Below are 72,089 nucleotides of genomic sequence, written 5' to 3'. Positions count from 1 at the left end.
ATATGTCCTGCAATCTTCAAAGATCGATGCATATGCGCCACCAGATCCCTCTGTCCTGCATACTCTTTATACTTGTGTCATTAAATCTATATTGCCTCTCCCCATCCTTCTGCCAAAATGCAGCACTTCACACTTTCCTGTATTAAATTTCATCTGCGACTCGTCCACACATTGTGCTAACCTATTTATGTCCCATTTCAGACTATTTTTACCATCCTCATTTTTTGCCATTCTTCCAAGTTTAATGTCATAGGCAAGTTTTGATACTTGATTCCATATTCCAAATCCAAGTCATTTAAATATATCAAAAAAACATTGGTCCCAGCATTGACCCTTAGTGAACACCAATCTCACCACCTTCCAGTCCAAAAAACAATAATCTACCATGACTCGCTGCTTTCTGTCCTTAAGCCAATTTTTTAATCCAGTTGTACACTGGCCCTCCTATTCCATAAACCTCAATTTTGTTAACAAGTCTTTTATGTGGTACCTTGTCAAACGCTTTCTTAAAATCCATATAGACAATATCTACCACATTTTCTTCACCCACCTTCTTTGTTAATTCATCAAAAAATTCAATTAGATTTTTCAAGCACAATCTGCCTTTTACAAATGCATGCTGACTCTTTTTAATTAACCAAAACCTCTTCAAGTGCCTGTTGAAATTTTTTTGCCTGATTAATGATTCCAAAACCTTACCCACCACTGATGTTGAACTAATTGGCCTGTAGTTACTAGGATTATCCTTGCGCACTTTTTTGAATAAGGATGTCACATTTGCCACTCTCCAATCTTCTGGCAACACCCTCCCATATCCAGGGAAGCTTGAAAAATTAAGGCTTAGAGTTCTGCAGAGTTAGAATGTGTCCAGAGCCATAGAACCATAGAAAAGTTCCGGCATAGAAAAAGACATTCAGCCAGCTGAAGAACCTAGCTGCCCATTCTAATCCCTCCTTCCAGCATCTGGCCTGTAGCCTTGCAGGTCACAGCACTTCAGGTGTAGATCCAGGGTACCTTTTAAATGAGTTGAGGGTTTCTGCCTCAACCACTAATCCAGGCAGTGAATTCCAGGCATCTGCCACCCTCTGGGTGAAAACGTTTTTCCTAATATTCCCTCTAATCCTCTACCAATCACCTTAAGTCTTTGCCCCCAGTAATTGACCTCTCTGCTTGGAGAAACAAGTCTTTACTGTCTACTTTGTTTAGGCTCCTCATAATTTTATACGCCTCAATCAAGTCACCCCTCAGCCTCCTCTGTTCTAAGGAAAACAACTCTAGCTGACCCAATCTTTCCTCATAGCTGCAATTTTCAAGTTCTGGCAACATTCTTGTAAATCTCTTCTGTACTCTCTCTGAGCAATTATGTCCCTCCTGTAATGTGGACTGTACACAAAATTTCAGCTGTGGCCTAACCAGTGTTTTATGCAGTTCCAGCATTATGTCCCTGCTTTTGCATTCTATTCCTTGTCCAATAAAGGAAAGCATGCTTTCTTTACCACCTTATTTACCTATCTTGCCACCTTCAGGGACCTGGGGACATGCATTCCAAGGTCTTTCACTTCCTCTACCCTCTCAATATCCTCCTATTTATTGTGCATTCCTTTGCTTTGTTTGCCCTCCCAAAATTCATAACCTCACACTTCTCCGGATTGAATTCCATTTGCCACTTTTCTGCCCAGTCAACCAAACCATTTATATAAATCTGGAGTCCACAGCTATCCTCTTCACTATCAACTACATGGCCGATTTTTATGTCATCTGCAAATTTCCCAACCATTCCTCCACATTTAAGTCCAAATCATTAATATTTCCCACAAACAGCAAGGATCCCAACACCATCCTGTGGAAAGCCACTGGAAACCACTTTCCATTCGCAAGAACATCCATCGACCATTACCCTTTCTTTCCTGTCACTGAGCTAATTTTAGATCCACCTCACCACGTTCCCCTGTATCCCATGGACCTTTCTTTTTCTAACCAGTCTGCTATGTGGGACCTGGTCAAATACCTTACTAAAATCTAGACCACATTCACTGCACTACCCTGACCAATCCTCCTTGTGACTTCCTCAAAAAATTCAATTAAGTCAGTAAGACATGACTTTCCCTCCACAAAACCATGCTGACTATCCCTGATTACTCCGTTCTTTTTGAAGTGACAATTTATCCTGGCTCTCAGAATTGATTCTAATAATTTTCCCACCATTAAAAGCAGACTGACCAGACTATAATTATTTGATCTATCACTTGCACCCTTTTTAAACAATGGTGCAACATTCATAGATCTCCAGTCCTCTGGCACCTCAACTGTATCTAGTGAGGATTGAAAATGATCTTCAGGACATCTGTTATTTCCTCCCTGGCTTCCTTTAATGGCCTGGGATACAATCCAGCTGGCACTGATGATTTATCCACCTTCAGGGATATCAGTCCCTCCAGTAATTCCTCTCCCATTATGCTTATTTTATCTAATATTTTACACACCCCCTCATTAACTAGAATGCCTGCATCATTCCTCTCCTTTGTGAAGACAGAGACAAAGTACACATTAAGAATCCTTCCTACATCTTCTGCAAAAGCACAAAGTTACCTTGTACAACCCTGATAGATCCTACCTTTTCCTAGTTACCCTCTTGCTTTTAATGTACTGATAAAACATATTTTTATTTTACCTGCCAATTTTGTTTCATATCCTCTGTTTGCTTTCCTGATTTCCTTTCTTACTTCAACCCTATATTTTCTAATCTCCTCCAGGCTTTCCAAAGTATTATTTTTTTTGTGACTCGCTTTTTCTGACCCTGTATGCTTCTAGATAACCATAGTGCTAGGAGATTTGGCAGTACTAGCCTTTCTCTTTGTGGGGGCATATCTACACTGTGCCTTTAGAATCTCAGTTTTGAATGCCTCCCTCTGGTCTGTCACTGATTTCCCTTCAAGAAGCGGTAGCCAGTTCACTTCCATCAGGTCACTTCTCAACTTCGTAAAATTTGTCTTTCCCCAATTTAGAACTCCTACTCCTGTTCTATTTTTAAACTTTTCGATAATCATGCTAAATCTAACTGTCTTATAGTCACTAAATCCAAAATGGTTACCCACTGCTACTTCATCCACTTGTCCTGCTTCATTTGCTAAGACTAATTCTAGAATTGCTCTCCTTCTTGTTGGGCTTGTTACCTGCTTGCTAAAAAAGTTCTCTTGAATACAGTTCAAGAATTTTGTGCCCTCTGTGCCCTTCACACTATTCATATCCTAGTTAATATTAGGGTAGTTGAAGTGCCCAATTATTATTGCCTTATTGTTTGTACACTCAGAAATTTACCTACATACTTACTTTTCTATCTCCCGCTCACTATTTGGAATCTATAGCACACTCCTGGCAGTGTGGCTGCCCCTTTTTATTTCTGAGCTCAGCCCATATGGGCTCATTTGATGATTAATTTAGTACATCATCCCTCCTCACAGATGTAATTGATTCTGTAACCAATAATGCTACACCCCCACCTTTTTTAGCCTCCTCTCTGTCCTGCATGAAAACCCTGTATCCAGGGACATTGAGCTGCCATTTTAACCTTCTTTAAGTTTCTGTTATAGCAACGTGCTACCATGTGTCTATTTGCGCCCTCAGCTCATCAGCTTAGTTTGCAATACTTCTTGCATTTAAATATATACCTTTTAACACAGCCAAATTCCTGTGCTCTACACTTTCTAACCTTTGCTTCTTCGGTCTTTCAGAGTCATTCGCTAATTTTCTGTCTCCCTCTCCTCATCTGAGATGCTCTTGGTGCTGGAGTCGTTGCCTGAGACCGATGTGGCAGATGTGCCCAGAACAGAAAGTGGAGATTATTAGTGCTTGGCAGCTGTGTTACATACAGAACAGTGGACTCGGAGTAGCGTTGACAGAGGGATGATCTGGTGCAGGATCCTCACGTGGGTGTTCACCGCTGACCTCACCATCACTGCAGGAATGGTCCACATCCTCTCTGGCAAGCACTCAAACGGAGTGAGGACATTGACGTCTGGCACTCCACCCCTGGTCTGGGACCTCTCCTGTTGAATATGCAGGACAAGGTCACACACAAAGACAGATGGAGAGAGTGTAATCAAGGCTCATGCCACGCCAAATGAGAAGGATTACAGGCCTGCATGTGTGCTGAGTGGAGCCATGGACGGAATGAGGAAGCAATCTCCAGAGGAGATGAATCCAGGTGGAGATGTGAGAGAGTGAGTGGTAATGTCCCTTGAGGTGGCAATGAGTGTGATGCCAGTGAATGTGTGATGGGCTTGTGAGTGGGTGAGTTGAGAGTGATGAGATGGTTGACTTACCCTGGTGCATGGGTGAGATCATTCATCCTTTTTTTGCACTGGATGGCCAGTCTCTTGTGTGCAGCATTGACACTGACCTCCTCTGCCACCGCCTCCCAAGCTGGAGTGGTCAGACTGATGGGTCTCCTATGGCCAGGGCAGGGGTAGAGAACATCGCAGTGGGCCTCCAGTGTCCAAGGATGCATCACTGAATCGGGGGGGCTGCACTCTTCTTAGCTTTTGGGACCATGTCTTCACTGCAGCAGCCCTGGGCTACAAGTATTGAGAACTGTGTGCATGGCTGCAGTTTAAATATGGCGCCAGAGTGAGGAAGCGGCGAGGTAATGGCATGGCGGGAAAATCGGAGACCACCCTCCAGTGAGACAGCGTGTTTCCCATAACTACATAATTTATGAGGCGAGAAGGGGATGATACAGCGCAAAAACCTGCCATTGCAGCCAATGGGTAAAACGTCTTTTTTCACTCCTGCTACCGCACTTAGTGCAATTCTGTGATGATTCCACCCTTGGTACACACCAATAAAAGGAACTCATGAAGTATTCTAGCCTTGCCCTGTGACTCTAAGCAAATATCACCCTCTTTGTCCCTGATAGGACCCATTCCATCTCTTATTACCCGTTTACTATTTACATGCGAGTAGAACATTTTGGGGTCCCTTTTTGTGTTGACTGCCACTCTATTCATATTCTCTTTTTACCAGTCTTATTTTCCTCTTCAATTCCCCTCTCAACCTATTGCATTTGACATGGTTCTTACTTGAAGAACATAACATATTTCATACACCCTCTTTTTTTTTGTTTCATCATAATCACAAATCTCCCTTGTCATCCAAGGGCCCTCTTTTTGGCTCCCTTGCCTTTTTCCCATGTTGGAATGTACCTAGTCTGTACCTAAAGTAGCTCTTCCTTAAAGATCACCCATTATTCCATTACAATTTTTCCTGTCATTCTCTGGTGTAATTTTACCCTGGTTAGATCCCTTCTCATTGCATTGAAATTTATAAGTTTGGTATTAGATTGTTCCTTGCTCTTCTGCATTACTAATCTAAACCTTATGATACGATGATCACTTTTACCCACTTTTTCCTCCACAGACACTTGGCCAACCTTATTTTCCAGCACCAGATCCAGCAATACCTCCTTTTTGTTGGGCCGAGAACATACTAATCAAAGAAGTTCTCCTGAACACAGTTCAGAAATTCCTCCCCCTCCTTACCCTTTACTCTAACATTATCCCAATCGATATTTGGATAATTAAAGTCCCCCAATATCACCACTCCATAGTTCTTGCACATCTCTGTGATTTCCCTGCAGACCTGTTCCTCTATCTTGCTCTCTCTCATTATTTGGGACTTCAGCTATGTTGAAAGATCCTTCAGCTGATTCTTCCAGAAATGCTCCAATTTTTCTCGAGTTCAATTACACTATCCACTTGAATTACTCTGCAGAAAATCATGTTGAAGAAGGCCATATTAATTCATCTATTTAGAATAAACCTACACTACCCCCACTGCTACATCTAATTTTTAAAAAATGTTTCCTGTTTTTTTTTTAACATCACCACCCAGAACTCCATTCCAAATGTTGATCACTCCTTTGTGGAGAATTCCAACGTTCTAACCCGGTTATGATGATTTTAAAAAAATTCATTCATGGCATGTGGGCTTCACTGGCTGGGCCAGCATTTATTATGCATCCCTAGTTGCCCTTGAAAAGGTGGTGGTGAGCTGCAGTCCATGTGGTGTAGATACACCCACAGTGCAGCTAGGGAGGGAGTTCCAGGATTTTGACCCAGCAACAGTGAAGCAACAGCGATATATTTCTAAGTCAGGATGGTGTGTGTCTTGGAGGGGAACATCTTGGTGGTGGTGTTTCCATGCATCTGCTGCCTTTGTCCTTGTAGATGGTGGTGGGCATTCATTAGGAACAGCTAGCAGTTGTATGAAGGAACAATGATATATATCTAGGTCACAGTGGTATATTAAGTGATGTCTTTGAAGGGTGGGAAGGGGGCAGACTTTGACTTGTTCAAGAGAAATTAGTAAAAAGTAACTTTAGGACTGATATTAGAACAACTGTGTTCCCTTGTTTTACTCCAAAGATTGAATTTAAAGTAATATTCCAGATGAACTTTTTCCATACCATTTACAATCTTAAATACTTAAGTAATACTTAAATACTTAATCTTAAAATCTTAAGTAAGTGAATAGTGTAGATGATGCTGATTGCATACCTGAATCATTTTAATAAGCTTCCAGCATGAATTTTACGTACTGTCTAGGATCATGTGAACAAACATGTGCTTCACCATCAAATTTCTGGGCCCAGAATGATATAGTCTCAACTAGATATGCATTTTTTATGTCACACTTTTTTTTCCATCACAATGGATAGAATACTTGTGAGGATTGTCTAATAATAAAATTGCTGTTCCACAGGTGGCAATTACTGGAATATTATTGAACAAAGTTTCTACCTTGCTTCACTCTCAGGACTTAAATTGACATCTAATTCAGCAGGTATTATACAAGCCAATATTTTCTATTCTGTTCCCATCCCATAATATTGTGTGTGTGTGTCCATTCCAGCCTTATAAATCTACTTTAGTCTGGCACCACCTAATGGACATGTAAAGTTTTAGAAGCCATTCTTGGGTCTGTTTTTGTATTAAATTGAAAAGACAAAGGCTGCAATATATTTTGAAACCATTTCAAAGTCATAAATGAAGTTATGATTTATATTTGTGTTTAAATACTCCTTTATATATTTGAAGGGTGATCTGTTTTCAATCTTCAAAGTTTTTATACATTGCACCAATATGATCCAGAATTAATTGCCACATATTTCAATTTTCTTTTTAAAAAGCTTTCTTGAGATGTTGGTAATGGGGACAAAGTTGCAATTATTGCCCATCCTTAGTTGCCCTGAGAAGGTGGTGGTGCACCTGCTTTTTGAACTGCTTGTAGTAAAGGTGCTCCTTCATGGAGAATTCCAACATATTAACCCTGTTATGATGAAGGAAAAGTGATATCTATCTAGGTCACAGTGGTATATTAGGTAATGAAGGTCAGGGAAGGTAGCAGAGCCCCTCTTGTTCAAGATAGCCATTACCAAGCACCTACGTGACAGATATGTTGCCGGCCTTTATCAGCCCTTAATTTAATCCAGATTCTGCTGGAGTTTGGCAATAGATATTAGGAAGGTTACTAAATGCTTCATCAAAGTAGTCCCCTAAGATATGATGGTAGTTTGCAAGGGCAGTGAAGTGAAGGTGGGTTCTCTGAGAAGGGGTGCCTGATTTTTAAAGAGAGAGGGAACTACTTGCAATGTCAACTGTGGTGGGGGCTATGAAAGGGAAGTTAGGTGGTCAGGTTTAGTGAGAATAGTGCTGAGAGAAGAGGTTGGTTTTCAAGGACTAGACAAGCTCGGACTGGGCACAGAGTGAGGATAGGCGAAAAACCAGAAAAATATATAAGTTCAAAACTCAGGCAGCGGGAACACATGGGGAGGTTTTCTTGGTGGACAAGGGGTAGACGAGATGAGGCAGGTAAATGGATGGTGTTCATCTTTAGTGGTAGAGCTTGATGTAGCCCACCAGATCTAGCAATGGATGGCTAACTGTGTGCCAGATATGCTTAAGTCTGTGTCCCTGGCATTTGAGGATGCCAAAGTTGGGACACCAGGAGGAACAATTTGGTAGAAGAGAGTAAAGGTCTTATTAGGGGCACAGGCATCAAACAGCAACAGTAGCATAGTGGTTATGTTACTGGACTAGTAATTTAGAGGCCTGGAATAATAATCTGAAAACATGAGCCCAAATTTAAATTCAGTTCATTAAATGAATTTGGAATTAAACAGCTAGCACCAATAATGGTGACCATGTAACTACTGAATTGTTATAAAAATCCATCTGGTCCTTTAGGAAAGAAAAACTGCCATCTTTACCTAGCCTGACCTATGTGACTCCAAACGCACAGCAATGTGATTGACTCTTAACTGACCTCTGAAATAGCCCTGCAAACTACTCAGTTGTACCAAGCTGTCCATCATATGGAATGTGAAGGTTCAAGAGGTGGCTTGCCATGAACTCAACAGCAATTAGGGATGGGCAATAAATGATGACCTTGCAAGAGCCATCTGCATCCCATGAATGAAAATTAAAAAAATACAAGTATGGAGATGATGGAGTAGTTGAACAGAGCAACACTATGGAAGTATTGTGGTTGGAAGTTTGAAAGGGCAGTTGTAAATTTATTGGGGGTGAGCAAACAGAAGTGAGCTTGGAAAGGGGTAGGGTAATATTGGTAGTGAGTGTAATAAGGAAGTAGTCAAAAATGGCCTTATCTGTGACTGAAGTGATGAGAGTAGAGGGGTCCCCTGAGGTGGCAAGGTCAGGGAGAGTTTCATGGAGGAAGAGGTTGAGAAAGGGCAGAAGGGCAGTTAGATCAGGGTTGAGCTAGCAATGAAAATCACCAAGGATAAGAAGTGGTTCAGTGCAGTGGCTGAGGGAGGAAAGGAGAGAAGGTATCTTGGTGCAAAACTTAGCAGAGAAGCTTGCATGTATGGTAGAGAATGAGGACTTTAGAGACATGAAAGGGAGAAGCAACGTGATGTGTTTGGGGAAAAGAGGTTATTGGAGAACTGGGGGAGAGACCAAGGGGTGATTTTGTGATATGGATCACATCGCCATTGTGATGGTTTTGGTGTGATAGATGACAGAAAGTTAAATATGGAGGCTTCAGAAAGTGGAAGGTGTCACCAATTTTCCTTCAGAGCCATGTATCAATGTGATTATCCACAATAAGGTCATGGAATGCAATAACTTTTTTTGTGACTAAATGGGCATTTTGGAAGAGGAAGCAGAGAGGGGCGGGGATCTGCTAGCAGTCTGAGAGGGCAATGATGGGTAGGGTGAGCAGGAAGGGGCAGAGTTTGGCAAGATTGGGAAGAAGGGTTGGTGAGACCTGAAGATAGGGCAGTTGGCAGCTGCTGCTTGTAAGGATGCAGCAACAGGGGCCTTGGTAGACTTTCCAGAGAATGCTGAGAGAAGCACAGAGGGTGGCTGTGGGATTATAGGAGTGGGATTCAAGCTTGGGACATTAGCAGTTGAGTAGGGAGGCAGAGGATTAATGATGGCTAGGTAGGGATTGGATGGGTCAAAATATCTAAGAGGTGAAAAATTAAAAGTGGCAGGAAGGGGAAGAACCATACACATGAATGGATACAGAGAAAGCTAAATTCATAGCATCAGTGCAGATGAAGGAGCTGGTCCAAGAGGCAAGAGTAGAGCGGCGAGGAGCACATAAGATCAAAGACATCAGAAGTAGCTTGATCAGCCAGTTTACTGAATGGTGACTCAGCAGTTCTGAAGGATAAGTGAAATGTGAAGTCAGTGATTATGGAAAATAAACTTAAAGTAGCAAAGCAAAGCGACAACAACACATTTGACATAATGAAACATCGAATGCTTCTCAGGAGCATTATAAAACAAAATATGATGCAAGCCACATAAGGAGATATTAGATCAGAACACCAACATTTTGGTGAAAGAGATACATTTTAAACAGTGTCTTGAAGGAGGAAAGTTGATGTAGAGACCCAGAGAGGGACGGAATTCCAGAACTTTGGATCTAGGCAACTGAAGTGATGGCCACCAATGATGAAGTGATTAAAATCAGGGATGCTCAAGAGGCCAGAATTAGACGAGTGCAGTTACCTCAGAAGGTTGCTTGGCTGGAGAAGATTATAAAGATGGGGAGGGATGAGGCCAGGAAGGATTTGAAAACAAAGATAAAAATTTTAAAATCAAGTCTTGCTTGACCGGGTGCCAATGTCAGTCAGCAAGGGCCGGGGTGATAAGTGGACAGACTTTGGTGTGACTTAAGACACAGGCAGCAGAGTTTTTAAAAACATATTCATTCATGGGATATAGGTGTTGCTGGCAAGGTCAGCATTTATTGCCCATCCGTAATTGCCCTAATTCAGAGGGCATTTAAGAGTCAACCACTTTGCTGTGGGTCTGGAGTCACATGTAGGCCAGATCAGGTGAGGGCAGCAGATTTCCTTTCCTAAAGGACATTAGTGAACCAGATGGGTTTTTATGACAATCAACAATGGTTTCAATGGTTTTATTGAATTAAAATTTCACCATCTGTCGTGGTGGGATTCGAACCTGTGTCCCCAGAGCATTACCCTGGGTCTCTGGAATATCACTATGCCACCACCCCCCCCGAGTTTTGGATGACATCAAGTTTAAGGAGAGTAGAATGTGGGAGACCAGTTGGGACTGCGTTATAGCCAAGAGTAGAATTAGCAAAGGCTTGAATGAGGGTTTCAGCAGCAGATGAGCTGAAACAGGGCTGAAGTCGGGTGATGTTATGGAGGTGGAAATAAGCAGTCTTAGTGATGGCATGACTATGTGCTCAGATGCTCACCTCAGAATTAAATATGACACCAAGGCTACGAACAGATTGGCTTCATCTCAGACTGTGGCTAAGGAGAGGAATGGAGTCAGCAGCTAGGGGACGGAGTTTAGAACAGGGACCAAAACAATGGCTTCAGTTTTCCCAACATTTAATTGGAGAAAATTTCTTCCAGTACTGGTTGTCAGTCATTCAGAAATAATGGAACAGAATACAGAACAGAATGGCAGATCAAAATTTAGTTTTTGCAGAGTTCAACATCCTCAGTGGAGGAGCAGGAACTGATGCAAGAGCAGACCAAGTATTGGATTGGATAGTCCAGTTGAAAATAGCCTCCATAGAAGTTGGCAATGACAGTGGAGTCACTAAAATTCAGAAGCAAACAGAAATTGTCTTTGGCCCAGGAGAAAATGGATTTCTGTACATGGGAATAGAAGTAGGCTATCAGGTGTCAGCCATGGCTCAGTGATAGCACGCTAGGCTGAGTCAGATTGTTGTGGGTTCACGGTCACCTCTGCACCCAGCAACATCAGCAGTGACTTGAACACGCAATCTAGTCTTAAATGTAGTACTGAGGTAGTATTGCACTGTTGGGAGCATCATCATTCAGAAGAGACATTAAACTGAGGTCCTGTCTGCCCTCTCAGGTGAATGTGAAAGATCCCACAGTACAGTTGGAAGAAGAGCAGGAGAGTTCTCCAAGTGCCTTGACCAACATTTATCCCTCAATAAACCCCCAAAAAGGATGATCTAGTTGTCCATTTCATTGTGGAACCTCGCTGCTCATAAATTGGATTCCCCATTTCCTAATTATAACAAAGATTACACTTGAAAAGTACTTAATTAGCTCTAAATTAAGCACCTTGGGATGTCCTGAGGTCACGAAAGGCACTATATAAATACAATTTCTTTCTTTTTTTCAGCCACTCAAGCCTGTTCCACCATTCAATAAGATCATGACTAATCTGTTCCTCATTTCCATTAACTTGCCTTTGTTCCATATCCCTTGATGATGCCCTCAACAAAAATCAAACTTGATAATTTCAATTCACCCAGAGTCCCTACAACATTTGTGTGACATGAGAGTTCCAGATTTCCACTAGCCTTTGTGCAAAAAAAAGTACTTCTTGATTTCACTCCTAAGTTGCCTTGTCTACAAGAACCATGGCAGCAGAGTAAAACTGAGATATTAGCAGTCTAATGGAAAATCTGCTCAGTAGGTGGCAGCATATAGTGGGGGATGGGCACTATAGGCTTATAGGGGTTACCTTAAAACTTGAAAGCGACTTATGTAGCAGAGCAGAGTTGTGGCATGTAAGACTTCCAGTGTAGACCATCATGGTTTGCTGTAGAGTGAGAATCAATCATTAAATATTAAAAATTAAAAATTTAAATATTGTTACTATTTTCTCAAAAATATACTTTATTCATAATTTTTTACAAAAGTGCATTACATAACTGAAACAAAAACAGAAAATGTTGGAAAATACAGCAGGTCTAACAGCATCTGTGGAAGAAAAAAAACAGTTAACAGCTCGAGTTCTTGTGACCCTTCTTCAGAGCTAGCGAGAAGTAAAAATGTGATGAAATTTATACTGTTTAAGGAGGGTGGAGCAGGTGAAGCTGGATAGAAGGCCAGTGAAAGGTGGAGGCAAAGGAGAGGTTACCAGAGATGTCATGAACAAAAGGACAAAGGGGTGTTAATGATAGTGGTACTGGCTAAAGGAGGTGCTGATGGTGGCATTAAGGTCAGAAAGCAGAAAGTGATAATAGCAGGACAAGGGTACGTACTCTGGAAAGAACAACATGAACAAGTGACAAATGGCCCTTGTGGGGTTGGGGGGTGGGTGGAGGGGATGGTGTTGGGAAAAAAGATTGAAATTAGGGTAAAAGGTGGGGATAAAACAATGAATAAAAATGAAATAAATAAAAATAGAAATAACTGGACAAAAAATTAAAATTAAAAAATGAAAATATATATTATTCACCCTCCACCTGGACCCCTCCCTCTGGCCTCTTACCTGCTCTTAATCTTTTCATTGAGAACTTTCGGCATGACATGAGCCGTCTCAATTTCACTGCTCCTCTCACCCACTCCAACCTGTCTCCTTCTGAACTTGCTGCATTCCGTTCTCTCAGGTCCAACCCTGGCTTTGTTATCAAACCTGCTGACAAGGGTGGTGCTGTTGTTGTCTGATGTATTGACCTCAACCTCGCAGTGGCTGAGCGCCAACTGTCAGACACTTCCTCCTACCTCCCCCTGGACCATGACCCCACCACCAAACATCAAGCCATTGTTTCCAGGACTGTCACTGACCTAATCTCCTTTGGAGATCTTCCCTCCCCAGCTTCCAACCTCATGGTCTCCCAACCCCAGACAGCCCACTTCTACCTCCTCCCCAAAATCCACAAACAGGAGTGTCCCAGTAGACCCATCATGTCAGCCTGTTCCTGCCCCGTGGAACTCATTTCTTCCAATCTTGACTCCGTTCTCTCTCCCCTTATCCAGTCTCTTCCCAGCTACATCCACAATTCCTCTGAAGCCCTACATTATATCAACAATTTCCAGTTCCCTGGCCCTAACTGCCTCCTCTTCACCATGGATGTCCAACCTCTTGACACCTCCATCCCTCACCAGGATGGCCTGAGGGCTCTCTGATTCTTCCTTGAACAGAGGCCCGAACAATCCCCATCCACCACCACTCTCCTCCTTCTGGCTAAACCTGTTCTCTCACTGAACAATTTCTCCTTTAATTTGTCTCACTTCCTCCAAAGAAAATGTGTGGCCCAGTTATGCCTCTCTCTTTATGTGGTATGTGGAACATTCCTTGATCTAGTCCTACTCAGGCCCCTTTTCACAACTCTTTCTTCAGTACATCGATGACTGTTTCGGTGCCGTTTCATGCTGTTGTCTGGACCTGGAAAATTTTTTTATCAATTTTACATCCAATTTCCAACCCTCCATCTCTGACATTTCCCTTCCCTTCCTTGACCTCTCTGTCTCAATTTCTGGTGATAGGCTGTCCACCAATATTCACTACAAGCCCATTGACTCCCACAGCTACCATGACTACAGCTCCTCACACCATGCTTCCTGTAAAGACTCCATCCCATGCTTTCAGCTCCTTCACCTCTGTTGCATCTGTTCCAATGATGCCACTTTCCAAAATGGTACTCCTGACATGTCTTCCTTCTTCGATGAGGTTTCCCACCCACTGTGGTTGACAGGGCCCTCAACTGTGTCTGACCTATCTCCCTCGCCTCTGCCCTCACACCTTCCTCTCCCTCCCAGAACCATGATAGGATCCCCTTGTCCTCACATTTCACCCCAACAGCCTCCGCATTCAAAGGTTCATCCTCTGCCATTTCCGTCAACTCTAACATGATGCCACCACCAAACACATCTTCCCTTAACCCCCCCGTCGGCATTCCATAGGGACTGTTCCCTCCAGGACACCCTGGTCCACTCCTCCATCACCCCCAACACCTCAAACCCCTCCCACGGCACCTTCCCATGTAATCACAGTAATTGCAACGCCTGCCCCCTTACCTCCTCCCTCCTCACCATCCAAGGGCCCAAACATCCCTTTCAGGTGAAGCAGTGCTTCACTTGCACCTCCTTCAGTTTGGTCTACTGCATTTGCTGCTCCCAATGTGGTCTCCTCTAAATTGGAGAGACCAAACGCAGACTGGGTGACCGCTTTGCGGAACACCATTGGTCTGTCCGCAAGCATGACCCAGACCTCCCTGTTGCTTTCCATTTCAACACTCCACCCTGTTCTCATGCCCACATCCTTGGCCTGTTGCACTGTTCCAGTGAAGCCCAATGTAAACTGGAGGAACAGCACCTCATCTTCCGATTAGGCATTTTACAGCCTTCCGGACTTAACGTTGAGTTCAACAACTTCAGACCACGAACTCGCTCCTCCATCCTTGCCCCCTTTTTTCAGTATTCATTTTCATCTTTAATTTTTATTTTTTTAATTTTTAATTTTTATTTTTTAGAAGTTATTTCTATTTTTATTTATTTTCATTTTTATTCATTGTTTTATCCCCAGCTTTTATCTAATTTTCAATCTGTTTTCCCACCACTGTCCCCTCCCCCCCATCCTACCCCCACAAGGGCCATCTGTCACTTGTTCATGTTGTTCTTTCCAGAGTACTTACCCTTGTCCTGCTATTATCACTTTCTGCTTTCTGACCTTAATGCCACCATCAACACCTCCTTTAGCCAGTACCACTATCATTAACACCCCTTTGTCCTTTTGTTCAAGACATCTCCGGCAATCTCTGCTCTGCCTCCACCTTTCACTGGCCTTCTATCCAGCTTCACCTGCTCCACAGCACCCCACCCCCAGCCTTAAACAGTATGGATTTCATCATATTTTTACTTCTCGTTAGCTCTGAAGAAGAGTCATAAGGACTCAAAATGTTAACTCTGTTTTTTGCTCTCCACAGATGCTGTTAGACCTACTGAGTTTTTCCAGCGTTTTCTGTTTTTGTTTCAGATTTCCAGCATCTGCAGTATTTTGCTTTTACATTACATAATTGTTTAAATTTGACATTACATAAAGTGCAATACAGTTCAATTTTTTAATACAGTATGTGGCATTCTACGGTGCCTCATTTTACTTCTAGTTATAGTTATATTTACCATATATTTTTCAAATCAAACTTTCTCTGCATGCATACAAGCCTGAGCAGTTTTACATGGGTTCCAGCCCCTCAGTGTACTATAGTAGTCTTTCCCCATTGTTCCTTTGCAGAGGCTGTCCTAAGCCTGTAGTCCTGGAGATTGGAATGTGCAAGTCTGTAGCAGCGAGTAGTGGACAGCTTTTTGCACTGGAAGACCAACAAATTTTGAGCAGACCAAAGAGCATTTTTCACTGAGTTGGTGGTCCTTCCTTCCAGCAGCAGTTGATGTTTGTCTCAGTGTACATCCCTGAGACCAGCTGAGAAACCAGAGTCTTGAGTTACAGAGCTGCTTGGGATTAACTTTGAAAAAAACCACTGCATTTCCTTCCAGGCATTCTTTGCAAAGGCATATTCCAGAGGGAGGTGTGAAATGGTCTCTTTCTCACTGCAGCCACCTTGTGGGCAGTCTACGATGACGCTGAGACAATGGATGTGCATAAAGGACTTGAAAGAGAGGGCCCTTCTCACCACCAACCAAGTTATACCTTGGTGCATAATTAGAAGTTCTGGCAATGAGGCATTCTGTCAATTGACTTTTGACAGTCTGTTCAGGAAACCATCTGACAGGGTACACCATTACCTTTTCCTGCAGGACCTCAAGGATATTACATGTGGAGCACTGTCTAATGGATTTGTGGTCAAAAGCTCTTGCTGCACAAACTGTTCCAAGAGGGACAGATTGTATTGCACAGCCCAAATGTTTGGAGCTTTCTGTGGCAACATGGCCAGACCCATCCTTCTCAACAATGGGGACATATAGAACCTCAGCCCTTAGTGACACTTGGTGTTTGCATACTGAGGGTCTACACACGGCTTGGTGCAACCATGCACAAAGGCTGACAGTGACACTGGAGATGTTTTTGCTTCCATTGTATGCAGATTTGTATATGGTGACCCTGCAGACATGATCCATTTTCGACCTCCAGATAAAACAGAAGATGGCTCAGATGACCAGCACAGCACAGAAGTGAGGTATGGGCCCGCACCACAAAGAACAACATCGAGACTATCTTGCACCTGATGATCAGGTTCTTATCCACAATGGAGATGATGCATCACTCTCACATGCATCGTTTTTGTTTTACCATGGCTCTACCCTCCTTCCGGTCTTGGCTCATACCCTGACCCTCTGAACCATATCCCCAGTCAGGTATTCTGACTGGACAGTGAAGGGAACAAGGGATTGATCGGCCCAGTTCCCAAAGAACATGGCCTTGATCTTGCCATAATTTACTTTTGCTCCCGAGGCCAGTTTGAACTGGTCACAAGTGCTCACCAGTCTGCAAACTGACAATAGTTCCAAGCAGAAGACAACAAAGTCATATTTACAGGGAAGCTTTGACCCGAGGGTCCACTGCCTAGGGTCCGTATCTCTCTTCTGCCCACTAGGCAAATAGTTCAATATAGCACACAAACAAAACAGAGAGAGGACAGGCTTGCCTGACTGCAGATTTGATCAGAAAGCTTTCTGATTCCCACTCGTTGATTGAAACTGCATTACTAAAGTTTATGTAGAGCAGTTGGATCCAATTGCAGATTCCTTCCCCAAATCCCATTTTGGAGAGCATATCCATTATGTGACATTCTGTCAAAGGCCTTCTCCTGGTCAAAGCTGATGAGGGTGTTTTTTTTCATTCACAGGGTGTGGGCTTTGCTGGCTGGGCCGGCATTTATTGCCCATCCTTAGATGCCCTTGAAAAGATGGTGGTGAGCTGCCTTCTTGAACTGCTGCAGTCCATGTGGTGTATGTACACCCACAGTTTTCTTAGGAAGGGGGTTCCAGGATTTTGACCCAGGGCAGCAGAGAAGGAACAGCGATATATTTCCAAGTCATGATGGTGAGTGACTTGGAGGGGAACCTCGGTGGTGTTTCCATCTATCTGCTGCCCTTGTTCCTCTAAATGGTAGTGGCCATTGGTTTGGAAGGTGCTGTCGAAGGAGCCTTGGTGAACTCCTGCAGTGCATCTTGTAGATGGTACACGCTGCTGCTACTGTGTGTCGGTGGTGGAGGGAGGGAATGTTAGTGGATGTGATGCCAATCAAGCTGACTGCTTTGTCTTGGATGGTGTCAAGCTTCTTGACTGTTGTGGGATCTGCGAAATTGAGGCAAGTGGAGAGTATTCCATCGCACTCCAGACCTGTGCCTTGTAGATGGTGGACAGGCTTTAGGGAGTCAGGAGGTGGGTTACTAGCTTCTGACCTGCTCTTGTAGCCACAGTATTTATATGGCTAGTCCAGTCCAGTTTCTGGTTAATGGTAACCCCTAGGGTGTTGATAGTGGGGAATTCAGTGATACTAATGCCATTGAACATCAAGGGGCGATGGCTGGATTCCCTCTTGTTGGAGATGGTTGTTGTCTGACACATGTGTGGCGCGAATATTACTTGCCACTTGTCAGCCCAAGCTGTCCAAGCTTGTCCACCCTCCTGTCCTGTATTGTATTTCTGAGTAGCCCAAAGCTATGCTGTATTTTTACACCCTACTCTTAAAAATAATCACAAGTTTCAAAACTTAAATTGAATTTTCAAGTGTTTATATTCAGATGCATTTTGTTAAACCATTTTTAAGCAATTAATATAAGAGAGCACTTACATTGCAAACTGGTGTGAAGTGCTTTCTATCAACACTAAACAGTTTCCATTTGTATAGTGCCTTGCTAGAGCTTAGTACACTCCAAAATGCTTCACAGCCAGTAAATTATTATTGAATTGTATGCGCTGTTGTAATATTGGGAAATACATCAGCCATTTGGCATCTAGCAATGTTCTACAAATAGCAACATAGCCCCTTTCTGGCTAGACTGCCTACCATCAACACATCTGACTCAGATACCAGTGAGGCAACCCCAATTCCCCATTCACCAATAGTCTCAGACCTTACCTTCTCTCTGATACTGATCATCAGCGCATCCCCTTGGCTACAATGATAAACTAAAATCCACTAAAAAGTAAACATTCTCAACCAAATTTATAAATCAAGCCATGTCATATTGTAAACAAAAGTCAACAAATCACCTGTTTCCATTCCCTTAATGCCTGTCTTCCATGCATCTGTGCCTGTCCCAGGGAGGAGAAGATCGCATTGTAGAGGATACAGAGGAAATTTATGAGAATGGTGGCAACGTTGGAAAGATTTAGCTATAAGGAAAGATTGCTTAGTCAGAGGTTGTTTTCTTGAAAAAGGAGGCTGAGGGGAGATTTAATTGATGCGTATAACATTATGAGGGGTCTAGATAGGGGAGTTAGGAAGGACCTGTTTCCCTTAGAATAGAGTTCAATAACCAGGGGATAGATATAAATTATTTTGTACAAGGATTAGAGAGGAATTGAAGAGAAACTTTTGCACCCAGGTGGTATTGGGAGTCGATCTGGAATTCTTTGCCCAAACCCCACCTCCCACCTCACAGTTATAAGTACTTGGATACACACTTCAAGTGTCATAGCCTTGTTTGGACTAAGAGCTGGAAAGTGCATTTAGACTGGATAGCTCCTTTTTAGCTGGCACAGGCATGATGGGCTGAATGGCTTCCTCCTATGTTGTAAATATCTATGATTTCTAAATGAGCAGATCACTGATTTAATGAAAACTAAAATATTGCAGATGCTGGAAATCTGAAGTAAAAACAGAAAATCCTGAAAACAGTTAACAGGTTACATTAGTAAACATTTCAAATCAATGACTTGTCATCGAGTTCCAGCATTTTCTGCTTTTACATCTGTTTTAGTGATGGTGGTTGAGGGATTAACATCAGCCAGGATTCCAGCAGATGTTAAAAACAAAAAACTGCGGATGCTGGAAATCCAAAACAAAAACAGAATTACCTGGAAAAACTCAGCAGGTCTGGCAGCATCGGCGGAGAAGAAAAGAGTTGACGTTTCGAGCCCTCATGACCCTTCAACAGAACTAGGTGAATCCAAGGAGCGGGGTGAAATATAATTCACCTCGCTCCTTGGATTCACCTAGTTCTGTTAAAGGGTCATGAGGGCTCGAAACGTCAACTCTTTTCTTCTCCGCCGCTGCTGCCAGACCTGCTGAGTTTTTCCAGGTAGTTCTGTTTTTGTTCCAGATGTTCCCTACGCTCCTTCAATTAGTGCCTGGAATCTTTTAGTTCAATCTGCAATGGTTGCAGTTTAATGGCTCAGTTGAAAGCTCTAGATTTAGGTCACATTTAGACTCTAATGTCTAAAATGTATTGTCATTGTGAAGCAAAACTGCCATATTCCAAAACTACATGAGTATAAATAGACTCCAAGAGTTAATACTTGTAACTCTTTCGAGTACAAACACGCTTCGATCTGTTTCAGATGAAATTACATTGTTTCATAGTTTGCCATTGTGAGATTTGAACTGTTGATCTTGGGGTTACAAGCCCAGTAACATACTATAGCCTTGGTCTTCGAGATTCAACCAACTAATTGCCCTGTTAGGGACAAACTATTTCACCAATTTCCGAACTATTCCATCAACAATGGAAGCGCTGTTTGACCCGACCCAAACCTAGTCAGAGTGTCTACTGATACCAATGCGTCAGCTTAACGAGGTGACACAAATTAATTATTTCTCCAGCAAAATACAGTGAGTGGAGGATAATTACAAACTGGCGCCAAGTTGATTGACGGCGAAATCCACCAATCAGCTTCACCCTGGCGCTGCCAACGGGAATCACTATTGGCAGCAGCTCCCGCCTACATTAGCGACATAGCTCTGCTGATTAGCTGCTTCGCAGGAATGACCGTAATCTATTGGTTAGGCTGCGTGTCAGTCTGGTTGCGGCGGCGGCTGCCCGCTCTTGATTGGCTGTTGGAGGCGGAGGTGGGTTCGGCGGCGATGAGCCGAGCGTTGCTGTGGCGATAATCAGCTTGTTGCTCGATTTTAAAATTTATTGACATTACAGATATATTTTTCATATTAATCGCTTTAATCCCTTTGTTCCGATTTATCAGGGGACGGACTGGGAGAACTGCAATGTCTTCGAAGGAAGACAGGGCTAAGGAGATTCTGAAGGGCTTTAAGCTGTATCCTTTACTCGTCTGAATATTCCTGTTTCACCCGCTTTATGAGCTGCTTGTTCCCGGGGTAAGTGCGGCCCTGGACTCGGGGCCTGGGGCGTGTAAATATGTGTGTATATATATGTATATATGTGCAGCTGCAGAGATATGAACTCAGAAAGCAACCGTTGAGGGGTAAGGGCGCCGAGTTTGCAGTGGCCCAGGGCGCTGAAGGTGACTCCACAGGACAGGGCCAAGGAGGCTGCACCCGGTAATCCCCAAATCCCACCCTGTGCTACAAGGGCAGCGTCAGTAGAGGAAGCCGGCAGGGCTATGGGTCACGTTTACTCTGTCAGGGCAAATCATCATATTTTAGGGCAAAATATCTAAAACTTAACTAAAACCATAATATGAGCACATTTGTGGCAAAACATCTGAATTTCTGTGCAGTTCAAGATAATTGATTTGTACTTTTCCCGTTGTCATTATGATTAAATGTATATCACTCTACACATGTTGAGTTGCTATTTAAAAGCTGTTGAGATCGACTCTTGTGTTAGGAGTGACATTTATGATTGGAAATGATCCAGGTTGCAAGTTAATGTACATTACATGTTATATCAAAATATGTCATTCCTGCTTAATGACAATTGGACAAGTTTACTGTCTTAATTCAAAGAACAAAATATTGGCATAAGCCCTTATGCCATGGTAATTTTATGATGTAATTATTAAAAGTATAATTTTTATATTTTAATGGAATGTTAGTGTCACTGGCAAGGTCAGCATTTGTTGTCCATTCCTAATTACCCTTGAGAAGGTGGTAGTGAGCTGCTATATGTTTTAACAATGCTTTGGAATTAATATTCTCCAGTTTGGCACATGATTTTAATTTTGCTCTAAGCAGGTGTGAATTGTACCTTCTAATGTACTTTAATCTCTTTTGAAGCTAAAAGACTTTACATATTTGAAACTTATGTCTTAAGGCATGTTGTGTGACCTGGATTTTGTGATCAGCGATGAACGAACATTGTTAGCCTTTCATTAAACTTGCACTTGCCCACAGATTCTCTAAGGGTTTTTGTACAGAAACTTGCAATGTTTAGAAAGCCATTTTGGTGCAGTGCCCTCTACAGGGGATTTGTGACCCGTGTGAACTGGACAAGCAATTGTGTGTTTTAACAATGGGATTGAAAGAAGCTCATTGAAGCATGTATTCTGAACCAGGAAGTATTAATGAGAATAGTTAATCAAATGCTAAATCATGCACCAAAAGCAAAATAAAGGGAAGGATGAGATTACGACAGAGATGAGGCAAAAAATAAAAAAGTTTTTTATTTTTAAATCCCCAACAGTGATTATAATCTGAAAAAATGAGACTCCACACTTCTAAAAGTTAATTTTCAGGGCCAGTGAGGTTGTTTGGCATTAATTAGCACTTATCATACTACTCAAAAATGTGCTTACACTGGAATGGACAAACCCTAACTTTTTCAGGTAAGTTTAATGGGTGTCTTATCTATATATCCCAACTTCACACCCCTCCATGTGTTTCAATATTGAGACTTCCAGCATGATATTATCATAATGAAGCTACTAGAGGAGCAGCGCAGCCTTGACAGCAGCTTCCTGACTTCTGTATCTAACTGTGCAAATGTGATCACCGGAAATTGCAGTCTGATTTACACTTCAGTAATGGTGAGTGGTGTTAACATATTTTTACCACAAATTCTACCCCAATTTGATTAAGTCTTTCAGAGAATAGTCTGCCAATTAATTGATGCAGTAAAATCCTTGTTATCTGGCATGCTCGGGGAATGGGTGGTGCCAGTTAAATAGAAGTGCCAGTTAACAGGAAGTCTGCTGTGGACACAATTCAAGGTGTGGTATATCTTTACAATAATCAAAACTGACTCAATAACTTAATCATTTCAATGTAAAACCTAAGAACAACTGCAGATTGATAACCTATTATGAACATACATAAGAACTTTATTAGGTTTTTTAAAGAATGCAGTATCTGAACATTGAAAGTGATGGGCTTTTATCAAGCTGTCAGAAATTCCAGTTACTAAATAATTCTGGTTGGTAGAGTGCCAGATAACACACAGTTTATTGTACATTCACAGAGTTATCATTCTTCCAAGGGTCTTGAATGTGTTGTATATCTTTACATTTGCTGCATCAAAAATTGCAAGGGTGTATGACTTAAATAAAATACTAATGATGGAACAGTTGTTAGGCAGTGTTCGATAATGAAAGACGCCTCTGCTAAATACCAAAGGCACAATACTGGATGGTAACCAGCATCTGCAAAATAACCCCATTAAGGGTTTAGCATCTTCAGTAGAGGAGTATGTGCTAGAGAAAAATGATGGAAGAAGAATAGCTGAAAAACACAAATGTAAAAATAAAAAATACAGACCTGCAACAATTTGTGGTTTGACCAAAGTCTGAAACAGAGCAAACTGTCTAGACACTGCTCCCCCTCCCCCTTATGTCAGCGTGTTTCCAACTTGTACTCCAGCTCAATGACTGAGCCAGAAAGGGTGGTGGAAGCAGATTCAATAGTAATTTTCAAAAAGAAATTGAATAAATACTTGAAAGGAAAAAATGTACAGGGCTACAACAACTTTTAGTTACGTAGTGCATTTATAGCACTTCACAGGAGCCTTATCAAACAAAATATAACACTGAGTCACGTAAGGAGATATTCGGGCAGATGATCAAAAGCTTGGTCAAAGAGTTAGGTTTTAAAGAGTATCTTAAAGGAAAAGGAATTCCAGAGCTTGTAGTCAGGCAGCTAAAGGCATTGGCGCCAATGGTGGAAAAGCTAAAATTGTGATGCTCAAGAGGCCAGAATTGAAGGTGTAAAGATCTTGGAGAGTTGTGGTGCTGGGGATGTTACCGAGATTGAGAGGGGTGAGGCCAATGGTGGGATTTGAACATGATGAGAATTTTAAAGCTGAAGTTTTTTCGGATCATAAGGCAATATTGATTAGTAAGCACAGAAATGATTGATGAATGGGACTTGGTGTGAGTAAGGACCCAGGAGAAGAGTTCTGGATGACCTTAAGTTTATAGAGGGTAGAATGTTGAAAGCCAGCCCAAAGTGCGTTGGAATAGTCAAATCTAGAGGTAACAGGGATGGAAGGGGTGTCAGCAGCAGACGAGTTGCGGCAGGGACGAAGTCTGTGGTGATGTTTTGGAGTTTGAAATTGGCAGTCTTAGTGATGATGTGAGTATGTGGTCGGAAGCTCATCTTGGGGTCAGTTATGAAACCCAGGTCACAAACAGTCTGGTTTAGCCTCAGACAGTTGCTAGGGAGAGGCACGGAGTTGGTGGCTATGTACAGAACTTGTGGTGTGGATCGAGGACAATAGGTTTGGCCTTTCCAAACAATGTTTAGTAGAACACAAAGGAATAGAAGAAAATATGGACTCTGGGTACATTTTGATTGACTTTTTAAAATAACTCTCCCTCCCTTCTAGATAGCTGTGGGGACATTATCAATGGGCAGCATCCTAGAGCAACTTCATAGAAAACATAGGAGTTATAACTCTCGTTTGGCCTTAGCTGTTTCTGTGAGCCTACAGCGTGTTATGCTGGGGTAAGTTGCATTTCCAAATGTTGATGGCTTCCTGGGACAGCCATGAGGGCCAGGATTAGCTCAGTTGGATAGACAGCTAGCATGTGGTTCAGAATAACACCAACAGCGTGGAGTTCGATCCCCATTCTGGCTGAGTTAGGCTTGGGGCCAGTCTCCTTATCCTGCCCTGTGGTAAAATCATGGCATAAGCTGGGGTTTGGTGATTCTTAAATATCCAATGTGCTACCTGGTGAAGAAGAATAATGAGTTGCTAAGGTCCTGTGGCTCTGGGGTAGCTTTTGGGTCATTTGATTTTATAGTCCTGTTGTCTCCTATGAGACTTTTGTAAATTGCACAGGGGATGCTAGTCATTGGTAATACTTTGATATCCAGCAGGAAGAGATCTGTCTGTAAAACCTGAGTACGTAATCTAGGTTGACATATCAGTGTGTTACTGAGGGAATGAAATTAAAGATACTCTGTCACTATTCAAAACATAGCAGGAATTTCTCCCAGTGCCTTGACCAATGTTCCCCTCTAACCACTGACATCTAAAAAAGAATGGATTAACTGGTTAGTCATTTCATTGCTACTTATGGGACACTAGTGCAAAATGTCTGCTGCCTACATAACAAATACTGTGTGAAGTGCTTTGTGAGTAGGGACTCTGGATTGAGGTGGCTTGAAGATGACATGTCTGTCATTGGAATTTCAGAACCAGGTCAGTTATCTGAAATGTGTTCAGTTATCTGATCTTCAAGCCAGTTAGGTCTGCAGTGCTCCAGAATGCTATGCTAAGATTGACTAGGCAACATGGTTCACTAATGGAACCTGGTAATCAATCCTTCAAGCCAAATGCTTAATCAGTTGGATAGAACTTGCTGGACAAATGTGAAATGGTACTACTAAGCTTTACAGCTTTTGCTGTTTAAGCACTAACAGTATGTCTGTAAACACTTGAGAATGGAAGGGCAGTTGCAAAGCCTTGGCTTTACCAACCCATGCCTCAATTCTCTGGACTTGAGTAAGCGATTTGCCTCTCTAGGAAGAGAGGGCCTGTACTCAGCACACGGGTAACATGGGTGAATTGCTTATGAGTTTTACTTGGAGACTTCTGAGAGGTATTTGATAAGCCTGACAAGAAACTTGTGACTGATAAGGAAAATCTTATGAATCAGGTGTGAATCAGGTACATTGTCTAGAAAGTATATAAATAATGGGATTTAAAGGATGGTAGTCAGTCGTTGTAGTTTTTTGATAAGCTGTACCAGCATAGTAACCCAGGAATCAGTTCTGAAATTCCTGCTGTTCACAATTATTTGTTAATGATTCAAGTTATGTGGGAAAGTAAAATATTTAAAGCAAAGCTATCTACTAAGATAAAAACAAAAAAACTGCGGATGCTGGAAATCCAAAACAAAAACAGAATTACCTGGAAAAACTCAGCAGGTCTGGCAGCATCGGCGGAGAAGAAAAGAGTTGACGTTTCGAGTCCTCATGACCCTTCGAGTTCTGTCGAAGGGTCATGAGGACTCAAAACGTCAACTCTTTTCTTCTCCGCCTATCTACTAAGATTTGGGCCCAATGCAAATTAGTCAAATATGGAATTGAACCTGGAAAGATGATTTTGGGGATAAATACATGGCACTGAGTCATACAGGAAAATACTGTTCCACGTTTGATCCCATAGCGAAGCAACCCACTTACCCAAATGCAGAGAATTGAGGTGTGGGTTGACATACAGTAAGTCCAAACTGCAGCCCAAAAGCTTGAGCTCTGGTAATTGAGTCTTTGAAATCAAGATAACCCAATCCTATTTGTGCTTAAATTATTTTACAGCCCGTGAAAACAAAAAATTGACTCCCCTGCACTTTATTGTCTTTTTTCTTTTGCAGACATATTTCAAAATAAATTTCAGCTTTTGCTATTAAAACCTTTTATGCAAAAGGGAGCAATTTAGTTATTTACTGAAAGCAGGTTGTATCATTAGAAAGAAAGTCTCATGGGGATGCTTATTTCTGGTCTGTAGGCAAACATTTCTGTGATAATGCACAAGAAAGTCATGATGAATGGAATCTGTACCACTTCCTGTGTGAAGTCAGATGTGAACAGAGTTGTAATTCTTTGATTGCTGTATTACCCTATATGATTTATATATAATTTAAATGATAATACAGCTCTGGAAAAGGTGTCTGTATTCCTTGAGTATTAATGTGGCTGTGGCATGCAACTTTTTAAACTTCTAAATTTATACTTATCTCAGACTGTTCTAATTAGACTGCAGTGTAACAGAACTTAAATTTTAATACTTGTTTCTCCTTGCCTGTTAGTTACTAATGTTCCTCACTTTACACTCCCTTCCATACCCAATTTAACAGCAGAACTTTGAGTGGCTGCAGGGAAATGCGAGAAGAGTTAGGTTATTTGTTTCCTGGAGCAGGTTGCTGCTGTTGATGTAGCTATAAAAGTGCCATAATTTATTTTCTCTTTACCCCTCCTAGGTCCCCCTCTCCTGTTGCCAAGCCTCTTTCAATTTCTCCCCTCTTGGTTACTCCAGTGCAATCCCAGTGCTTCTTGACCTTTGTACTATACCACTGCTGTCTTAGATTTGATTCCCTCTTAGATAGCCTGCAGCTTTTCTCTTTGCCCCTCTTTGCATCCATCGTGGCACTGGTCACTGCAACCACCCTGTTCCACTTTCTTACTGATCATCTCGTCAGTGGGCAAGCTGGGGTTAAACTTGCCAATCTCTTTCTTTCTCACTCACCCCTCCCTGTGCTGATCCTTTCGGCTGTAACAGTATATCATCCATGACTGCTGCTCTCTGCATCTCTCTCCAAAATATCTGTTTATTTGACATCCATTAGCTTATTATAGATAATTACATCAACATCAGACAAGCAGTCTGAAAGTTTGGCAATAGTGGAGCCGTCGAGAGAGGTGATGGTGCGGTAGAGCTGGGTGTCATCAATGTACATGTGAAAACTAACACTGTATTTTCCAATGATGTCACTGAGGAGCAGCATGTAGATGAGAAATAGACCCTCAGGGGTACCACAGATGATACAGGAGTGGGGGAAGAGAAGCCATTGCAATTGATTTCTGGCTATGATGAATTAGAGAAGAATGGAACCAGGTGAGTACAGTCCCACCCAGCTGGAGGACAGAGGAGTAGTATTGGAGGGGGATGGTGCAATCAACTGTGCCAAATGCTGCAGACGGGTTGTGAAGGACGAGGCAGGATAGTGTACCTTTATCACTGTCATATGAAAAGAGAGAACAGTTAATATCAGATACTGTGGAGAAAAGGAAGGAAAGTTGTGTGGTGAACAGTTTAGTGGGAATAGGGTTAAGAGAGCAGGATGTGGGTCTTATGGAGCAGATGAACTTGGAGAGATACTAAAGAAAGATGAGAGTTTGGGGCTAGGCCAGGGCAAACCTTTGGAAGAAGTTTGGCCTAGTGGGCAAGGGGAAGGCAGGAAGCAGGAAAGGCTGTTTATTGGATGGTCTCAATCTTGGTAGTACATAACTTGAGTATTGCTGAAATAAGAGGCTGTCAAAGCTTTTCATCTTGCACATTTAGGACAGGTACAAGAATGCCAAATTTCAAAGGGAGCAACAATTTATAGGGCGTGCGAAGAGGGTTCTGATTAGTTTGTAAGTCAGCTCTGATTAATCGAGGCATTGCTATGGTGAAAGCACCATGGAGTTAATTGTTCCCCAAGCTTTTGCTTAATTCCAAAAATGATGCAATGCCTGGACAAATTCCTTTTGCCTGCAGAGGACAGGTCCCTGCATATGAATACAAGTAGCTTCTAGCAAGCGTAAGTGAGCTACATTGTGACCCCGACTGATAATCATAAATTGGTTGTGGGTATAATTCTTAGCACACTCAGGATTGTTCAACAAATGCTGATCAATCACAAAATCACATCTAACGTTAGACGTTATAATCTGAGTTTTGCAAGCATGGGGTGTTTGACTATGTTAAGGACCCTGCCTATTGTGAACAGCTGAAGGGATGTGCTAATTAATACGATCTGCCTGACATTGGGATGTATGATGGGCCGAAGGGCCCTTTTCTGAGCTGTAGACCTCTATGACTCTACAGCCTACACACCTGCACTGAAATTCATGTACCACATTACTCATTTATGTGGTAAGCTGAGCATATCTTCGGGCAGCATCCTGTTAGTGGAAAATACCACTTGTGTTGCTACTACATAGTAGCAATATGGAATGGATATATTCATCTATTACTAAATTTTTGAGATAGTTTACCATTCCAGGATAATTTGAAGTAGACTCAGCACTTTTTAGGTCTGAAAGTGGCAGCCTTAGACCTATTCATAAGTGTGTGCGATACTCCACTCAAAAATAATCTAAAAAATTTGAGCAACAGCTCAATGACCTTTCACCTGTGATTCTTTGTTGCACTCTCTCTAGGGCAAGTGCGTCCTTCCTTACATAAGGAGACCAGAAATGCACACATACTGCTGGTGTGGCATCACCATAATTGCACAGGCTTCTTTACACTTAAACTCCAGTATATTAGTAACGAAAGCTAACATACCATTTGCCTTCCTAATTGCTAGCTGTACCTGCATGTTTGCCTTCTCTGATTCATGTATATGAGACCATTTTCTAGGACTGTATGTTGAGGAACCAACTAGAGAATGGACTATTTTAGAAGTAACATTGTGTAGTGAGAAAGGGATAATTAATAGTCTTGTTGTGTAGGAGCCTCTAGGGAAGAGTGACCATAATATGATAGAAGTTTACATTAAGTTTAAAAGTGATGTAGTTCAATCAGAAACTATGGTCTTAAATCTAAACAAAGGGAACTACGAAGGCCTGAGGGACAAATTGGCTGTGGTAGATTGAGAAACTATATCAACAGGTATGATGGTAGACAGGCAGTGGCTAGCGTTTAAAGAGATGATACATGGTTTACAACAAATTTAAATTCCTCTGAGGCACAAAAATATCCAGCAGGAAAGGTGATCTAACCATGGCTAAAAAATGTTAATAATTGTATTAGATCAAAGGAAGTGGCTCACAAAGTTGTCAAAAAGGTAGTAAACCTGAGGATTGGGAGTATGTGGAGAAAATGGCGTTGAGATAGAAGATCAGCCATGATCTAGTTGAATGAGCAGGCTTGAGGGGCTGAATGACCTGTCCTTGCTCCTATTCCCAATGCTCCTATATATGAGAACACCCAGGTCCTTCTTAATGCAAGCATTTCCCAGTCTCTCACCATTCAAAAAATATTCTGCTTCTTTATTTTTCCTACCAAGGTGGAAATCTTCAAAATCTACCATGTTGTATTCCATCTGCCATATTCTTGCCCACTCACCTGACCTTTGTAGCCTTCTTTCTTACTTGCTGCTTACTTTCCCACCCCCAACTTTACAAAGCCAGTTCAGTGATCAAGCGAAATGGTGGCAAGTTAGAGCCGCTAGCTGTTCAGAGTACATGTGGAACCTGTTCATGAGAGGCAGCATATACTTAAGTAATAGAAGTATGCCAAGGATATATCCTTAGGTGATTCCAGAGTAAAGATGTGGGATTGGGAAGAGAAGCCATTGCTGGTGATTCTTCACCATGATTGGATAGATGAAAATGGAACCAAGAGAGGGCAGACCAACTCAGCTGGGCAATGGAAGCAAGGCATTGGAGGAGGATGGTGTGATATGGCTGCATAGAGGCCTAGAAGGATAAGGAGGTATATTGCATAATGGTTACGGTAACAGAGAATGATATTTGCAAATCAGTCATGTGGCAGGGTGCAAGTCCTGTTTTTGGAAGTTTAAATATGGAGTTCTGGGAAGAATGAGCATAAATTTAGGAGATATTCAAGGACTTTGGAGAGGAAAGAGAGTTCAGAGATGAAGTGGTTGTTTGCAAGGGCCGAGGTTGAGGGTGGATGTTTTGAGCAGAGTGATTACAGCAGTTTTGAAAGGGAAGGTGACAGTGCCTGAGGTGGGTAAACTGTTTACAATGTCGATGGCAGGAAGATAAGTTGGGTCATCAGAAGTTTAGTGGGACAGGGTCAAGAGAGTAGGACGTGCATTGCTCAGACAGGAACTCAGAGAAGGCATGAAGGCAGATTCGGGTAAAGGACAAAGATAACCTTGAGGGCAATATAAAATTATATTATGAGCAAAGCGTTCTTGTATTTATTGTTCCATTTGAAACCTAATCTTCTGCAAGTTTGCTTGCATTCTTTTGAAACTGAATTAGACCACTTCTTGATTCTCTGTAAATAGATTCATTCAAGCATCTCAGTAGCTTAACAAACTTATAAAGAAATAGTCAGTGACTGCAACGTTACCTGACCAGAATCAATAAATTACAAAAAGGTAGGAAATAGCTCATTAAGAGTTCTGGTTTATATTTAAATTAGGTCATTAGTTTACAGAAGACGTACCATCAGTTATCTTCATTTGAGCTTATGTGCTAATGGAAACTTTCTGATAGGGTCTGCTGGTATTACATGTCCAGATGGTGTACTGAACTGCCAGCAGCTGCTGGAGACAGTGAGTATCAGAGAATGTCAGGAACTAATGTTTTGTGAAATCAGAGAAGTGCTTGGATTACATCTCTTTTGTTGTGTACAACTGCAGTTTAAAACTGGAGGTTGTCAGTGGCTAGACTTGAGTTGATGTGAATATATTCTAGAATATTTTCGATATTAAAACTTTGAAGCATTTAACATTTTCATGAATGCTTATTTCATGGTTTTTTTAAAAGTAATAAACCCACTGTCTTGGGATGGAGAAGGGGGTTATTGTAAGTAGTCTTCAAATACTTGTCTCCTTTACATGTTCCCCTGTCCTTTGTGTTCCTCTGTGGCCTTGCTCCTTCCTATCTCTTCAGCTGCTAATTGATCTCCTGTGTTGGCCCACAAGGAGTTTAGACTGTAGCCTTTGGTTGAAGCAGGATTACAAAGGCAAAGTTAATTAGACCAGGTTTGAGGAGAGAAAGCAGGTTATGTAGTTTTGGATGTGTATTTTTCATCAAAACGAAAGCCCGACAGATGTTTAATGCACCTTCGGTTCTAAAACATCATAATCTGCCTGTACTTTACAGATGCTGAGTATCTTGCTGTGTACTTCTGGTGTTTTTGGTTTTATGTCAGATTTTTTACTCTAAAATATGATTCCTACTTGGAATATTCCTATCTTCATTACTTGCAAGTTGCTGCCTCCTCTTCAAGCCTGAAAATAAATGTAGTAGTTAATAAATTCAAATTAAATATCCTCTGTTTCATTCTATTTTAGACAAATCCTGTTTTAAATCTTCTGTTCAATTTCCTCGTCATGTTTTCACTGGAATCCTAGGCAGTGCTAATTAGATTTTATACATTTCTATTAATAGAAACAATGTCTGTTACACAAGGTATAAGAAACCCAAGGACACTTTAGTCATTTTCACTTGAAAATGTTTTCACTCCCTTGCTCTCATGCTGTTGCCTATATGGACAAGAGGTGGTTATTTTCATTGGATACTTTATGTGCTAAAGAGCCAACGGGATGCCCAAGATGGGTTCTTAAGCTGCAACACTGGTTTAGCACGCATTTAGTGTAAGATGCCACCTTGGCAGAGGATTTGAAGCATGTGCTAATACTGGTTGCCCAGGGGATGGTTAAGAGGCTGATTGACAATTAGATTGTCTGCTAGTGCTCATTAAAGAGGCTGTATGGCATTTGGCGGGTAGTGCTTCAATTAATAACCTCTCTCGTAACTGCGACCAGGTAAACAACAGTGAGAAAATTGTTGATTCTTTAGAGCGCTACTTAAAGCAATGCTCAGTTTTCAGTGTTCACTTGTTGCTGGAGATCAACTGATTATATTTGAAGACAACTTTTGAGATACATTGTGAGACATTATGGATGCTTTGCTAATAATTCCCCAATATGCTATCAATGCTTTTCCTGGAAATTTTCTCAGAATAGACCTAAAAAGAGTGAGTACGGTGCTACACTTCAGTACCTTTCTGGACACCTTACAGGAGTCACGAGGAGAAAGGGAATGATTGGTCATGGACATCTTGCTAGGGGACCGCTTGGTCTATGAGAGGTGATGAGACCAGGCAGAGGAAAAGCAATTACTGCTGTGGAAATGGACAAAAGGGCTCTCATCAGAAAACCCTGTCCACCCAGGCCTTCAGAGAGCACCATGCGTATAGTTATATGATCTAAGATTAATGTATGAGTAAGCTGGGGTTTACCAAGGAGATCATCACAAAGATCTGTGGCCGTGTGGAATGAAGTCTGAGAATTTGCAGCACAGCCAGATTGCATTGCCTGTGGCAGTTAAGATGATAAAACTTAATTTTTATGCTACTGGAACCTTCCAGGCTGTCACAGCTGATAGAAATCGCATATTCCAATCCTCGGTGGACTTCTACCTAAGGGAGGTCACTGCAGCTGTGTACACTCTGAGGAATGCCTAAATATCATTCACTATTGCCAGAGTAGACCAGAGGCAGAGAACTCTCGGATTCAGCAGGATTGCAGGATTCCCCTTGGCCCAGGGAGCCATTGACGACAACATGTGGCCATCTGAGCCCCTCATTTAAACTTGGAGTTATTCAGAAAAGGACTCCATTCCCTCTTTGAGCAGTTTGTGTATAACTACTTGCAGCCCTTTGTGCAGGTGAATATCTGTTAGCCAGGGAACTGCCATGATGCATTTAAAATGAGATAGTCATCCGTACTACAAGTTTGAGTTCCAGTGCAGTGTGCAAGGGTGGCACAGAATACCCTCAGATGCCATAGCTCATGACCCCCGGAGAATCCCTCGGACACCGGCTGAGCATTCATATAATGAGAGCCACTCCGCCATCAGGAATATCATTGAGCAAACAATTTGGGTACTCAGTAGAGATTTGGATAGCTTGACCACACCCAGGAGAGAAGCTAGCCACCATCTAATTGAAGAGCATTTTTGAAAGATGTTCTTTACCGTCAGGCTCAGTGTTAAGCCACAGACCAAGGTGGAGGTGCACTCCTACGTCCACAGCCTCAACTCATAAACTTACAGGCAGACTGTCCATTGCACCAGGTATTTGGTTTGCCCGATCCATCAGCCTGCTTTCTGAAAATTGGTTCTGTGATCTCCTCGTCTGACTCCTGTACTAAATTAGTATATGATGTTGCCGTCTCCATCCTAGCAAGGTGGTATCTGCGATCCCTCTTCCACCTGGCATGGTTGCTACCCATTAGTGCCCTGTGCAGCACTGGGCTCATTTAGCACCTATTTTCACAATTCACCAAAAGAAGCCCCTCACTCCCCCACCCACTCAACCCTGAGACCTTTTAAGTTGGTTTTGAAAGTATTGTCATAACAGGGACAGTGTCTTCATGGTTGCCCCTTCCAAGGGCACATGAATATGACCTTTTGTTTATGTTTTGAAATTGCACTTAATATTTCTTTGTTTTGTTTAAGCAATTATTTTTAATGTTTTAATTTTGATGAGCCATGTTGAAAAATATAACTTTTCCAAAGAAATATTGTAACTGGTGAACTTTAAAGAAACAGCATTAATTTTAAAAACATTGAAATAATGTATTCCTCATCTAGAATACAACTCCATCTCCCTCAGAAAACACTTCCAAAAGTAGCACTTCCACTCAATCGTTGTGTGATCATTTACAGGATCTTGCTGTTTGCTGTTGTGTTTTCCTACATAGCAGCAGTTATGCACCTGATAGTAGTGAAGAGAATATGCTCAATAAACATCATTTTCTATGTGAACCAATTACAACTGTATTGACGTTCTCAATGTGTGAACTTTTGTTTCATTGGAAACTTTGACCATCTTCTTTTTGAGGTGCATTAACATCCAAACACTTTTTGTGCAAAAATAATTAAAGTAACACTTGTTTCTTATTGTTTATATTGTGAATACTGGCATGCACTTGTGTTGGTGAAATGGTTTATGTTTTGATGTGTCCTTACGGAGTGAGACTTTAGGTTTTAAAACTATGATATGAAATGCCTGGAAAATGCTGCCACACTGTTATAAGCAGTTTGCTGTAAGAAATGATTTTTTTCAAAGATATGCTCAATTGTTATTTACTTAACAAATCTCATTCTTCAGTAACTGGATGAATCTGCGTGATGCAGAGACAGGAAAAGTTTTGTGGCAAGGCACAGAAGATCTCTCATTACCTGGAGTGGAGCATGAAGGTACAGGAATCATATGTTTCACACACAGGCCAAAAGATTGCCATTAGTGTTACAATTTGAAAATCTAGGCCATGGTGTAAAAACAAGATGGGTTCCCATGGATTTTTTTAGACCACTTGGAACAACATTTTGAACATGTTATGATGTGTGTTATTTAATCTTAATGACTTAAGAAGAAATCAGATTCAGCAAGCATTCCTACTATATCCTTTATATGTTGAGGTTTAATTCATATTTGGGGCAGGTACAAGTTTTTATTCTAGAGTTACTTTCGCTATCTTTTGCACTCGGCTTATCACATTTTTCAAAGGTTGTTTCCCATTTTTCATCTGAGATCCTTTGTATTCTCAAAAAAAAGATGAGCATGCAGAATAGAAGCATGTATTAGAAGCAGTTCAGAGAAGGTTCACTCGACTGATACCTGGGATGGGGGCTGTTATCTTATGAGGAAAGGTTGGACAGGCTGGGGCCTGTATTCATTGGAGTTTAGAAGATTGAGAGGTGATCTTATTAAAGCATAAGGTCCTGAGGGGACTTGACAGCATAGATGCTGGAGGGATATTTTCCCTTGTGTAAGAGACTAGAACTAGGGGATGCAGTTTAAAAATAATAAGTCTCCCATTAAGACGGAGATGGGAAGAAATTTTTTTCTCAGAAGATCGGTGATCTTTGACTCTTCCCCTGACACCGCTGCAACCTCTGCCCCAAGCAACCTACCTTTCTGGTCCTGGGCTTTCCTGTCAGTCAGGCTGGTTTCTTGGTGGGGAATATTATTTAAGGCAAAACTGCATGGAGTTTGAAGAAACCAGGACTAGAGAATTTTTTTGACCATATCTCCTCACCCAGTTGTAAAATCCATCCCAATAAATGTTGAAGCTTGTGTTTCTCAAATAGCCTGCCAGTTGCTTTAAATATTGTGCAAAAATCGCTAACTCACAACTGTTGCATAAGATGCTTATTGAATAAACATAACACTGCAGTTTGCCGATTTGCCTCAGATTCACAGTTATTCCATAAAGAATGTCTTTACCCTGTCTCCATATTATTCAGAGAAAGAGGGGCAGATACAGTAAGCCATAGATATCTGATCATACTCAGCCAGACCTTCTGAACACAAAGTCCACGCACTTGATAATTTGGCATTGAACTAGTGTTGAAACTAAAAATGATCTGTAACAGCTATTGCTGAATTCTATATGAATCAAGAGCAAATTACACCCTATCAAGAACCCTGAGGAAAAAATTACCAGCGCATGAACGCTGCTGGCTTCTGGTTCATTGCAAGCAGAGCCAGCAGGTGTATTGGCAACTGCTGACAATGTACCAAAGAGAAGCTTAGGATCGCCAAAGGATACAGGCCACAGGTAGGTGAAGGCAGGAGGAGAGGGGGTGTCAGCAATGAAAGAGGTCTTTCTCAGTGCCCCTCCCCCTCACCCCACTTTCCTGATGCCGTGCCCCTCAAACAGGCACTGAGTGTCTTTGAATGAGGGATCCTTCCTTTTTTGGGCTTCCCACATGGCGACTGGCCTGCCCACCGCTGGTTGAATAGCAGCAACAGGATGGGCATTAATTTCTACCTGTGATTACTTATTCTTGTGAATGTTTCACATATTGAAATATGTTGCGCTTTAGCATTTTTTTTGTTTTTCCCTCATCTTACCCTAGTTACTAATGCCCCTTAACTTTTGTTAAGATCCCTCTCCATCCTGGACCCACTCTGGTGACTTTGTTTTTACCCAAATAGCTACAGCCTCTATTTCTCTTATTACTTTTCAATTTACCCTTTCCTGAATCCTCCATCTTGCTCATTAACATAAGGTACTAACTATTGCCCTAGTTATTCGATTCGGCAGGATACTGGTCCCAGCCTGATTTTAAGCGGCGTTCATCCCAATGAAACAATGCCTCTTTTCCCAGTACTAGTGCTAAATCCCCATGAATAGAAACCCCTGCCTCCCACACCACTCTTTCAGCCACACATTTAACTTTACAATTGGTTTGTTCCTATGTCAATTTACACTTGGCTCAGGTAACCAGAGATTATCACCTTTGAGGCTCTATGTTTTAATTTTGACCCTAGCTCCTCAGCCTTTCTCAGCAGGGTCTAACTTCTGATTCTACCTATGTCAATGGTTCCAACGTGGATTGTGGCAACTAGATTCTCCCCCTCCCACTCTCAATCCCAAGTTCTTCTCCAGCTGTGTGGATATGTCCTTAGCCTTGGCACCCGACAGGAGACCACCTTTAGAACTTGTGGTTGCAGCTATGGAAACAGTTTCTGTTCTTTACTGTCGCCTACCACTACCACGTTCCATTTCACTTCCCCACTTGAATGGACTCTTGTACCATTGCCCATAGTTTGCTAATTCTCCATGCAGACTTTGCCCTCATCTATATGGACAAAAAGAACCTCACATCTGTTGAAATAGGGCGAAAGCTGAGGCTCCGCCAGCTCTGCACCTGAGGTTCTTTTACCAACCTGACTCATACTCCCATCCCTGCCCACTAACCAGATCTCTACCACCTCCTAACCTAGGGTATGGTTACCTCCAGCATGTTTGACTCAAACCTTTAGCCATTCCTCCTAATACCTTCTCCTTTCAGTTAATTCTCGATTTCTATATGATTTATGCTTCCTTGAAGAGCCTTGGGTTGTCTTTCTGTTTTAAAGACACCATGTAAATACAAGTTGCTGTTGCATCAGGCAGAGCTCACTGATTCCAGAGTGGTTGCTTTCCTGTAGATCTTAAATGGAACATAATAGGCAGTTTTTAGTGGGCTACTCGTGGCCTCATCTCACAAAGCAGTAACAAAATTTCAGCACCCAGCCCTTAGACACCCTGATTTTGCAGGCCTTTACTTCATAGTCACTGATGAGAAGCAATAGCTAAAGATATCCTGTACAACCCAACAAAAGTGTTTCAAACCTGTTTACAGTACTCAGGAAAGATTTTAAATCTAAAGCATATTATTTAACAATCTGAGATGCACATGGAATGCTTCCCATCCTGTTTCTTCCAAAATCAAGCAAAGGAAGACTAACATGAGAGGAACATGGCAGAAAATATAAAGATAGCAACAAAGTGTTCATTGGATTTATCTAGAGTAAAGGTCAGGTTTTCTTGTATGGTAGTTTTCTATTGGAGCGGCTAAGAATCGTTAAAAGACAATTCGATGCTGAAATGTGACAGTTGCAGTATATTTTTCTTGGTAGATAAGTTAAGATAGACTGCCTTATATATTAGGTAATTAACTTAGGTGATTTCATGATATTCAGAAGAAATGTACATGTAGTATGAGATGATGAGCTACAAGAAATTTTTAAGAAATGTCGCACAGGATTATACGTTGGGATGGTCAAGGCATGCATATACACAAACTTATTTTATTGCTAGAAAGGAAAGAAAAACTTGCATTTATAAAGTGCCTTTCTAAACCAGAAGAAGTCCCAAAAGCACTTTACAGACAATAGAGCACTTTGGAAGGATAGTTATGGTTTTGTAGCCGTCATCAGACTTTTAATTCCAGATTTTTATTGAATTCAATTTTCACCATCTGTATTCACCAGACCATTATCCTGGGTCTCTGGAATACTAGTCCAGTGGCAAAACCACTATGCAACCTCCTCCCTTATATTTATGCCCGCTAGTTTTGAACTACCCACAAGTGAAAACATCTCTATGACCACTCTAATACCTTCCTTCATAAACTTAAAGACCTTTATTAGGTTAGTCCTCAATCTTCTCTTTCTAGACAAAAGAGCTTGAGCCTATTCAGCGTTTCTTGCTAGTTATAACCTCTCAGTTCTGGTATCTTCTCCAAAGCCTCTAGGTCCTTTTTATAATATGAGCTATGCACAGTATCCTGAATGGGGCCTATTCAAAGTTCTGTACAAGTTTAACATAACTTTCCCTAGTTTTCAGTTCTGTTCCTCCTAGAAAGAGAAATCCAATGCTTTGTTTGCATTTTTTATGGTCTCGATAGCCTGCGTTGCTACTTTTAATGATTTTGCAAATCCTTTTTTTTAGTTCATTTATGGGATGTGGGCATTGCTGGCTAGGCCAGCATTTATTGCCAAATCCCTAATTGCCTTTGAGAAACTGGTGGTGAGCTTGCCTTCTTGAACCACTGCAGTTCCTATGGTGTAAGTACATCCACAGTGCTGTTACGGAGGGAGTTCCAGGATTTTGACCCAACGACATTGAAGGAATGCAACATATATCCAGGTAAGGATGGTGAGTGGCTTGGAGGGGAACTTCCAAGTGGTGGTGTTCCCATGTGTCTGCTGCCCTTGTCCTAGATGGCAGCGGCCGTGGGTTTGGAAGGTGCTGCCTAAGGATTCTTGGTGAGTTTCTGCAGTGTATCTTGTAGATGGCACACATTGTTGCTGCTGTGCTTCAATGGTGGAGGGAGAGAATGTTTGTGGAAGGGGTGCCAATCAAGCGGCTGCTTTGTCCTGGATGGTATCAAGCTTCTTGAGTGTTATTGGAATTGCACTCATCCAGGCAAGTGGAGAGTATTGCATCACACTCCTGACTTGTGCCTTGTAGATGATGGACAGACTTTGGGAAGTCAGGAGGTGAGTTACTCACTGCAGGATTTCTAGCTTCTCGATCTCCATGCCCTGCAGATCTCTTTGTACCTCAAATGAAAGAAGTTAAATTGTTTGTTTTTTTAAGAACTTTGTGACAGTGAAGATGTGTTTTCATTCATTCCTGGAAAATAAAATATAGGACCAAACCTTCCCAGGAGTGGCAATCACCGCTGGATGGCACACTGCTCCTTTTTGTTTTTATACAGTGACTGAGCTCCTCATTTCTTGCCTAGACTTACAAACCGAGCCTCTTCAGAAATGTAGAAATTAGTTGTTCTTGGAGTCCTTTCTCGTAAGACAGAATCATCGGGGGAAGCCAAGCTACACCCCCTTTTTATAGCATGAACTGCCTGTAGTTTGAAAAGCTCTGGGACATTTAAATAGCTTTTCACTATGTTAGTGAATGGGGGTGGGAGGGTGCCAGCTGGGTAGTAGGTGGCAGGGTGGTGGGTGGTAGGGTGCAGTTGGGTAGGGTGATAGGGTAGTAGGTGAAAGGGTGGCAAGATGGTTGGGCAGCAGCTGGATAAGGTTGTAGAGTGGTTAGGTCAGGTTGTGGGGGTGGAGCTGGTGGGTTGGGGGGGTTGGGGTGGCGGTTTCAAAGGGTCGGGAGGGGAGTCAGAGGGTTGAAGGGGTTTGGAGGATCAAGGCGGGGGGAGGGGTCAGCGGGGTGTCAGTGGGGAGTCGAGGGTTTTAGTTGTATGATTACCCAGGAGCTAGCTGTGGTTTTTTTCCTGTCTTAACATTTCCTTGGTAACTATTCTGGTAAGTGAGTTGAAACCCTCTGAAGTCTCCAACTCTAACTCTAACTCGGAGTTGGACACCATTTTGAAGGGTTCCGGGTACAGAGGAATTGCCCATCAGAAGTTGAAACTTCCCAGGCAATTCCCACAGAGTTCCTGCTTTGGGACCTCTGAGGGGTCCCCCAGCACACCTTCCGGAATACCACCGGGGTATGACCACCTGGAGACAGGAAGATCTGGCCAGTGTTTTATTTATCCATAGTTAAATAAATAGATACCACAGTTGCATAAATAAATGAGTTAACTAAGAAAAGATGGTGCTGCAACTATTTATAATACCTCAAAAACAGAAAACTTCCACTTTTAAATTTGGCAGATTTTTAGGGTAAATTAACTTAGAAAAAGCTGAAGAGCTTTTCTTTTACCTTTATGAATTTGCCTAAGAAGTAGCATTAAATATAGATATGGCCATTTTAATAAACATATAAATTGCATTAATAGACAACCACGGTATATGCTTTTTCCCTGTTTAAAAAAAATGCCTAAATGTTGAAAAGGTAAAACTTACATATTTTATCCCAGAAAACCCAAACTTTATTTCTATCTTTCAAAAATATGATTTACTATCTTTATACATGGTATTTAACAGCATCAGAGAGGAAGGGGGAGGGGTATCATGGGTTTTAGTAGCATTGCTGTGTGGGTTGGTAATAGTTTACTTATGAACCATTTTTGTTCAAAAAGGTTCCAAAATTCATCTCCTCTTCCGTTCCTTTGTTTTCCTTAACCGCTGCAATTAAATAAATAGCTGGCACAGTTATATAATTAAATGTTTCTGATTTTTTATTTTAATTCTAATGTGGTGTACCCAAAGTCAGCTAGTCACACTCTGCCGCAGAAAAATAAAGTTCTCTACCCAGAAGAACCTTTTAAAATGTTAGATGTGAGAACAGTATCAACTGCAATTCCCGGTATGTAATACATTCCAGGAGTCAGTGTATGGAGTAAGAGTTTTCTGTTATGATCTGGGGTTAGCCATTGTTGATTTAAATATTGGGCAAAAAAAGTGCATAACAGATGGTAGGGGATGCAAGGTCTGCTTACAGGAATGACTGGTGACATCAAGCCAAGAAAGCAACTGGCATAACCTCAAAATGGGACTGTCTTGTTACCATGGATCCCTTCACCGAGACTCTCCTGAGGCAGTGAATTGAAAAGAAGATAGTTGAAACAGACTTGGTCCAATCACTGCTGTAGGTTTTGAGTGAGTCATTAATATGCTGGGAACTAGATGAGAACTTGGATCTATGCTCTTCCTAGTGCCAAAACTGGACAGAAACGGCATAAAAATCTAGATATTCGGTCCTCCTTGGTGCAGTTAACACACACACTGGCTTACACTTTGTATATTTATTTATAATAAATTATTCAAGAATGAAGTAATAGGGGCACAGGAATCTGTGAATGAAAACAGAAAATGCTGGAAAAACTCAGCAGGTCTGGCAGTATCTGTGGAGAAAGATATAATGCCAGAATTTCACCTGCTCAGAGTTCTCACAAACAACTTGGACTGTGTTCTCAGTGCTTGCAGATCCCAATTACACAGGATATCTGGCCCAAAACTTCATCAGCAACATTTCCAGCTCTCCCCCTTAGAATGCTAAACCTTGGGACCCACTGTCAAAAATATTCTAAACTATAAAGCATCAAACCAAGAAAACATACCTGCATAAGAAACTAATAATGGTGACTGCCCTATTTCTTTATTCAGAGTTACCATAGCACTAAATTGAAACCACATTACAGTGTTGGTAGGCCTCTGACCTTCTTCCAGGATCTTAGTTCCCTCGCCCCCACCATCCTGATAAATCAGTGTTTCTGATGATGTTTCTTGGCGTAACACCCTTGTTCTTATAAAACTTCTGACTCATAATGAGCAGTACTATGGGTGATGTTTTAGTGATGCCAGAAAATACAGTCTACATTGGAAGGATCAGTGTAGCTTCACAAATCCTCATGGCGTTATCAGTCAGGGAAGTGCAGCAAATGATAGCTGGAAGAGATAAATTAAAAAAAAACGAGCCTGTTACCAGTGACAGTATTAGAAATGCAGGTTCCTTTAAGGATAAACCAGGACAAGCTTCAGAGTGAATTGAGAGCCTACACCTGAGAGCTAGGTTTTCTCCCCAGTAAGTGGGTTTTTGCTTCTGGAAAAGAGAAGGATCCAGGAGGGAAAAGAGGCAGCTGGTATTTGTACTGAACTGTAGTTTAACTATATAACAGTTGAGGTTCATCGTCTTCTGCTGCCTGGTTCACTAAATAGATATTCATCTATTAAACAACCAGATCTCTAGATTACTTGTCCTATAACATAATTAATATTTTACCGTTCCCCATAACTTTGGGCAAAAACATCAAGTCCAAAGTCAAGCTTTTGAGTTATGGCTAATAAGACAAAAGAAACAAATGGATGAATTTAATCATTTTATTATGATGCATGTTTTTGATCATTATTTCCTTTTTAAGATAACCTTTGGACATTGGAAATTTCATTTATTAAGGAAAAATTCTCTAGAAAACATTTTGTGTAATTTGTGAAGAACAGATATACAGTTACTCTATTTAGGTATTTAACTTAATGTTTCTTTTGATTCCCATTGTAATTCAGTTTCTGTGCTTGTTTATTTTCTTCCTTCCTCTCTCCACCAAAAATGTAGGATTTAGACTTATTGCGGGTCACCTGGTAATATTTAATAGAAAATCATGGACAATCTCTGTTTTTTGATTTCTCTGCAGCTCGGGTTCCTAAAAAGATCCTCAAATGCAAAGCCGTTTCCAGAGAACTAAACTTTTCCTCATCCGAACAGATGGAAAAATTCAGGCTAGAACAAAAGGTTTTCTTCAAAGGACAGTGCTTAGAAGGTTATTATCTTGTATTTAATTGTGTCACTGTAGCGTTATATTAATGGTGGCTTGCATGAAAATATTCTGCAAAAATTGCAGTAATTTATGTAATTATAATTTATAAAATAAATGGTAAACAACTGTTAGGTATATGAAAAATGACTAAATACTAATAGTTTATGGTGAGCATCTTTTTATTTTTATTTAAGCATGCATAGTATTGAAGGACCAGAAAGCACATGCCAGTGTAAATGGCCATGTATTTACATTAATAACTTTAGCTCTTCCTTGAGAACCTTGGAGATTGTCATATTTTGCTAATGAGTATTAATGAACTGCGTAAATTGAGCAAAGTCAAATGGGATACTAGAACTGAATTTTTTTTATGCTATTGTCATGGAATGTAAACATACTTGGATATTGCTTCTTCACTAATGTATTATTTTTCCTATAGGCGTCCTCGCTTCAAGGTTAGAAAATGAAAAACAGTGCACAAATATTTAGGTTAGCTTATTAAACTCAGTGCTGTGCACTGCAATTTTTGTTATGTCCTCAGCAAACTCAGATGTACTGTCACTATACTACAACTTCAGGGGACAAAGCACTGAAAATCTAATAGTGTGCAGGAGGGACCTGACTTGATGGCTATTTATACTATTTATGTTTGATTTATGCAGTACCAGTATTACAGTGCTTTGCTTTTACTTTGTTCTGCATTTCATGGTTTTAGATGGCTATTCACATTGGGACATTTAAGAGCCAAAATAAGACAAATAAATTCAATGTTCCCTGCTTATTATGTACCGGGATTGGAATTTTCTCCTTACCCGTTAGTTCTTCTCATTTGTCATTTAGACTGGGTCACTAATTGTCTAAAATAGGTAGAAATACACAGCGAGTCATTTCTAAAGAGGAAAGATATAATGAAGTTTCAAATATGTACCTGGCTTCAAAGCTTTACAGATGTTTTATGACATCCTATTCACTTTTTTTTTACTTTTACTAAACAATATGCTACTTTAATAAACATTCATACAAACATGGAAAATGAGGAATGGGAAAATATCATTCAACTCGTTAAGCTTGCTCCATTCAGACATGGTGTAGCTACTGTGATGGAATCTTTGGTTTCGATGCTTGGATTTTTTTTTTTGAGGGGACCCTAATTTAAAAGGGAAACTGACTCTTCCAGTTTTTAAGAAAACTAAGGTTGGAAACCAAAACTTCTGGAGGAACTGAAACTAATTGAAGCCATATAAAAGGAAACAGAGCTCATGTGATGATGCCAGCAGTGCAATAGAGCAGACTAAACAAGTCAGAGGCTAGATCCAGACACTGAGAATAGGCAAATATACAGTTATTGCAGTCATTTCTGTTACTTAAAGATAACATTAGTGGATCTCTGCTATCCAGACCATCGTAAGCAGTGTGAGGCGGTTCTGTGGACATGTGGGATTTTTGGTGGAGACCGTGCCCTTGGAACTTAGGTTGGTTGTGTGCTGTTGTCAGCTCGGGATCAGGCTAATTCCTAGAGGAAGAGTGAGGAAGATAGAGCTTTGAAGGATTTTGTGACTGAGATCGATGACACATATGCTGAATGGACTGTTGAGCCAATTTGTAAGATCGGTTTTGTTGTATCTGCCATTTAATATGTAATTTATAATCAACTGCAATTTGCAGTTAATTCATGTTTACATTATGTTGATCCTGGGTTTTAGAGTATAGATGGTTACTCAAAATAGATTTGCTTGACTCTTGTATAGTAAAATTTCTTTTGTGTTAAAGTGGAATCTTGTGGCTTCATTCTTTCCGTAAATAACTGAGATTTTGGATTTCTTTTTTTTTAAGAAAAGTTACAGGTCTTAACTGAGATCGTAACACTACATGCATCATTGACCCATCCACATTTCATTGTAATGCTCTGGGAAAAGTGAAAAGCAGAGAGTGATGACTCTCTATATAAAAAATAACTTCTGAACATATATTTTCTTTCCCTTGGTCTTACAATTCCCATCTTAAATGTACAGAATTTTTTATCTTTTTTAAAACCTCAGCCATTTCCTCTCTAACCCTGGGCTTCTGTAATGAACACAGCCCTAACTCCTTGAGCCTATTCTGATAACACCTGAAAACATTTTGATTGTCCTTCTCTATACCTTCTCCAGGACCTCTGTATCCCTGCAATGTATTGAATCCATAACTGAAGATAATACTACTAAGTGCGGCTGTTCTAAAGTTTTGTGCTCCTTAGGTATAATGTTTTTAGGTTTATATTTAATGTATTGTATTGCTAGCAATGCAACTTGGAATCCCTCTTGATTTGTCACATTTAACAGACACCTGTATACACATGCTTGGAATTTTCCAAACTCAAATACCAAATGCTGTACTTACTCATAACAAAGGAAACCTGTCACACATTGATACAGTTCCCTTACTCGATTTAATCAATCTATAAAGTATTAATTTGGTTCAAATCCCCAATTCCTTTACAGATTTCTATTCAACTACAAACTTGGAATGGCACTATTTAATGCCTTCATCCAAAATATTAAGATGATAAGTATCATTGGTTCCAAATCAGAGCCCTGCAGGACTCTACCTGTACCCCAACCTCATACAAATCTGCTCTCCAACTCTGAGAATGCTCTTTTTGGGTTTCTTTTTAACCAACTTTGTATTCTCTCCATGGATGTGGGCAAGGACATATCTTGGGATAATCCTTCCTGCTTTCAGTGACTCTAAGTTAATTGCAATAATATTCTCAATTCTTCAAACAACCAACTTTATGTACATGAACAAATAGGCTATCACTGGCCACCTTGCTTTTCCAAGAATCCCTTCTTCATAAAGCCAAGCTAGGTCGATAATTATTTCTGGGGAATGGAATTGCTGTGCCAGAAATTCTTTTGGTTTGTGCTCCATCAGACCTCGTGAAAGCTCATTGACCTGAAACATTAACCCTGTTTTTCTCTTCACGGATGTTGTCAACCTGCTGAGTGTTTCCAGCACTTTCTATTTTTATTTCTGACTTCCAGCATCTGCAGTATTTTGCCTTTGTAGCTCTGGGAGGAGTCTGCTTGATAAAATTCCTAGACATTTAAAGAGACTGAGATCCTCTGCATGAAAGGCTATGAAAGTTCTTACTATATGGCATATAAAAATTCCTAAAAACATTTGACAGTGTTCTTCAAGAAAGGCAGCTATTTAAGAATAATGAGACTGAGGCTTGAAATTCGAATTGGGGATTAGGTAAGAAATTAGCTGAATGATAGACTATAGCTTTGGGGAAGTGATGCTAAGGTATTTAGGAGACTGCTGAGTGTAGCACCTAAAGGAATAGATTTTGGTTATCTGCTGTTTCTAATTTACCCTAACAACTTAGATTCAGGAGCTTAATGGAATTTTTTTTAGCTTTACAGACAAACTGGAAGGACAGGTGGATTACCAGAGTAGTGGGCAACAAAGGATCCGCAAAATGAATCAGTTTAAATATATAAGTGGATGGATTTGTGATAAATAAAATTGAATATGCCTGCAAGATGAAACACTAGGCAACGTTCAGCCCTTATGAAGAGTGCTGCAATAACAATAAATGAAGTTGCAAGAAATCCAAGCGTATAAAACTTGCTTTTTAACATATCCAGTTATTGCATAACGGCTATTAATAGAACAGAATGCTGACCCATGTAGCTAAAACGGTACTGTGCAAGTTGGAGTATGTCATTGCTAAAAGTGCACAATGTTGGTCAAACTGCATTTTGAATACCCTCGTCAGTTTTGGTATTCGAACCCAAGGGAAACATTCCAACCCTCAAAATGGTACAGATTAAAACACATAAAAGAGGAGCAAGCCAAGCAGGCAGACAGAATAGGTTGCTGATAGAAAGAAGTAGGCAAGACAATTAGATTAGGGAGGAAAAAAAACTAGGGATCTGCTTTATTGCCAATATTCACCTGTTGACTCACTCTATAGTTAGTGAATGGTTGCACAATTACCAACATGTACTGTGCCAATTCAGCATTTGATTCTTTGAAGCAATATGTGATCTTCCATTTTGTAAACATTTAGGCAGGGGCAAATTGTCTATCCAGAATTTCATTTTGAGGCCATAAAAGCATCAGGAGCTGTGCTTCAGATCCTGTACTAGCCATGAAAAATGCCAGAAGAGACCCAGTAAAATTAAATAATTGTAAATATTTGATGAGAATTTTCTGAATTTATTTCTATATTTTTTTTCTAGAATGGTTTTTTGAATTTGGCTTTGTCATCCCTAACTCCACAAACACTTGGCAATCACTAATAGAAGCAGCACCAGAATCACAGATGATGCCAGCTAATGTGTTAACGTAAGTGACCTGCTACGTCTCTCATTAGTGTGTTATTGCATTTGTGTTATAAAAAGATTACATTGATCATAAAAAATAAAGTAGACTACCTATGATAGAACATACGCTGTTACCTGCAGTTGGCTGACTTTCATCTCATTTTCTCTTTCCTTTTTAATTCTTTTTTCCCTAAGTTCCTGATTTCTTTACCAAATTCTTGATTTCCTCTATCCTTTTGCTTACCTCATCTAAGTAATTCCTAAATTAACAAAGGGGGATTATATTGGGTAGTTGCCTTTCTAAAAGCATGCTATATAAGTCTATTGCATGATTCAAATTTCCTTGTGCTCCTTTGATAGCTATGATCAGTCTTGTACAGTTTCTCGGCTGCTGATTATAGAATGATACAGTATAGGAGGCTGTTTGCTCTTTGTGCCTATGTAGGATCTTTGAAAGAGTTATCCAGTTGGTCCCACTCCCTAAAAATTTTTCCACTTCAAGCAGTTATCCAATTCTCTTTTTTAAAATTTCATTCCAATCCACCTGTGTCAGATATCTTTCCAATTTATTAAAGTTAGCCTGTCTGTCAGCTGAGTAATTTCACATCTGGCTTTATCTTGCCTTTTTCCATAAGTGCTCAAAACAACAATAATTACTTGTATTTATATAGCGCCTTTAATGTAATTAAATGTCGCAAGGCACTTTACAGGACAGTTATAAGACAATTTGATACTGAGCCATATAAGGTAATATTATGACAGATGGCCAAAATCTTGGTAAATGAGGTGTGTTTTAAGGAGCATCTTAAAAGTGGAAAGAGAGGATTAGGAAGGGAATTCCAAAGCTGAGGGCCTAGGCAGCTGAAGGTGTGGCCACCCATAGTGTAGTAGGGATGCTTAAGTTGTCAGAATTAGTTGGGTGCAGATATCTGACGGTTGTGGAGTTGGAAGAGATTGCAGAGATAGGAGTGATTTGAAAACAAGGATGAGAATTTTTGAGGCATTACTTGACTGGGAACCGTTATAGGTCAGTGAGCCCAGGGCTGATAGGTGAACGGAACTTGGTGCAAGTAAGAACTTGGGCTGCAGAGGTTTTGATGACCTCAAGCTTATGGAAGGTAGAATGTGGGAAGCCAGCCAGGAGTGCATTGGAATAATCAAGTCTAGAGGTAACAAAAGCATGGATGAGTGTTTTGCCAGCAGATGAGTTGAGACAGGGTGAGTTATGTGATATTACAGAGGTAAAAATGGGTGATCCTAGTGATGGCATGGATATGCGGTCAAAAACTCATCTCTGGGTCAAATATTAGCAAGGTTGCTAACCTAATATTGTGATCAGTTGTAGCTATATACAGCTCCTATGTGTACATGGCAATTTCTCGAGTATAAGTGACTGGTGAAAATATCTATATTGTATTTTTTTGATTTATTCATCTTTATCCCATCTATGTTTCTGATTTGAAGATAGGTATATAATTGATATTGGAGACAATTTTGTATTTCTTGGGAGAAAGTATTGAGGAATGATGCAGAAGCCATGTATTTTGCGGTGAAAATTTGTGCTGGAAGGACAGAGTTGTCATCTTATTCTGTGCTTTTTGTATTAATCTGCATGGTAACATTAGAGAATCTGTCTCGCCTCTTAATGTAGAGGAGTTCACGTTCCACACCTGCATATTCTAAACAAAAGAATAAAACCAAAGACATGGCAAATTGCCCTCCCATATACAAATGGTAAGCTTATACCTGAACTAGTAAATGGGAAAGAGTAAAAAAACAAAAACAGAATTACCTGGAAAAACTCAGCAGGTCTGGCAGCATCGGCGGAGAAGAAAAGAGTTGACGTTTCGAGTCCTCATGACCCTTCGACAGAACTTGAGTTCGAGTCCAAGAAAGAGTTGAAATATAAGCTGGTTTAAGGTGTGTGTGTGGGGGGCGGAGAGATAGAGAGACAGAGAGGTGGAGGGGGGGTGGGGTGTGGTTGTAGGGACAAACAAGCAGTGATAGAAGCAGATCATCAAAAGATGTCAACGACAATAGCAAACACTAGGAGGGAAATGGAAAGCAAGGAAGGTGAGCAAGACAACAGAGAGATATGGAAATCTTGTCGCAGAGAGGAACAGAACTTCTTCGCAGTTTTTTTGTTTTTATCTCTGTGTTTAATTGACTGCCACTGCTCTTCAAGAAATGCCTACCTCCTTGAAGAAGTTCTGTTCCTCTCTGCGACAAGATTTCCGTATCTCTCTGTTGTCTTGCTCACCTTCCTTGCTTTCCATTTCCCTCCTAGTGTTTGCTATTGTCGTTGACATCTTTTGATGATCTGCTTCTATCACTGCTTGTTTGTCCCTACAACCACATCCCCCCTCACCCCCCCCAACCCCTCCACCTCTCTGTCTCTCTATCTCTCCGCCCCCCACACACACACCTTAAACCAGCTTATATTTCAACTCTTTCTTGGACTCGAACTCAAGTTCTGTTGAAGGGTCATGATGACTCGAAACGTCAACTCTTTTCTTCTCCGCCGATGCTGCCAGACCTGCTGAGTTTTTCCAGGTAATTCTGTTTTTGTTTTGGATTTCCAGCATCCGCAGTTTTTTTGTTCTTATCAAATGGGAAAGAGTGTTCTTTTAAAGAAAAACACAACCTTTCCTGTTGGCAACTGTATTAAGGAATTCTCTTCTCTTATCAGAATTGGTTACATCATTTTAAAATGCCATTTCAGGAAGTTTATCCTGTCACCATCCTTCATAACTGTGTCTTATTATAAAGTATCCTCAGCTATATCTTTGCCTCAAGTGTGCATTTTCTTCATACTTGTTTAGGATAAGCCTCACTTTTTCTCTTGCTTTCCCTTCACCACCCAACAATTGGACGTGTGAAATAAAAACAGAAAATGCTGGATATACTCAGCAAGCCTGGCAGCATTTGTGAAGAGAGAAAATCACCTCGTCTTTGGATTAGGCATTTAACAGCCTTCCGAACTCAACATTGGGTGGAGTTTAATGCCCTCTCCCTGGGCGAGTTTAATGGCAGGAGGCATATAATCAGGCGGGAGGGTGGCAGCTGTGGGCCTCATCACCTTCCAGCCTCCGCATTGATTAAGTCCGGGATGGGAAGGCCTGTAGATGGCCTTTCCAACCTGCCAGTCGAGGCCCTGAAGTGGGAAATTAATGTCCATTTGAGGGCCTCATCCCGCTACTATTGGTATTAACCCAGCAGCAGGTGGAAGGACTCGCCATGCAGGACTGCAATGAGCAAACCCCTGCCTAATCGAGGGATCTGGCATGGGGAACTGGGCAGGGCCTGCTGAAAGCCAGCCCTTGTTGCTGATGCACCCTTCCCAAATTCCTCCCCCATGACCCCCACTTCTCCAAGCAGGCAAGAACCCCTTCACCTCTATTAAATCCAGCTCATTGGGTTCAACAATTTCAGACAGTAACCCTTTTTGTATGGTAGCTGTTGGCTGCCTGCACTGCCTACCCTTGGGGAGTTGACATAGTGTGCATAGCCCCTCCAGAAACAGTGCTTTGTGAATGCACTTTTTCCCTGGGCCTTCTCTTGAAAAGAGATGTCTGAGGAGTTACCTGATAGAGGTCTTTAAGGTTATGACATTTTTGTTTTAGACTAGACACAAAGTGTTGCCACTTGTTAACACTTCAGAAGAAACTTCCCTTTACCTAGTAAGTGGTGAAAATGTGGAACTCACTGCTACAGGGAGCAGCCTCGGTGAGTAGTATAAATAGATTTAAAGGGAAGCTAGATAAGCATATGAGGGAGAAGCAATAGAGGGTTATGCTGATGATGAGTTCAGTGAGCAAGGGTGGGCAGATGTTCGAGCAGAGCACACGCTCCAGCATGGGCTGCTTGGATGGATGGCCTATTTCTGTGCTATATATTCTGTAATTCTGTGTGTTCTGCTGATGTTGTTAGGACTAAGTGCTGTACTGCCTGGAATCTACCAGAAAAAGTGACAACAAAGATTGTGGCCATCGGAGGCCCAGTCAAATTTTTAAAGGCTCATTGTAGGCCAGGAGGAGCAGAGTGATATACCAGGACAGCTTGGGTCTCCCCTTCCCCAATCTGCCTTCCAATAACAGATACACTAGCTCCCCTGCCTTGCCACCCTGCCCGCCTTTCCCCTCCTCCTCCTACCCCCCCCAACCCACCAAACTTACCAGGGACCATTATGTGGGTCCTTGATGGCAGTCTGACTTACAACCAATTTTGACTTCTATCTACTGACAGTTAAGTTGCACCGGCCAGTTTCAGGTAGAAGTCAGAGTCATGGCATGTTAAAATCTCATTTGGCTTCAGTTTTCACACTTGCCAGTGTCAGCCTTGAAGTGAAGGGAAGATTTACACTCAAGATATTGACTGTCCTTGAGGGAAAATCAAAAGCAGTCAATGTTATACAGAATAACTCTGCTCTAGTTGGATCCAGGATGCATAAATCTAGAATGGCAGCAGTTTGTATTTACTATCAATGCCAAACTGGATAAAACATTGGTCTTGATATTGGCACAAGTGTAATTGTGAGAGCGTGTCTCATTGGGAGAAAATTCAAATTTAGCTATCTAACTGCATGTGCTGAATAAAGCTGTCGTTGGGTAGACTGGCTGTCATGTCTAAATAGGGTTTAAATCTTGATACAGGCTCTTTCAAGGTCTTTGAGTCAGACTTCTGAGCCACTTCCTTCTAGTGAGTGGTCTCTGTTGGATAAAGCTGGCCTCAGCAGTGAAATCAGTTCTTCCAAATTGACTTTCTCTGACTTTAATGCAGCCTACCAAGATGAGCACCAAGATGAGCTTGAGGCTTAGGAGAGTTTTTCTGTGTCCCTTTCCTTAGTACAAAAGAAATGGACACATCACAAATGTTATCCCAAAGACATGGATGAAAGCCTTGGGATTCTATGCACAAAAACACACTTGATTAATCAATCATGATAAACCAGTGGCCTTATTGTGGGTATAAATATCAAGATTCTCCTCTAATAATAATTTATATAATTTATATCTTTGTTTATAAGCTTATCATCTAGATATGTAAAACCTTGTTCTACTTGAATAAAAGTACACTAAATCTAGAGTGTACATTGGATAAGACTTTGGTGGACTCTAGTACTCCAGTTTTTATAAATGCTTTGGTGGAGTCCATGGTGGCTGACCTAGTACATCCTTCAATCGTACATTGATGAGTCATTACAATCAGGCTTTTGTGGCCTAGAATCCTCAGATAAATAAATCAATAAGTTGGATACTATGGGTTGCATACTTTTTCGAGTGCATGGTGCTGCAATCTCCCAGTAGCCATGGATGTAGTCATCATGGAATGATAATTACTTCATTTCTACCAGCTTTACATTGTAATTTAAGATTGAAAACCTGGACCAGCACTGATACAATTGTACCAGCTGAGAATACCCTCCAAAGTGACCTATGTTAAGCTGCAGGTGTGTTGTCACCACTATCATATTTAAACCACCTCTATGCTTAAGCCAGTTCTGCCTTCAGACTTCCAACCTTTTGTTACGATATGGCAGGTGGCATTTGCCAGGCTAACCAAATCCTACAGGGAAACTTGGCCACGCTATCAGAATGATTTTGCAATTTGTGTTCATTATGAGAAGGTTTGTGCACTGAAGTCAGAAGCAATGAGTCCACTATCATCTTTAGAGATTTTTAAGATTAAATTAAAATATTTATTAAGAAAAGAAAATGTTAAACACAGCAGTTACAAAGCTATTTATTCTTATAACGTTCCCAAAATTTCTACTTAACTAGACTCCCAACTACACACCCCTTTCAGGCAACAGTCCAAAAATAGATTATTATTCTATAAACATCCAGCAAGATTACCACAAGCACCCACTGTTGCTGTAAGGGAGGTATTTCACAGTTTCTCTCCCTCTCACTCAACAGCAGAACTCCAAAGGCTTTTAATACAACCTTTGTTACTGGAACAACAAACTTCTCCAGGATGGCTAGAGGCTTTTTCCCCACAAGTTTGTTTCACGCAGTGCACCTTTCAAGATCTTACATGGCCACACCCCATACAGCTTTCCATCTTTCTTTAAATATATTTTCTCCTTTTTGACCTGGAAATCCCATTGTTTACACCTGTCTGTGGAATTTACTTTTCCTAGAATATAAAAATCTCTGTTGTCATTATAGCCAGCACTTTTGGGAAAAATAAATGCAATAACTTTGCCTTATTTACCTCGTCAGGTGTAAACATCTTATGTCCCTTTGAAAAACCACCAACCTCTCCATTTATCTAAAAATACAAATTCCATTTTACTTAGCTTGTCCATTAACATTTCAAATGCCTATTTACACTTGACCACTTTAATGATTCAAACCTTGCGGTCTAATAGTCTGCAGTTTACTTAAATTATTCATACACACACACACATAAACATAAACCTGCTTTAAAGTATCTCACAGTAATATTAGGAAAAAATATGATAGTTCCTTTACACTTTACTGGAGACTCAAAGTACATAGTAATTGATAATGTCACTTTGGTTCTACAGTGTCTTTCCTGTCATATTTCTCTTTTTCCATTCCCTCTCCCAGTAAAGCAGATCTATCAAATTGTGAAGACTTTACTGTGCTCCCAGACTGTGTACAGATGTTGAGACTCTGCCTAAGAGCATAGTTTTGAATAACTTGTTCAATCTTTGAAGAATTGATCATCCCACCTGAAAATAAGATCACTATTTAAGGTTGAATAGCCTTATATATTTTATAACATCTAGAAGTATTCTTTTGTCTTAAAATAGAGTCAGTGTCAGGGTATTATATCTGGTTTCAGCTGATGACCAGTGGTCATCCACACAACATTCTACTGCTGCAGATACATTGATGAATAAATGATGCAACTTTCTGGGATAGGTGGACTTCTGGTTACTTGGTGCTAAAATAGACATATACATTAACAGTTGAAGGCACAAACTAGGTTTGTTCCTGTTACTTCTGCCCCCTTTTACTTATGATTAGTTGATCCTGGTCTGAACAGACCATATGAATATTGCAATGCTTGTTACATTTGTGAAGCTGGAAAGAAGAGGACAAAGATAACTAGATTAGCAGTGGAATTACATTCAGCATCAGTTGCTATTTCACAATTTGACAGTAAAGATAGTCTTGTCAGAAATATGATGAACCCATCCCATTTCACCCAAAGAAGGCTGACGAGCATTTCAAGCAAACAAGGTTTATCAAAAGTTATTAAAGCAAACAAACATTAATTCAAGACAACATAACTGAAGATAAAGTGACAACAAAAAATAAACCTTGTATCTTACTCAGTTCTTTAAAGGTTCAAGCCTGCATTATGCCAATTAGCCTGCTGGACATGGCTAGAACCTGTGGAGTAACAAGATTCTTTGGGTCTTTTTTAAGTTTTCCAAACCAATTTTGCCCAACATTGGAGCTGGTCATTAATCAATTTCTGTGTTCTCCAATTAAAGCAAACACAGTCCTTTGATCTTAAGCTTTTGACCTGGATGAATATTACATTGTTGACACAGATTTCTATTAGGGGGATCAAGTAATTAGAGTAGCTTGTGAAGAGTTCCCATTTCTAAGCATCAATTTGGTTTCCTTTCTTAGGACTATCAGAATTTTTTTTTTTCAGTTGTTCATGGAATGTGGGCATCACTGGCAAGGCCAGCATTTGTTGCCCATCCCTAATTTCCCTTGAGACCAGTTACAAGTCAACCACATTGCTGTAAGTCTGGAATCACACACAGGCTAGACCAGGTAAGGACAGCAAATTTCCTTCCCTAAAGGGCATTACTGAATCAGATTGGTTTTTACAACGAGCGATTCATGGTTACAATTATTGAGACTGGCTTTCAATTGTAGATTATTTTAATTGAATTTAAATTCCATCAGCTGCCATGGTGGGATTTGAACCTGTGTCCCCAGAGCATTAGTCTTACCATCTGGGTTACTAGTCCAATGACGTTACCATTACACCATCATCTCCCCACTTCTTTCCTTTTATTTAGCTCTTGCACAATAGTAAATTCTACAATGTCATGCATATCAAGAATGGCATGGATTCATTGTTGTCAATCGGTATGGAAAAATCTGCAGGCAAGCTCAAAGACCATTCTACTAGCTCTGTAACTACAAGTTTAATGGAGGATTGAATCACCATCCTCTCACTCTATAGTACTGTTTGCTTATGCTATACCACCATGCTCCTTAATATTCTGAATAAAAGTTTCAAGATATTTAGGAAGAATGCATTGAGAGATAAGCAATAAATTGAATTCAAATGTTTTAACATGATATATATAATAATAGATTTTTAAGAATGAGAAAGGAAGAAAAGAACAGTATTGTGTGTCTAGAAAAATCCTCTACTTTTGTCATTAGGTTTAGCTCTTTGCTTTAACCCCAAGTTTTTGACAAATGTAACTTCTAAATATTGTAATTCTAATTGTTTTATGTTTTTTTTCTTTAATCAACAGTGGCAATGTTGTCATAGAAACCAAATTCTATGATGATGACCTCCTTGTAAGTACTTCCAAAGTCAGACTTTTCTACGTCTGAAGTGAATTGCCTGCTGTTTAGTACGTAATGTCTTGCTGATGGCAGATGGATGAGACACTTTTCAGCGTCATGTGACCAATGGACCAGCTGCACCTGGATGGCAACTGGCAAATTAGGTTCTTCAGAATTGATTTAGAAGATTGAAATGAGCAAGACTCTCAGTACAAAAGAACAAGACTTTTGTATAAGAAGTATGGGCAGTGACACTTAATACTGTCTTGAGACCAATGTTGTACATTATTTTAAATGCTATTTGTTTTGCTTTGAATCTGTATACACTGCTTTCCTCCCTTAATTTGTACCGTATTTTGTTGCACTTCAAGTTACTTTAGAATTTTGTCCATGTTAATTATTTAGTTCCTTTTTATTAACTGCTGTAATTCGTGACACATTCCTCAGTTGTAACAAAGTGTAAAATACTCCTTATATGTTATAGATGGTTATAATCCATAATGAAGTAAATGATAGGGGCTGAGCAACATTGCAGTCTCAGTGAAATAAAAGCTGTTGCTTCTGTATTTTAAAGTCAAATGTAGTTGATTTGTACTGTACATAATGGTGCAGTATCATTTTATAGCATGTTTTGTTTACAATTTAAAGTTCAGTATTAAATGGGTTAGCTTAAAATAAGTGGAGAATCTCAATCCTTTTTTATTAACTAAAGGATTAGTAACAACTCAAATTTTGCTATACTATCAGAGATGCAATACAAAATATATAAAATATATTGATGAAGAGTTGAAAAGGTCACTCATCCGGCAGCAAATTGGTTGCTGCCAGCCACTGTACCCCTTAAGTAAGCTACCCATTTATACCATTTTCCCAGCAATTTTGCATGCATAAGCAGTATAATTTCCAACTGGGAAGACCAAACATAATAAAATATTAATTTTTTTGCAGAAATGTTGCTCTCACTAGGAAATCATTAGCTGGACAGTAGTTGTATTTGTCAGCAAATTTTGTCTTAAATCTACGTTTCTTTATTTGTTATCCTCACGCTCCTTCAGAGTCTGTGCCTGTGGTTTCCCTTTCCTTTGAGAAATACCTAGCCCTTGCCCAGCAACACAACTGATATTAATAATTAACAAATCCAAGCCTCTAGAAATTTTATTACAGTATCTTTTAATTTGATGCCATTATTATGGTCCAGACATTCTTCTGGCATACTTTTCTCCCTTTCCCTTCTCCTTCCTTCAACCCATCATCGCCTTCTCCTCCCCCAACCTCCACAACTTCAGAAGATGGTTGGACATTTTTTATAGTTTCAGAGAGAACACAATCACCCAGTGCAGAAGAGGCTCTTCGGCCCATCAAGTCCGCACTGACACAAGAGAAACACCTGACCTACCTACCTAATCCCATTTACCAGCACTTGGTCCATAGCCTTGAATGTTATGACATGCCAAGTGCTCATCCAGGTACTTTTTAAAGGATGTGAGGCAACCCGCCTCCACCACCCTCCCAGGCACCACATTCCAGACCGTCACCACCCTCTGGGTAAAAAAGTTTTTCCTCACATCCCCCCTAAACCTCCTGCCCCTCACCTTGAACTTATATCCCCTTGTGACTGACTCTTCAATTAAGGGGAACAGCTGCTCCCTGTCCATGCCCCTCATAATCTTGTACACCTCGATCAGGTCGCCCCTCAGTCTTCTCCGCTCCACTGAAAACAATCCAAGTCTATCCAACCTCTCTTCATAACTTAAATGTTTCATCCCAGGCAACATCCTGGTGAATCTCCTGTGCACCCCCTCCAGTGCAATCACATCCTATAACGTGGCGACCAGAACTGTACACAGTACTCCAGCTGTGGCCTCACCAAGGTTCTGTACAACTCCAACATTTTCTCCCTACTTTTGTAATCTATGCCTCGAATGATAAAGGCAAGTATCCCATATGCCTTTTTCACCACCCCACTAACATGCTCATCCGCCATCAGAGATCTATGGATACACGCCAAGGTCCCTTTGTCCCACAGAACTTTCTAGTGTCATGCAGTTCATTGAATACCTCCTTGTTAAATTACTCCTTCAAAAGTGTATCAACTCTCACTTTTCAAGATTAAATTCCATCGCCACTTATCTGCCCATTGACCATCCTGTCTATATCTTGCTGTAGCCCAAGACGCTCAACCTCACTGTTAACCACCCGTCCAATGTTTGTGTTATCTGCAAACTTACTAATCCTCCCCCCAAATAGTCATCTATGTCGATTATATAAATGACAAATAATAGGGGATCCAGCACAGATCCCTGTGGTACGCCACTGGACACTGGCTTCCAGTCACTAAAGCATCCTTCTATCACCCTCTGTCTCCTACAACTAAGCCAATTTTGAATCCACCTTATCAAATTACCTTGTATCCCATGTGCATTTGTTGCCTTTATAAGTCTCCCATGTGGGACTTTGTCAAAGGCTTTGCTGAAATCCATATAAAATACATCAACTGCACTACCCTCATCTACACACCTGGTCACTTCAAAAAATTCACTCATTTTTTAGGCATGACCTCCCTCTGACAAAGACATACTGACTATCCCTGATCAAACCTTGCCTCTCCAAATAGATAGATTCTCTATCTCAGAATTTTCTCCAATAAGTCTCTTACCACTGATGTGAGACTCACTAGCCTGTAGTTCCATGGCTTATCTCTACAGTCCTTCTTAAATAGCGGAAACTGTTCTCCAGGCCTCTAGCGCCTCCCCCGTGGCCAGAGGGGAATTAAAAATTTGTGTCAGAGCCCCCGTGATCTCCCTTGCCTTTCTCAGTAGTCTGGGACACAAATCATCCAGACCTTTTATGCCTGCCAACACCTCCAATACCTTGATTAAAAACAAAAAAACTGCAGATGCTGGAAATCCAAAACAAAAACAGAATTACCTGGAAAAACTCAGCAGGTCTGGCAGCATCGGCAGAGAAGAAAAGAGTTGACGTTTCGAGTCCTCATGACCCTTCAACAGAACTGTTGATGGGTCATGAGGACTCGAAACGTCAACTCTTCTCCGCCGATGCTCCCAGACCTGCTGAGTACCTCCAATACCTTGTCACTCCCTATATCAATTTGCTCTCCCTATATCAAGTGTCTCTCCCCAAGATCGATACTTTCATCATCATTCTCTTGGGTGAAGACAGATGTGAACTATTCATTCAACACTCAGGCGATGTCATCTGGCTCCACCCATAGATTGGCCCCTTGGTCCCTTATGGGCCCTACTCTCCCTGGTTATCTTCTTCCCATTGATATACATATAGAATATCTTGGGATTTTCCCTACTTTTACCAGCTTTCTCATATCCCCTCTTCGCTCTCCTAATTGCTTTCTTAAGCTCCACCCTGCACTTTCTGTATTCCACTAAGGCCTTTGCGGATTTGCTTGCCTTATACCTGCTAAATGCCTCTCTTTTCCTTCTCTCATAACCTGAATGTCTCTGGTCATCCGTGGTTCTCTGGGCTTGTTACTCCTTCCTATCACCCTAGAGGGAATATTTTGAGCCTAAACCCTCCCCATTGCTCCCCTATAAATTTCCCCATAAGTAGCTGTTCCCAGTCTACCTTGGACAGATCTTGCCTTATTTTAGTAAAATCCACTCTTCCCCCAATCCAAAACAATTCCTGCTTGTGGTTTTCAACACTATACCATAGAATGTCAGTGCTACTTTGCTGGCATTGGGTTGTGTGTGAGCAAACTTTGTTGCATAGATTGCCCTGCATATGTTTGCTCCTTGGCTAGTTAGGACACACAAAGGTAGCCTGTCACAATTGAGCATTGACAAGTTGATGTATTGCACTGGGGCCTTCAGACAACAACTGATAGTATTCGATCTGTTCAACCATTAGTGAACAATCTTATGAAGGCCCTGCTTTCTGCATATCTTCATGCACACAATGTGAGCGAACAGTGAAGTGAAAAGGCAGGCCAGTCAATGGGGTGGCAGAGGCCTGAACCGGACTGAGTGGGTAAGCAATAAATATTGACCCAGATTTTGCAGTCAGCAGTAAGCGAATGGTACTAGCCATTTATTAGGCTTGTGCACAGACTTTCTGTGAGCTTTTGAAATCAAGAACAATGTGGTGCTCTTGACAGGGGATCTGGGACCTGTATAAACAGGGCAAGCAATTATGTGTTTCCTTAATCAGGTTGAAGAATCCTTGGAGATGTAGAGACTAAACAAGGAAGTATATGTAAGAATAATTATTCAATGTCAAATCAAGCACAGCAAGCAAAATAGAGGATTAAGGGAAAGAGGAGATAGAAATGTTTTAATAAATCTACTTGTTTAAATCTTTAAAATCTTCAACAATAATTAAAATATAAATGAATGAAACTCTACACTTGTTAAGAGTTCATTTTCAGTGCCAGAGAGGTTGTTTGACAATAATTAACTTATGCTGTTAAAATTTCACTTGCACTTGAATAGACAAACCCCTTCCTTTAATGGGTATCTACTGGTTTCAATTTCACTCCGTTCCATTTCTTTCAATGGTCAGCCTCTCAGCAAGATACTATTATAGTGAAGCTTCCAGAGGAATAGGTTAACTCAGACAGCTACTTCTTGATTTCAATGTTTACTTGTGCATATGTGTTTGGAGAAATTGGTATCCAATTTGCCCTTTAATAGTGGAGTGCTGATAGTATCACTCGATTTTATCACAAAATCCATATGTCTAACTGTTAAATTATTGGTAGTTGTTTAATTAGAGGGTTCATTTCAACTTCATTTTACTGGTTTGACTGGTACGCCAGGTATTAGTTAAGTGTGTAATTATTGGTGAGGAAATTACTGGTGACTGGGTATGATTTTCATTGACTTTTTTTGTAACTGGCATCTTTTGAATTGATTGCTATCTTGAATGATTAAAATAGATTGCATAAGCTTGAAGCTGTCAAGGTGATATGATAACTGAGTGAATAGAGCGAGTTTGGCTTGAAGAATAGGCAGCACTAGGGTGTAGTTGACATGAAATTACTTACATTTTTGAAATAGCTTAATGTGGCAAACCAGTGAAAACCAGTGTTTTGTGCATGATGTGGATCTGTCTGGAAATCACATATGTCCAGGACAACCTAATAATGCATTGCTCTGCATTCGTCTGCTACTCTGCTGATCTTTCCCACTAATTACCAAAGTTTGCCCTTATCTGTTCTTTTAAGGCTTTCTTAGTGCCTGGAACTTGCTGATGAGGAATGAGAGGAGAAAGAGCAATGTATCAATCCCAACCAAGCACCAACGCAGGTGGAGCCAGTGTGATAGAGGGATCGACACTTGGTGAATCACACAGTATGAGTAGAATTTAATGGGACCACCGGGACCAGGAAACAAGGTGGGCGGGGTGACTTAATCAGGCAGGAACTGAAATCTCAGCTTCTTGACAGTGGATTGAGTTTAATGAATTAAGTCCATGGCATTTGAGCAGTGGGTTGGGACTCGCAGTCTGGTGGTGGGAATCTCTTTTCCATAACATTACCATTTCTTGAATATTCATTGAATTACAAATTTTCCAAATTATGTCCGACCTTTAAGATTAAGTCAGCGGTGAATGGGCAACTTGTGCCATCTGATTTATGACTGCTTAAATGTGGCGCCCATCAGGTGAGATAGTCGATTTGGGTTAGAAGTGAGTGGCAAAGCGAGGGGGGAGCAGAAGAATGTTCATGGGCCTGGACTGTCAGTAGCTGCAAGGCTGAAGTGGGCATGTTCTTGCGGGTAGGGTCAGGGCATGAAAGTGCACAACAGTGGGGCGTGCAAGTGCAGAGGGTAGAATTGGGGCATGAAAAAACGCAACAGGAAGGCACTGGCATGTTGGGGTGGCCGTGGGGGAAACAGTTTCAATGAAGCAATTGGTCTATAGGGTGGGCGTAGTCCTGTCAGATTTTGGGTCCTGGTTGTCTAACTGAGGCAACTGTACCACAGAGAAAAGGTCCACATTCAAAGAGGGGAGTTGAAGCTTGAGGGAAGGCAAGTTAACAATTTCTGAGATCAAGCCGAGGGTTACAGAGGGCAGGTCAATGATCACGGTACAATGCTCCAGGATCACGAGAGGCAGGGTGAGAGGGTTTGGGTCAAGAGTGGGAGATGGAAGGTTGAGGGTCACTGTCACTGGATCAAGGATTATGGTGGGACGTGTGAGGCTGATGGAGGGTAGGCACAGGGTGATGTCGGGAAAGTCAAAGCTGATAGGCAGAAACTTGAGGGAGACAGAGGATGGAGGGTGATGGCTGACAACTAAAATATCCTGGCCCTGTCTGATGATATAGCTCCAATTACAGTTTCAGCTGAGAGAAGTCCAGGTTTAAGTGGGGAAAGGCAACTGTGGGGTGGGAGGACTCTTGGGTATGGTACATGGTAGCTCAGTAATTCCCATTGGTCAGCAGCTGTATGGATGAAGGCCATGTACACAGAGGTGCACATATCTTTGCCTGTCCTCTTCTCATAGCTCACTTTGTGGATTCGCAATGGGTCAGATAAACCCAGTCTTTTTGCAGCATCAGGAAGAGGAGGAGGAGATTTGCCAGAAGAAGGCAATGGCCAAACAACAACAGAGGCCAGAAGGCCATCAATAGGCACACCAGAGGGGAAGGTTGGTCAGAAGGAGGGCAACCAGGGCAGGTTTAGCTGCCGATGAGCATTGGCATGTTCTGAAGTCATACCAATTACTTCCAACTCTGAGATGCAATGACCTTTGGGGCCTTTGCTCTGATTCATGAGTGCAGGAGGTGATTGACTGCACTTATGTGGACGTTAGAGCTTCCCGGAAACTGCCAGCACAGGGCATTTATTCCTTTAACATGCAATCGGGTCTGCGACGTTACACAATGGATTATGCTGGGCCAGAATTTTACCTTGTTTGATTGAGCGTGCACCTGACCTGACAGTGCATGAAATCATGTGAAAAGACATTGGGCGTGCACCCCGACCTCCATGCACTCACACAATATTTCGCTCATGCACAGCAGTTGGAAGCACGCCCGCGACAATTAAGCGGGCAATTAAGCCCAAGGAGTCAATTGAAAGCAATAGTACATGGTCTGTCCATTTTTACAGTTGGTGGATGGGCCAATTGGCCAGACGGACTTCACGTTTTCGCTGTAACCTCAATCCAGGGTGGAATGAAATGTCCAGGATGAAATATAATAAAAAGAGATGTCTAGACACTAAGGCTTTTTGAGTTCTGCTGTCAGGTGCTTGAATGTGCTGCACAGGCACAGTTTGCTACATTTTTTGCTTCTCATTTAATTTGTAGAGGTCTGCAGCTCCCTGAAGCAGCCCCCGCCACCACCCCACCCCACCCACCCATCTCCCACCGGCAGCGCTGAACCCAAAAATGGCCAGCCAGCATGAAATAGCATTCAGAGCTGATCGCAGCCAGAAGCACATTTCGAATTCTCTTCTGGGCCGCTGATTGTGCACACCCGAGGAGCGCAAGGTTCAGGCCCAAGCCTGTGCTCGAATCCCAGGGTGCTTATGACTCGTATATATTATACCACTCCCAGCTCAAGTTGATGGCTGGATTCTGGGTGACAAGGGGTATCCCCACAGGATGTGGCTGTGACAGTATTGTGGCACCCCCATAGCCCTGCAGAGGTGTGATACAATGCAGCTCAGGCTTTGACCGGAGGAGTCATAGGGCAGACCATTAGGTTGTTGAAAATGTGCATCTGCTGCTTTTACCGGTCTGGCAGAGCATTATAATACACTCCATGGAGGGTTGTAGTGGCTTGCTGTGCATTCCGCAATGTGGCATTGCAACGAGGAGATTATTGCCTTCTGACGGGATGGAGGTGCCTCACCCTGACTTAGAGAAGGATGACAGTGAGGATTTTGAAGAGGAGGCCGGGAATGTTGCAGCCGCTTTCCAAGATTTGAGGGCCATGGAGAGACATGCCAGGGATGCCAGAGGCAACATGATTTTTAACTCATTTTGTGCAGGTGTGAGATACCTAACATCTCAGTTCTTCCAGCCCATGACTGCTGCACAGAAGACGTGGCCCTGAAAGGCAAGGAGACTGCAGACCCCAGGTACAATGACATGTCCCTTGAGCGCCTTTTGGATGCAGTGAAGGCTCACTACCCCCCACTCTGGTCAGAGGATGGGCAGCAACATCATTAATCCAATTTGGGAGGTGGTGGCAGCGATGGTCAGTGCTAAAGCCCTGCAAAGAGGACAGCTACCCGGTGCCGAAAAAGGATGAATGATCTCCACTGTTCCGCCAGGGTAAGTCACTCTTCTCATCACTCTCAACTCACACACTCACAAACCCATAACACATCCACAGGGCCCTCACTCACTGCCAGATCAAGGGACATCACCATTAACTCTCTCACACACACACCTTCAGCCTCCTCATCCTGACCATGGGACTGCCCACCGCTCACACAAGCCAGTCATACTTATCATCTGGCCTGGCAGGCATCCTGCTTACACTTTCTCCATCTCTACTCATGCAGGATAAGCTGACATGTAACAAGAGGGAGAGGTCGCAGGTTGGTGGAGGAATGCCTGAAATCAAGGTCCTCACAAACTTTGAAAAGAGAGCCATCCAGCAGGCCAGCGAGGATCTGGATCAGTCCTGTGCTGACGGTGAGGTTGGAGGTTCTCTACCAAGTGAGAATCCAGCAGTGCAACATCCTTCAGACAACCATGCTGTGAGTGATGTGTCCTGTTTCACAGGCCACTGCCATGCATTAATTGTCTTTCCTTACTTTTGCAGGAACATCTGGGAAACAGCCAAGGCACCACAACCCAGGGCCCCCAATCGAACCCCAAAGGAAATTCAGAAGAGGAATCCGCTGAAACCCTCCCTGAAACACCCCAGACCCCGCGGTGCCCACCGAGCATGGAAGGCCTTGACGGTGCTGGAGGACACCGTGCTCCCTCTCCAGGGACACCCGGCTGCGAACATAGCCGCGGAAGAGGGGCAGACGGTTTGGTCAGACAACCTCCTCAATCGCCCGCTGCCTGGACCTGTTAATGACCATCTTGGCCAGGCCCAGGAGCATGTTGTTAAGATGATGTAGCTCTTTTAGAGCCCACCAAATAAACTAAATTAACAAAATGAGGGTTAAAATAAAATTCAGCCCCTAAGTTAGGGTCACTGCAAAATCAAGGACAAAATTTAAAGGTAACTTATAACATCAAACCAAAATGTGATTAAGAGGGTCAATAAAACAACCCAGTCTCCGTGGTGCCCACTGAGCATGGAAGGCCTCAACGGTGCTGGCAGACACCGCGCGCTACCTCTCCAAGGACACCCAGCTGCCAACGTAGCCATGGAAGAGGGGCAGACAGTTTGGTCAGACCACCCCCTCGATCGCCCGCTGCCTGGATCTGCTAATAGCCAACTTGGCCACGCCCAGGAGCAGGTTGTTAAGATGATGTAACTCTTTTGAAGTTAAAACAATTAAACTTAATTAACAAAATAAGGGATAAATCAAGCACAGCCCCTAAGTCAGGTCACCCCAGTCCCCGCGGTGCCCACCGAGCACGGGAGGCCTTGAGAGTGCCGCGGAAGAGGGACAAACAATCGGGAGAGACTCCCCCCTCGATCGCCCGCTGCCTGGACCTGTTAATGGCCAACTTGGCCAGGCCCAGGAACAGGTTCACGAGGAGGTCCTCCTCCTTCCCGATCCCCTTCCGCACCGGGTGGTTAAGATGATGTAACACTTTTGGAGTTAAGCCAATTATACTAAATTACAAAATAAAGGATAAATCAAGCACAGCCGCTAAGTCAGGTCAGCCGCAAAACTAAGGACAAAGTTTAAAGCAAACTTACAAACTTTAAACCAAAATGTGATCAAAGGGGTCAATAAAACACCCCAGTCCCCGCTGTCCCCACCGAGCATGGAAGGCCTCAAGTGTGCCGGCAGACACCGCGTGCTCCCTCTCCAGGGACACCCGGCCATGAATGTAGCCGCAGAAGAGGGACAAGCAATCGGGCGGGTCTCCCCCCTCGATCGCCCGCTGCCTGGACCTGTTAATGGCCAACTTGGCCAGGCCCAGGAGCAGGTTCACGAGGAGGTCCTCCTCCTTCCCGACCCCCTTCCACACCAGGTGGTTAAGATGATGTAGCTCTTATGAGTCAAAACCAATTAAACTAAATTAACAAAATTGGGATAAATCAGGCACAGCCCTTAATTCAGGTCAGATGTAAAATCAAGAACAAAGTTTAAAGGAAACTTACAAACATTAAACCAAAATGTGATTAAAGGGGTCGATAAAGCACCCCAGTCCCTGCGGTGCCCACCGAGCATGGAAGGCCTCGAGAGTGCCAGCAGACACCACGTGCTCCCTCTCCAAAGACACCCGGCCGCGAACATAGCTGCGGAAGAGGGACAAACAATCGGGCGGGACTCCCCAATCGATCGCCCGCTGCTTGGAGCTGTTAATAGCCAACTTGGCCAGGCCCAGGAGCAGGTTCACGACGAGGTCCTCCTCCTTCCCGACCCCCTTCCGCACCAGGTGGTTAAGATGATGTAACTCTTTTCGAGTTAAAACAATTAAACTAAATTAACAAAATTAAGGATAAATCAGGCACAGCCCCTAATTTAGGTCAGCTGTAAAACCAAAAACAAAGTTTGATGGAAACTTACAACTTTAAACCAAAATGTGATAAAAGGGGTCAATAAAACACCCCAGTCCCCGCGGTGCCCACCGAGAACAGAAGGCCTCAAGTGTGCCGGCAGACACCGTGTGCTCCCTTTCTAAAGACATCCGTCCGTGAACATAGCTGCGGAAGAGGGACAAACAATCGGGCGGGACTCCCCTGTCAATCGCCCGCTGCCTGGACCTGTTAATAGCCAACTTGGTCAGGCCCAGGAGCAGGTTCACGAGGAGGTCCTCCTCCTTCCCGACCCCCTTCCGCACCAGGTGGTTAAGATGATGTAACTCTTTCGAGTACAAACCCGTTTCCATCTGTTTCAGATGAAATTACATTGTTTCATAGTTTGCCATTGTGAGATTTGAACTCTTGATAATCTTTTAAATGAAAACCAAATCAACAAAATTGGGATAAATCAGGCACAGCCCCTAATTCAGGTCAGCTGTAAAACCAAGGACAAAAATTTAAAGGAACCTTACAAACTTTAAATCAAAATGTGATTAAAGGAGTCAACAAAACACCGCAGTCCCCGTGGTGCCCACCGGGCACAGAGGGCCTCAAGAGTGCCAGCAGACACTGCGTGCTCCCTCTCCAGGGACATCCGGCCGCGAACGTAGCCGCGGAAGAGGGACAAACAATCGGGCGGGACTCCCCCGTCGATCGCCCGCTGCCTGGACCTGTTAATGGCCAACTTGGCCAGGCCCAGGAGCAGGTTCACGAGGAGGTCCTCCTCCTTCCCGACTCCCTTCCGCACCGGGTGCCCATAGATCAGGAGCGTGGGGCTGAAGAGCAAACAAAACATCAATAAAAGGTTTTTTAAATAACTAAAAAGGGAGTGCAGCCTACAACACCCTATGTATACATGGTCCATGGACTCCACAAGACCGCAAAAAGGGCACGTGTTCTGAGAGTCTGTGAACCTATGCATCCTCTTATTATAGGGGACTGCTGCATGCAACACCCTCCAACCCAGGTCCCCGATAGAAAGGGGGAGGACACCTCCGTAGAGGGCCTCCCATCGGGGGCCTCCACCGCCGGACGGCAACAAGGCATGCCAGGGTGTGTCCGGTCAACGGACAAGGGCGAGAAAATGGAAGGTGTGCAGCAGCAGTCCATACAAAAAGCCCCTCTTTGCCGTGCCAAAAGGCACGGAGGGCATGTCCCTGAGGCGGCTCATATTGCGGGGCACCAGCACCTGAGGGAGGGTTTGGGGCCAATGTGGAATTCTGTCCAAACAGGGGAACGTTCAGATGGAAGACCACCGCGCACCTGGGCCACCTCAAGACCCAAAATAACGTCAGGTCCGAGCACGACCGTTCTCAGGTCTTGGATGGCATCGGCTGCGACATGAACACTCACAGACGCGCGTTGCGCCAACTCCTGCGGGAGCATCCAGCCCAGTCCTCCAATAGGAGAGTAATGTGGGCTAACTCTGTAGTCAGTGAAGAGATTGAGTTAGAGTTGAAGGCATACATCTAGTTGCTGTTGAGTACATTGTAACTCTTTCGAGTACAAACATGTTTCCATCTGTTCCTATTCAGATGAGGTTACATTGTTTGCCATTGTGAGATTTGAACTCTTGATCTTGGGGTTACAAGCCCAGTACCATAACCACTTGGCTATTTAGGCCAAGCCAAGACAATTTGTTGTAACTCTTTCAAGTACAAACACATTTCCATCTGTTTCAGATGAAGTTACATTGTTTCATAGCTTGCCATTGTGAGATTTGAACTCTTGATCTCAGGGTTACAAACCCAGTACCATTACCACTTGGCTATTTAGGCCAAGCCTGTGATTACCCAGCCTGGGCACAGGTGTTAATCACTCGTACATAATATTCATTATTGTCAATAAACTCCCAAGAATGTCTCTCTGCCTGTGGCTCCTTGTTCAGATGAGCAGTTTATGTCACTCAGATGTGAAACCTTTTTGTACAAGATAAAGGCAGGTGTCTCAGTCCAGGGCTTCTTCCCTGTGCCTTGTGCAGCCTTCAGACCAAAGTGACGTTTTGCCCTTACACTCCACGGAAATATTAGTGATGCCTGCATCTCGATGGTGCTTGTCATTGCTGCCAGAACATAATGGGCAAGTGTCACTGAGTTCCTTCATTCTCTCTGTGTGCTGTCAGCACCTTTAAGATGGGGCTGCCTCCCATCTCTTCAGCATCTGTGATCAGTAACGCTGTACTCCTGAAGGGGTCAGGTGCTGAAGGCAGACAAAGGATCAGATGCTTTAAAAATTTCATGGTTGCGTCTCCATGAGATGACCCTGATTACAGAGCGCCATGAGCTGCCCTTGGCCAGACAGGAGTCAGGCATTCTCAGAGGCTATGTGAAGATCTATGGAGTGTCCTCACTGCATGTTGTCATCATCCTCCTGCAATTGAATGACTATTAGGGCCTTCGCTACATCTAAATGACAGGAGCATTATCACAGAGGGTATGTGCGCTGCCATAAGCCAGACTGGAGTCAAATGAGCACAGATGCATTGTGAGAATCCATGGTGTCTCCTCACTGCATGTTGTCATCATCCTCCACAAATTTAGCAGCTATGAGGGCCTCCGGAGTGCGCCTACCTCATCTGGCTAATGCGAGTCGCTGTCATTGTCACCTTCGAGGACCTCCTTGCCCTTATCACCGTCGACATCCTCCTCATCGGAGTTAACCTCCAGCTCCTCCTCAGCCAGCTGCTCTCCCTAGTGCAGCGCCAGATTGTAAAGGGTGCAGCAGACGATGACGATGCGTGACACCCTCTGTGGACTGAATTGCAGGGCTCCACCAGGAACCAGAACCTCATTTTCAGCATCCTGATGGTTTGCTCCACCAAGTTGTGAATTGCTGCATGGGCCTCATTATACCGTCACTCTGCTGCAGTCTGAGGCCGGTACACGGGTGTCATCGGTCACGTCCTCTGTGGGTAGCCCTTGTCCCCGAGGACCCAACCCTGCAGCCTCTGCAACCCTGCAGTAGCTGGCAGATGGACCCTGGAAGACATCAGGGATCTGTGACTAATTGATCCCTAGAGTTGTGGATACTCCCCGGAAACTGTGCGCAGATCTGCAGGATTTGTTTGTGATCGCACACCAGCTGCACATTCAGCAAATGGAAGCCTTTGTGGTTGACATAGTTGACCACTTGTTGCGACAGAGATCTGAGCACCATGTGAGTGCAGTTGATCGTACCCTGTACCTTGTGGGAAACACGAGACCTGGGCAAATCCAATCGCTTTTGCATCCTGGCTCTCTTGGTCCCAAGCAAAATACACTAAGTTGTGTGCCCTTGCAAAAATGGCATCCGTCACCTCATGAATGCATTTGTGGGTGGTCACCTGTGGAGCCCTGGAAGGAGCCACTGGCATAAAAATTGAGTGCAGTGGTCACCTTCACAACCACTGGCAATTCCCTTCATGTCCCCATGGTACCAGATCCTGCAGTAGCTGGCAGATGTGACCAGCCAGTTCCATAGACATGCGTAGTCTTCGGTGACACTGGTTCTCGGTCATCTGCAGGAATGAAAGGCAGCGTCTATAGACCCTGGGTCTACCTAGGCGCCGACCAATGACGGCTAGCTGTGGCTTTTCGGCAGCATGTGCAGGAGCCCCAGCCTGTGTGCGCTGCTCCTCCCTCTGTACAGCTAAGTGCTTCAGCTTCTCTCTGTCATCTCCACTCTCTGTACGCCACGAAGCATACAACTAGTTCACCAGGCTCCATGCTCCTAATGTACTTCTCCTGCAGGATGAAAGAGAGAGTTGCATGGGTTAGCATGTGTATACTAAGAACCTCTCTTGGTTAAGTGTGAAGGCCCCTTAACACATTCCAGAGAGTGCTGGCCATCACTTGGATGGCCAGAGGTTAGTGCGCTGCGTGTCTGCCCAAAACCCCAGCCATCTCCGCCCCAGTCCATCTGACCAATTGGCGGCAGCTTTGCTTATTGGGCTGCATGCTGTGCTCTCAGCTCTGGCACAGGTATTCTCCTAACCTGCACTGCAAGACTGCATTGTTAGATTGAACCATGGGGGAGACTGGTCCAAACCGGGATGATGACATTGCAAGGGGCTGTGATCACGTCCACCAGTGACTGCTCCATGTCCAGCTTTAGCAATGAGATTGTACAGTGTGCCCAATCATCCAGCTGCTCTGCAGTCCACTAAAACACTCATTAATTTGCACTCTGTGCCTGAGGGGTGAAAACTCTTGAGCACTTGGCAGCACTTGCATGCCTCTGTGTTGCTTGAATGGGCAGATAAGCTAGAGGCCCGACTCCATGTATGTCAATGTGGCTATGTCTGAACTGTCTCAGCTCCAGAGGACTGGTCACTTTATACTAGGCCGCTTCCCTCCCCCGCCATCCCGCACATGCTTGTGCACTACCATCAACCACAGGGCAGGTCTTGCACCTTCCGCCACCGACTCCAACACGCCTCAACCACAGGGTCCCCATGCCCCCACCCTCATGTCACCTCAACCGCCGGGCAGCCCTTGCCCTCATGTCTCTAATGCGCCTCAAACTTGAAGCCTAACAGGCAACCTGGTTGAGCGCTGTGCAATGCTACTGAGTACTCACCCCTGAGATCCCCTCAAAATACAGCCTGCCAAGTGCACACCTTATATATGCTGTTGTGTAACACGCCGACGTGAGCAGTGGTGAGGGGGGGATGTGATTTCGACAGGCTGGCCTCATAATGATATGTAATATATTACAATGAGGTTCCCGACATCTGATGGCAGGAAACATGGCCCACCATCGACGTGCTGACGTGTTGTGAAACTGATTTTTGGTCTTCTCGCCATATTGTCTGCTCACACCTCTGAACACACCCAGCACCAGTGGGCATGGACAATTCCACCCAGAGTTTCATCTTGGACATTCAAGCTAAGTTTGTAATAACACTTCCAGTTTAGCATTATATAAACGTTACAAAGCAAGCCAACTGTTTAGCCCATAAATCTATATTGATATTTATTCTCCACAAAGCATTTTGAATTTTGCATAAATTGGGAGTATGAACTTGACTCCTTGGATGCGGTCACTTCAAACCACTTTGGTTTGACACCAGTTTGAGTGTAAACTCAATATTGTATCAAACCTAATTTGTAGAGTGCACAAGGAGTCCAATGGACCCTTCAGCTATCTATATAAACCCACTTGACATTAAATATTGAGAGAGTAATGATTTCCCCCCTCGCCCCTTTTGACCCATATAAATTTTAAACTATTTGAGAGAGAGCTCAGCCCTTGCCTATCCATGCCTGCACAGCATTGCTCTCTCCCTGTCAAGACTTCAATTCCAGTCAATGTAAACATTTTTCTGTCCGGTTGGAGCCCAATTTGCAATTACCAGTCTAGGAATTGTAGATTAATAGTGCAGCAAGTAATTAGAAGTAGGTTCCTGTGAAAAACATCCTTGCATTCTGCCTGTTATACTATGGAATATTACAAAGTGTGTGAATTAAAAAGAATATTCTGTTGGATCAGTATCTATCTAAATATTATAAGTGGAGATAACTAAACACATACCAGTAGGATGGATTTTCTTGGAATGTGGGCCCCTCCTGCTATTGGAAGTTCAGTGGAATCTGTTTACCCATATGACTGGGGAATGGAAACTCCCACTAGGATACAGCAGCAGAACAGGAGAAAGCCTGAGGAAATTCATCCCTGTTGTTTCAGTTACTCCCTTTATGCTTCAGAATTGCTGGTGAGAGATAACCTGCCAGGAAAACGGTAAATGATGAATTGTGTATCCCAATCTAACTTGCCATTTCCATTGTTGCATAGATGGTTATTTGTCCTATTTGAAGAATATGTGCAATGTGCTTGCTCTTGCAGTAGCACTCACGCAGTGATGAACTTTTATATTTTAATTTTAGAACCTTTTCCATCTTTTGAAGGACGTGGCTGGTCAGATGTTCTCCACCTGAAAGGATGTTCTCTGTCGAGTGTCTGTGAGACTCATTCTAGTTCCCTGGCATGTCCATGACCAGAAGCACCAGAAGAGGTCACTATTATTTAAAAAATAAGCCTGACTTGTGCTCTGGTGCTGCCCAATTCCACTGCCTGCGTCCTTCCTAGCCTAGATCCACATTTCTTCCTTGTGCCCACTTCTGGTCCTGCCAAGACATAGTGTTTATCTTGATATAGGTTTCATGA

General features: G+C 42.3%; 1 protein-coding gene across 3 annotated transcripts; it reads left to right on the top strand.

Moving 5' to 3' along the window:
• The first annotated feature begins 20,243 nt into the window (after positions 1-20,243).
• pde6d (phosphodiesterase 6D, cGMP-specific, rod, delta) lies at positions 20,244-56,245 on the top strand. 3 transcript variants are annotated; one of them, XM_041206997.1, is made up of 5 exons: positions 20,244-20,453; positions 34,124-34,212; positions 42,343-42,468; positions 46,695-46,800; positions 55,261-56,245. In XM_041206997.1, the coding sequence occupies exons 1-5, from the start codon at positions 20,404-20,406 to the stop codon at positions 55,340-55,342; spliced, it is 453 nt and encodes a 150-aa protein (XP_041062931.1). In that variant the 5' UTR covers positions 20,244-20,403; the 3' UTR covers positions 55,343-56,245. The 3 variants fall into 3 exon arrangements, with proteins under 3 accessions (XP_041062931.1, XP_041062949.1, XP_041062941.1); XM_041207015.1 differs by having other exon boundaries at positions 34,099-34,212; XM_041207007.1 differs by lacking the exon at positions 55,261-56,245 and adding an exon at positions 50,402-50,504.
• Positions 56,246-72,089: the final 15,844 nt, after the last annotated feature.

Source organism: Carcharodon carcharias, chromosome 2 (assembly GCF_017639515.1).
Source record: "Carcharodon carcharias isolate sCarCar2 chromosome 2, sCarCar2.pri, whole genome shotgun sequence".
NCBI classification, from domain to species: Eukaryota; Metazoa; Chordata; class Chondrichthyes; order Lamniformes; family Lamnidae; genus Carcharodon; species Carcharodon carcharias.
The sequence above is the reverse complement of the archived record's forward strand: the minus strand, read 5'-3'. Positions and strand labels throughout refer to the sequence as shown.

What these genes read in the sequence shown, in the direction of transcription:
- pde6d (XM_041206997.1), top strand. Translation starts at nt 20,404, where the DNA reads ATGTCTTCGAAGGAAGACAGGGCTAAGGAGATTCTGAAGGGCTTTAAG. An exon ending in CAAAGGACAGTGCTTAGAAG is followed by an intron (nt 42,469 to 46,694) that starts GTTATTATCTTG and finishes TTTTTTTTCTAG; the next exon opens with AATGGTTTTTTGAATTTGGC. An exon ending in ATGCCAGCTAATGTGTTAAC is followed by an intron (nt 46,801 to 55,260) that starts GTAAGTGACCTG and finishes TTTAATCAACAG; the next exon opens with TGGCAATGTTGTCATAGAAA.